The sequence below is a fragment of the Delphinus delphis genome, chromosome 1 (assembly GCF_949987515.2).
Source record: "Delphinus delphis chromosome 1, mDelDel1.2, whole genome shotgun sequence".
Lineage (NCBI taxonomy): Eukaryota > Metazoa > Chordata > Mammalia > Artiodactyla > Delphinidae > Delphinus > Delphinus delphis.
The window spans coordinates 15,573,753-15,644,845 of NC_082683.1; the positions used below are offsets into that span (position 1 = coordinate 15,573,753).

The window sequence follows — 71,093 nt, forward strand, 5'->3', positions numbered from 1 at the left end:
CGGAGAGGGAGAGCGGAGAAAGAGAAAGAGGGTCGGAGAGGGAAGGAGGAGAGTCAGAAGGAGGAGAAGGAGGCCGGGACCGAGAGCCAGCCAGCGGGCGAGCTGCGAGCGAGAAATGCCGGCCGCGGCGCGGAGGCGAGGCCGCGGGGGGCGGGGGGAGGCAGGAGGAGGGCGGGGCGGAGGGGACCCGGGCCGCGGGGACAGATCCCTGGAAGCCGAGCGACGTCACGGGGCAGCGCAGGCCGGCCCGGGCCGCGGCTAGCTTCCTGCCCCCGCCCCCAGCACCCGCGTCCCGCCCGCGCTGAGGGGCCCCCCGTGAGCCCCGCCCCGGCCCGGCGGCCTCCGGGCGCCGCCTCCTCCCGCGGGGTGTTTACCGGGTCCCGAGCCGGTGCGCGGCGGCTCCGCGCGGGACCTGCCACCGGCTCTGCCTCCCGCGGAGAGCTGGGGGGAGTGGGGATTCCGGGAGCGGGAAGGGGAACCTACGACGCACACGTGGGGAAGGACAGATGGATGCAGGTCTCCCCGGAGGCCAGATGCTGGGGTAGAGGTCGGAGGGCACTCGGCGATCCTCGGACACGGTCTCCCCCGCCGGCGCCAACCGGGGAACCCCTTGCCCCCATCACATTTGCGCCCCACTCTAGACTCTCAGGGCCCGGCCCCTTGGGCCTCACACCCTCCCTCTCCCACTCGGTTCGCCCTGGAAGGCCCTGCTCCCAGCCAGGTCTCTCGACTCGGGCTCCCGCGGGGCCTCGGGGTGGAGGCGGATGGGGGGTGGGGAGGGCAGCCCAGCCTCCCCGAGGAGCGGGGAGCGCCTTCTTACGCCGGCCTCACCAGGGATGCCCGGCTCTTGGCGTCCACTGCCTCTGCCGGGGACGTCCCGGGCCTGCAGCTCTCTGCCCCTGGGGACCTCCCTTCCAGCAACTGCCACGAGCCCTGGGGAGAGACTGAGGCTTCTGAGCCGAGGAGCGGGCTCTGGATCCCGGGAGGGAGACTGGGGCAACCCCAGGGTCCTGGGAGGCGCGTCTGCCGAGCAGATGGTAACTCCGAGGGGGCAAGGTGCGCGAGGAGGGCTCGTTATCCCCGCCCAGCGCCGATAGCACCTGCTCTCCCCCTGGAGACCGCCTTCACGCGGCAGGACCAGCCTGACCGCAGAAAGAGGCAGCCATCCCAAGGTCATGCAGTTTGCTGAAGGCAGGGCAAGGAAACACATCTTGGTCCCCTGGTGAGTCTCAACTGGCTCCACCAGCTGCCCTGCAAGGGGTCCCACCAATATCGAAAGAGCATCCTCAGGTTCACTCGCACCTTAAATCTAGGACTCTGGGTGAGTGGTGGGCTGGACGGAAGGGGGGAGGTGTTTTTTAGTGACAAAACATATGGTAGAGAGGCTGCCTGAGAGAAGCCAGCCCAGCCCCTCCCCCAAACTGTGTAAAGGGGATCCCAGGCCTCCAGAGGCCAGGCACCCTGGGGAGAGGCGAGGAAGGGGCTGAGAAACCGGGATGCAGATGGACTAGGCATGACCTTTGGATTCAGGCCTGGGTTTGAATCTCGGCCTTGTCATTTGCTAGCTGTGTGACTTTGGGCAAGTCACATCCCTTCTCTGAACTTCCATGATCTCAGCTGTAAAATGGGACATGGGGCTAGCTAGCATCAGGCTCTCGGGGCCTGGCTGAGCAAGGAGGTGCACTAAACATTTGCGAAATGACTTAATGAGGGAGAAAGAACAGTAGCACTTCATTCATTCCCATTTCAGAGCCGTCAGAATTGGGAGGATCCTTAAGGAGGACCCAGTCCAGCCTCCTTCATTTAGAAATGGGGAAACTGAAGCCCAGAGAGGGTCAGGGGCTTTCTCCAAATCCCACAGCTTGTCAGTGGCATAAGCAGCAGGTCTCTGGCCTCCTTTGCTCCACTCCACAAGCAACCTGTCTCCATTCATTAAGGCTTTTCCAAGTGTTTGCTTTGAGGTTAACACCAGGCCAAGTGCTGGAAGAGAAAACAAAAGCGTAACAAGCAGGATGATTGTTACAAGAAGCTCTTACATTTGTATCAGTCTTTCTATTCCTCCCCACCACACCCCAAAGCATCTTCACATCCATTATCGACCTTGCTTCTCAAAATAAACACCTTTTGAGGTAGAAAGAGGAGACAGTGCATGCCTGTTTAACCGTTAGCGGAAAGAGTATGTGACTTGCCGAGGTCACAGGCTACCGATGGAACCAGGAGAAGCCACTTTTCCCAGCTGTGATTCCGGGCCCCTATAGGGGACATCCCGCAGTGGTGACAGCTTGCAGGGCTGAGACCACTCCACTAATCTCACACTCCTCTGGCTCCTTCTTTACTGCCGAGTAACAAAGCAGTGTTCACGCTGAGTAGCTACCACAGTCCTCCTGTACTGAAGGTCCGCAGAAAGGCACAGAGAGGGCTGACGAATCCCTGCACACACAGCAACTGAGAGCAAAAAGAGAAGCTGGGTTTTACACCCCATCTGTTTGCATGTTTACCTTTCCTTGTTCCAAATAAGGTTAAAGGTGGCAGCACCACACCTTCCTAACTCAATACCCAGCCCCTTACCCACACATTCCTCTCAGGCACATGGCATTTTACTGTCAGAAAGGCATTACCATGACTGTTCCCTTCCTAGAGGCTCCCTTTAGCCTCCAGAAGTGGCAGGACTGGGACAGTCAGACCCATTTTACAGACAAGGTTCCTGAAGGCTAAGCGATGCCTCCAAGGGCACACAGAAGCTCTGCGAGGGAAAGTGTGAATCAGTATGGTATTCCTCCACCTCCACCCCTCCCAACTGTCTCCATTTCAAATGCCTCACTCGGTCCTCCATTTGTTCATCCTTCAGTGGGCCATGCTTTACTCTGGAGCCCTAGACCTGGATGCACTCACGTACCCTGGGGCTCCATCCCTGCCTTACCCCACAAAGCCAAGAGGCTGGCTGTGAGCCAGATGCCCAGGGCTGTGTTGAAGATGCCAGGTCCAGATGGAGGAACGGACCAAGTAAGGCAGGAGTGGAGACCACTTTCCCCACCACGCATCAAGGAAACCTGGTGGTACACAGTCTAGTGAAGTAGGCCAGGGTGACGGGGATGGCCTTCACTGGGCAGCCAAGATCAAATTCCTACTCTATCATTTCCTAACTCTGTGGTTGTTTCGCCTCATCGTGCCTCAGTTTCCTCATCTGTCAAATGGGGGTAATAATGATTTCTACTCGGTGGTTTGTTTTAGGGAAGATTATACATGTATCGTATGCCTGGCACACAGTAAGTCCTCAGTAAACATAGTTCTTATTATTACCTGTTGACTCTCTTTGTGACCTTGAATGAGCTGATTCTCGCCTCTAGGCCTCTGACTCTACATCACAAAATGGGAAACTTGGAGAAAAATCACATTTTTTTCAGCTGCAAAATCAACCAGATCTCTCAAATCTAAAGTAGATAAAACCTGTTTGAGGCAAAGGTGGGGGGGTTTCTCCTTCAAACCTCACCTGAAATCTCCTTTACCAAACCCTGGGACTCTGCAGAATTGAGAACCACAGAACAGGACCATCTCTGTGAGCCCTTTCAGCACAGATGTTCCAGGGTTAAAAATACATATTTGCAAGGCCCTGCTGTGCCCTGAACCCTGCACTAGTGTCGATGGGATGGAAAAAGGGAAAGTCTGCCCCAGATGGGCCTCCGCATAAAACAGATGCTCCGCGTGCATTTGCTCCCCTTATTCCCTTCCCCTCTCTCCTACCCAGATGGGGAAACTGAGTCACAGGCCATGGCATCAGAGGGTAATGGCGAGACTTAGAGAAGATGGTGGTGTCTCAGCCCTGGGTGCAGGGCATCTGCTGGCAGCTCAGGCCCAGTAACCCATGGGGCTTAGTGCTGGGAATGCTGAGCCTTGCCAGGACTGGCTCAGACCCTCGATGGCCCAGCAGGGGAGGCCAGGATGCGGTGTCATGGCAACGGCCAGCTGGTCACCTCCAGAGAGTCTAAGTGGCCTCCAGAAGGGTACTACCACTCTGAACCAGGCCAGATAAAAACCCACATCACCCCCACGCCTCTCACCTCGGGGACTGGAACCCGGGTGCAGCCCGTTCCCCACCCGCCTTGAAAGGCAAGGCTTCTGCAGCCCACCTCCGCACCACGCCTGTGTGCGTGCACACACACGTGCACAAACACACACAGTGAGAGAAAAGCATGTTAGCCGACTGGGGGTAGCTCAGACCTAGAAGCAAGAAACAACCCAAGAATAGTTCACTCACCTTCCCTACATTCAGCAAACAGTTGTGCAGGACTTTTGTGGCAGGCAGAGCCCTTCCCCCCAAAAGTTTGCTTTTTTTATTTAATTACCAAGACCCTTTCTTCAAATAAAATCTTACAAGGAACCTCCAGAGATAAAAAGTAGATAAAGGGCAAGCTGCTGGGGAGATAGGGGCTCAGGACGCCCCCCTTCGGGCCCCTCATACTCCCCAGAGGGTCTCCAAAGAATGCCCAGAGTTCTAGAAGCCTCCGCATGAAACCAGCCCTAGAGTTCATCTAGTCCCACCTCCTCCCGTCACAGGTGGGGAAAGGGGTGCCCATGGGGTGGGCTGGAGCCAGGTCTCCTGCTCAGGGTCTCACACCCCTGCTTCTCACTGTAGCTCAGGACTGTATCTGGAGGGAAGCTCCAGCCGCACACACAATCAATCAGTCACAAAATAAAAGGGCTTTTTTCAACGATGAAGTCTGCTGGGTTCCTTTAAACTAAAGAGGTCCGAGGGTAATTTTTTTAAAGATTTTATTATACCAATAACCCACAAAGTGAGAGTCCCATGAGCTCTTTAGGAAAACTTCAGAAATAGTGAGGACACCTGGGGGGAGCTGAGGAACTTAATCTCACCAGGACGTGAGAAGGGATCACCAGTGTCCCAACTGCACTGTCCTCCCCCCACCCCAGTCACTGCATGTCCTCACACAGAGGATGGCGGTGGGGTGTGGTCCTAGGACCTCTGAGAGACCAGCCCAGAACGAGCAGGTGGGAGGTGCTGGGGCTCCATGTCACCCTGGGAAGCAGTTGCCTCACTCAGGCCCAGGCCAGCAGGAGAGGAGAGTCGAGAGGCCGGGCACCATGGCCATGTCGGCATGACTCCGGCGGGGCAGGGGTGCAGACGAGGGCAGGTACAATGCTAGCCTCATGGACAAATGGTGGAGGCTCAGGAGGCTGGGGACCGTGGTCTGGCTCCAGAGCCTGGGCTCTGCATACCAGGTTTCTCCCACCCAGGCTCCCGAGAGGCCTGAAGTCCCCTGACTGAAGAGCCCCTGACCTCACCAGAAAATGAGCTAAGCAAATCGCGACCGCTAATGGGGACTAAGGAGGAACTGACTCCATCAGGCTCAGAAACGGTAGCCCTCTGACTGCCACTCTCCCACCCAGTCTCTATGAAGCGCTTCCCATGCCCCGGGAATACATATCCACGCTTGACAACCGCAGAAGGTGGCTGGGATTGTCATCTCTCTCTATATCCTCCTTAGGGGCTCTGAGGCCAGAGAAGTTGAGTGACAAGCCCAAAGCAGCACAGCCCAGGAGAGGCAGCAGGTCTGACTCCAGGCCGAGCTCTCAACTGTTGGGTGACACCACTTTCCTGAGGATACCTGGGAGTCGGGTGCGCAGAGACAAGCCTCTTCTAGTCTCTGCACCTCCACCTACCCACAGACTGAGGAGATGTAAATCACTGCCCAAGCCTCTTGCAGGCTGAGGACCTCTCTGGGAATCTAATGAAAGAGATGGATTCTCTTTCCCAGATACAGAAAATTGTGTGTGCAATTTCCAGAGGATCTCTGAACCCCAAAGGCCCTTCAGATAAAGAACGCAGGACTGGATCCCGTAAACGACACTCCCCACCAGTATCCTGTGACAACAGAAGAGATTTTTACACCTTAAACCCAGGCGCCCTCACCCTGACTCTCCCCCAAACCTGGGGTCAGACCTGTGTGGGCTCAACCCTGAACAGAACGACGTGGCCATTGACCTCTGAGCTCAGGTTCCCAGCGAGGGGACTGGACATGCTCTGGACCCTTGGGTTCCCACACGATGTTATTCAAGCACGTCCCCCACCACCACCACCACGGATGCAATATCATTTGATATCCGTGATAACCTGTAAGGTTGGCAGGGCAGAGAGGGGCAGTTTCCCACTGCAGGGTGGGGAGAAGTCAACCCCAAACGAGAAAGATGAGCTGCCCGATCGGAAACAGAGCCAGGACCGAGACCCCAGTTCTCCCAAGGACCAGCTCAGAGCTCTGTGCGCTGGACCTGGTGACAGCAAGTGAGATGAGGGTAAAGCAGAAGTTCAATCCCAGCTCCACCCCTTCTTACCTGTGTGACCTCCAGGCAGTCACTTCACTGTCTGAGCCAGAATTCCTCTCAGCTGTAAAGTGGGGGTAACCAGATCAGCCTCAAGGGGAGATTGGGAGGATCAGATGAGATGCTGATTGGGTCACTAGGATAAGAGGAAGGGACAGCTTCATGCAGTGAGTCCCACTGCCCAAAGCCCTCCAGGGCCTGCGGAGGCCGAGAGAAGGGCTTTCTCTTCCTAGAAGAGGAACTTCCTATGTAGTAGGAAGGGTAGAAGCTGGGGGAGCGGCCACCGCAGGGCACAGAGGCCCTCCGCGCCCTGCCCCGCCAGCAGCTGGGCTGAGCAGGGGATCCGGAAGGAGGAGAGAGCCGTCTGGGAGGGTAGGAGCCAGGTGCAGGGGAGACAGATGTGAGGAGAGACAGACTCACAGACAGCATCCAACAGAAGGAGAGAAGCTAAAACAGCCTCAGAGAGGAAGACAGATCCACACGCAGAGGAAGAAACTTTCGCACACTCAAAGGCAAGAGGCAAACAGCGGCAGATGAGAGGCAGAACTGCCAAGCAAAGCAGTTCCCGGTTCTCTTTCCTTGCCGAGAAGGGGACAGAGAAACTTGACACATAGGAGGGAGGGAGGAAGGCAAAACAGGGCAGAGGAGAGGACAGCAAGGGAAGCGGGCCGGGCTGGGAGAAGCAGGATTTCTCCACTAAGAGAAAGCTTCTGGGGAGAAAATCAAAATCTATGCCGTACAATTTTTTTAAGCCTCCTTTACCAGTGTGAAGTCATCTGGGTATTTTAAGAACATGCGATGCATTATGCATGTCTCATTTTTTGTTGAAAGAAATCATGGTTAGTATATTTAAAGATGTGAATGCCTGGAAAATTATAGGGAGAGAAATGCAGGATTCTTTTCCCCTGAGTTTTCTGGGTTTCTCAGAATTTTCACATCTGCACCTGGCTTCCTGGTGTGTTGGGCAGAGAAAGGAAGGAACCAGAGAGAACGTTCCTGCTTCTCCCCTTCCCAGCCTGTGCGCGGGACCTGGGATCAGCAGCCCAGGGTCCTTTTCAGGCTCTTCTCTCAGGCCTGTGCCCCACGCCTCAGGAGAGAGAAAATTGCACCCGCCCTTGGAAGCGCCACCTCAGTTTCTCCCGCAAGGCCTCCAGCGGCCTCAACCATAGGAGTACAGCGCCACCTGGAGGTCGTGGTAGAGATTGCAGCATGAGCGGGCTCCCATCACAAGCCCTGGGGTGGGGAAGGGCAGGAAGAAATGCAGACTGTGAGCCAACTTACTGCAAGCATGAATGAAGCCCCATCCTGTGAAGCACCTTAAACACCAGGGAAGACCATGGAAGGGGGAGGCTGAAGTTATGGCAATTTGGACGTTAATATTAGTATGACTTCATACGTACCCCGCTCTCCCCAGCCTAGAGACCATTCAGGTTTCAAGACCCAAGGTGCCTGGTGCACTAGGTGCTTAATAAGTGCTTGTTGAGTTCAGCTGTGGCCCTCCAGGGTCACAGCCCAATCCTAGAGGAATCTGGATTTGAGGCACCTAATGTGAGGCAGTGGCTCTGGCAGGGACACAGGGTAAAGGTCGAGAGCTGAGGGCCCTCCCCCAGGCCTGGGCAGCCCCTCTGACCAGTGCCAGTGTCCCTGGCTTGGCCTCACGTGCCCCATTCTCGGGGAAGGGAAATGCCAGGTCCCTCGGCTGGCATCTGAAGAACAATAAGGCAGCAGCTGCAAGAGAAATGACTAATGAGCACCCCGGGGAGCGATTCAGGACATCGTACATGGAAACTTAGCTCATTCAAAATTGATAAGTTAACACTATCTAATTAGAGAGAAAATGTGCTGATCTCCCGGGCTTTCCGGGAACGTGGCTCTGAGTCTGCGGCAGGCAGCTCGCCTGAAGAGGGTCTTCATCTCAGGGCTTCGAAACTGCTCTCCCTCCTTCCTCATCCACTCGCTGTGTCACAGACATGCAAAATGGCAGAGCTGAGTGGAGCCTTGGGGAGCGTCTAATCCAATCTGCTCCTTTCACAAACAGAAGTGAAGCCTAGAGTGGTTACATCACTCCATTAAGATCACACAGCAACAGAGCCAGGACCCGAGAGAAAGGCAGCCTCTGGGCTCCCAGTCCGGACCATTTACCACCACGCAGTGACGTTGTCCTGACTTTCCTGTGTAGAGCCCTCAAAGCTCTGGGCAGGTCATTGGACGTGATGTTTCTCTTACACAATCCATCTTGGATCTGGGCCCTCAGAGAGGCCCTTCCCTTGTTCCTTACAACCAAGCCATGTCCCTCATCTCCGGTCCAAAAACCAATTCCCACAGGCAGCCTCCCAGGATTGCTGGCCCCACATCCACTATCTCATTCGTTGGTTTTCTCATTCATCCCATGTACTTTCAGTGGTTAAGGGCTCGGGCTCCGGAGTCAGACTGCCTGGACTTAAATCCTGTCTTTCTTGGGTGCTCGAGCAACTTGACCTCTCTGGGCCTTGACTTCTTTTTCCTTAAAGTAAGAATAATACAAACACATAGCTCACAGTGAGGATTAAATGACATTGATCGCGTCCAGTCTTTCGCCGGTACCTAGCAAAGAGCAAGCCCTAATGTTAGCTCTAACGAGTATAGAGTGATGACCTAAAAAAATTGTGCTGGAGCAGAAATAAGATACAGTTCCTGCCCAAGACATGGGTTCAGAGCAGGAACAGGACTGAATTATGGAATCTCAGGGAAGGGGCACCTAACCCCGCCTGCGTGGGGAAAGTCAGGGAAGGGTTTTCTGAAGAGGACACCTAAAGCTGAGTTTTGAAGGGTGAGGAGATGTTAGCAAGGTCAAGAAAGGACCAGAATGCCAGGGGCAGGACTCGGCAATAGCAAAGGCTAGGAGGCAGGAACAGCAACGTGTTTAAGGAAGCTCATCGGCTCGGTGTGGCTTGAGCCACAAGTGTGAGAGAGACAGATGTGGAGAGGCTTGGAGAGGTGGCCAAGGGCTGGGTCACATGCCTTCATACGCCTTGCAGGAACCAGGGCTGGACCCTGGAGGTGACAGGGAGCCAGGGGAAGGACTTCAAGCAGAAGAGGGACGTGGTCACATTGGTGTTTTAAATAGATCATTCTAGGCTCTGTGGGGTAGGTGTTCTCTGTTTGGCTCCCCTTCGGCAAGGATATCCTGCCCTTGGTTGCTTTATTTTGAATGGTCAGGGAATCTGCTCTAACCAGGCTAATCTCAAAGGCCATCCCAGCTGCGACATTCTGTGAACCACAAACACTCCAACAGCCGAGAGGCACCCATCCGACCCGTGGGGCTTAGTCGTTTTCAAACAATAAGGACACAGTAAAAGACAATTCTCAGGGCTTCCCTGGTGGCCCAGTGGTTGAGAGTCCACCTGCCGATGCAGGGGACACGGGTTCGTGCCCCGGTCCGGGAAGATCCCACGTGCCGCGGAGCGGCTGGGCCCCTGAGCCATGGCCGCTGAGCCTGCGCTTCCGGAGCCTGTGCTCCGCAACGGGAGAGGCCGCAGCAGTGAGAGGCCCGCGTACCGCGAAAAAAAAAAAAAAAAATTCTGAGCGAGGGCAGGGACTGCATCATTTGTTTCTGCACCCCAGGCACGGAGCACACAGTTAGCCAATGGCTCTGAGGTGAACAAATGCCCGGCAAGGGTACCAACCTGACAGCCGCTGCCTCTGAGCGTTCGCGAGGCCCTGCGGGACCATCCCCAGCAGATCTGTCCACACCCAGCCTAGGACCAGGGCTGCAAAGGGTGTCAGAGATTGGCCTGGTTTGTCACGTTGTTTGCTGTTTGAATTTCCCATCACCGTTCTGAATGACTTAGGATTCCAGAGAGCTGCCTCCTGGCTTCTGCTCCACCAGGATAAGCCTCAGCCTGCGGTCTACAGAACCAGGGGATGTGACTCATGACTGTCAAGGTGCTGACTGGCTTCAGTTGTTGCTTGAACAATTTCCCCTCTTAGCCTCTCAGCTTCAATGTGACTAAAGGCAAAGGGCTTTATAGTCAGACCTTGATAGCCTTGAGCAAATCACATAAGCTGTAAAAAGGGGTGATATAGCCTCCCCTGCTGGTTCGCCCTAAATCTTAGAAACATACTTGATACCTGGAGAGTCTAACATTGCCAGGCTCATGACTATGCATGGCTGTAGGCAAAACGTAACCCTGCTGGACCTCGCCGTTCTCACTTGTAAAACAGGGGGAACAATACCCACTTTGCAGGACTGCAAGCATTCATGCTTATCAAGTGCCTCGCACAGAATTTCAAAACACCAGGAGCAATTACTCAAGAGATCCCTGCCTAATGCTGTCTGCCTACGATTAGAGGCTGAGCATAAGGGTTGAGTCAAAATTCACAACAACCCCACGGTCAGTTCCTTGTCTCCAAGTCACCTCCCACCCCCAGCCTCAGTCCCACGGATCGGTTTAAGCCGCTTCAACCCTGCTGGTGATGAGGTTCCTTAAATGGAAGGTGGGAACTGGCACGCGTGATGGAGAGCATGGGGCAGTCTCAGTCCAGCCAGGCTAGGACCGAGTGTGGACCTCAGATCCGGAATCCGGGTACGTGTGTGTTCGTGTTCCCAACCAGCTGCCACTTCCTGAGGCAGAGACAGTGTGCTGCTCCTGTCTCCCACGATGGGTAACTCAACTCCACTTGGAGGAACACTCCACACAGAATTGGTCTGCCCAGGATTTGAGTCACACCGGGGTAAGGGCAGGCTGCCTTTGCTGCTTTTCCATCACATGATCAGATCTACTCATGGAATCTAATGCCAAGGGCTGAACTCTGACAGATTAGTACACAAGCCCGCCACGTCCCCACACACAGGCAGCTCATTCATCCTCTAAAACCTGGACCCTTTTTCAAAGTGTCTGCTGAAAGGACACAGGAAAACGGCAGACACTTTGACATGCTCAGAGGTCAGCCCCATCAGTCCCCCCTCTCCCTGCCCGCTCCCTGCCACCTATGTGTAAAGCCAGGGTCTTACCGCCTCCCTGGACAGGACTCACTATGGGCAAGTGGGTTCGCACGTCCGCCTCCTCCTCCAGTGTGGCCTCGTCCACTGACGTGGGGCACCAGCACCTTGTGGGGCGTTCCCGTGAGCACTGAGGGACCCGTTAGCCCCACCGCCGTGAGGAGGGTCAGGGGTCTGAAGCAGCTGGGAGTTTAAATGTGGACCCCACCCCCACCCCCACCCTTACTTGCTGTGTGTCCTTGAGCCAGTGAACATCCCCCCTCGGACCTTGCTTCCTCATCTGTAGGATGAGATGCCATGAGAGACTGCAGGGTCTTATGAGCATCGACTTACAATGAAATTAAAGTCTGAAAGAGCATCCGGTACATATGGTAGTGTCCTCCCTGCTGTCCCCAACACCCGTCCCATTCTCCCAGCAGGTGAAATCCCACTGCCTGTGTTCAGGACGTCAGCACAGATGTCTTCAAAGACGACTCTCAGCGAGGCCAGGCGTGACCTGCGGGCACGTCTCCGGGGTGGCCCTCTCTCAGGCTGACCGGAGACCCCCCAGCATCCCCCACGCCTCAGCATCACCAAGCTGCACCACCTTGCAGCCAAGGAAGGACGCACAGAGGCCTCCAGGTCCCCAGCTCATTCCACCATAACAGGATTCAAGGCCACCCCGGGGCAGCTTCAGCCTAGCCGCTGAACTCTCGTTCCAAGCAAGAGGCTGACACGTGGCTATAACGTCTTTTATTTGTGCCGTCCATGCTGGACGCGCAGAGAACCGGCGTCAGCCCCCTGAGAGCACCCCCATCTCCCCCGCACAACGGAGGATCGGGCATGGATATTCAAAGCCACGGAAGGGAGAGAGGAAAGCGCCGTGCACGTGGCCTTGGACACTCAGAGGTGGTGAGAGAGGCTTCCCCACTTCTCCACACTCACAAACTCGAGCGGGACAGCTGAGGGGTGAGCAGGCCTGTGAGAAGGACGGTGTGATTACACCCACGGGATGTGAACTTTCCAGGGGTGGGCCGGGGGGGCCGGGAGAGGCTCTGCGCTCAGGATGCCGGCTGCTTCTCTTCCGTGGGGGCTGCCTTGGAGAGGAGCTGGGAAAGCCCGAGGCTGGGGCAGCAGTGCCCTTACTGCTTCCTCTGGGAAAACCAGAGCCCTCAGCCCGCTCAGGCCTCGGGAGTTCCAAGCCAGGGCGGACGCGTGCTCCGGTGGCCCTCTCATTAGGTCCGTAGTGGCCCCAGCAGGGCTGCAGCTAAGCGGCCCCATCCTCACTGCCACAGGGATCACTGAATGGGCACCGGTCCAAGTGCCCCCGCAAATGACCTCTCTCCATTCTCTGACCAGAGTCCCGCCCTGTCAGGCAGGGGGCAGATGCAGGATTTCACTTCCTTTTGTCCTGACACACGTGTGCGCACGTGTAGGAGGCCAGCACGTGAGGGAAAGGATCTCGAGTGACACGTCCAGCCTGACAACTTTTTTCCGGGCTGTAAGCAAGGGGGAAGGAGACTGCGCAGTCTCTTCAGAAGCGGCTCCGCAAGGCAACTTTGCCCCCCCTCTGGCCGAGTCATTCAAGGCTCAAGTCCACAGGGACCGACACCTCACCAGAAAGGACGAGAAGACACCAGAACAGAAAAGCTGGAGGCCACTGACTTTGGCACTTGAGCGGTGAGCTGTCCTCAGCCACGCACACTCAGGGCCTCCAGGGAAGGGACGCGGCGCCACGGCGCCTGCCCCAGGGTGCAGCTGTGACTCTGTGCTCAGTGCCGGAAAAGGTCCCCTGCACGTTGGAAAGGCCGCCCTCTGCTGCTGGGGCTGTGAGATGACAGCCGCCCACCACTGATCTTCTAAAGGCCTGGAGATAAACAGCCCTGAAGTGGGGCGGGGGGTCTCACTGTGGGGCCGCGAGACCATTAGCTGTTGTACAAGGGAATCACCCGGGTGATCGCCTGCCTGCAGATGGGGCACCTCTTGGGCTCCGGCAAGGCCTGGTAGCACTCGGCACAGGAACACACGTGCCCGCACTCCAGGAAGACGCAAGACCGGAAGTTGCTCAGGCACATGACGCAGGCGTTCTTCAGACTCTCCCGGTCCTCGGGGTTGGCTCGGCTCAGCAGCTGGGCCTCGTGCTCCCGGAACGCCTCCTCCATCTGCTGGAGGCGCAGTCGCTCTCGACGCTGCACATACTGCTTCCGGAGGATGAAGAAGAGAGTAGCGCACGTGGCAAAGCCGAACACCAGCGTCAGGACCTTCCAGAGCCTGACGCTGGACTCCTGCCTCTGCAGCAGGCTGTCGAAGTCCTGGCTGCTCAGGTAGTACTGCATGCCCTGCTTGGGGGGCTGCAGACGGATGGAGCTGCTGTCCAGGACCAGCTCGCCCACCCCTGTGAGGGCGGCCCCCACCTTCAGCATCTCCTCGGTCTCCTGGACGCCCTTGGGCTGCTCCCCACTGATGTAGTGGCCGATGACGTCCGTGAAGGACTGGACAGAGGGGTGGAACTTCTCGTACACCGTCTCCAGGCCCAGATCCAGCGAGTCCAGGGGCTTCAGCACCCGCACGGCCACATCCATGCCATCCTCATGGGGCACCAGGTCAAAGGGCACCACGTTGGTCCTCTGGTGAATGATCTTGGAACAGTCGTTCCTACAAGAGAACTCAAGATAAAACAAAGGATGGCAGATACCTCGCACCCGGGCAGGGGTGCAGAGCACCTCGATGCCAGGAGGACAGTTTGAAGTCTGAAGCGAGTGGAAGAGTACAACAGAAATCACAATTGTCCAGAGCCTCAGAAGAGGGAAGCTCGATTTTTAGGTTCTCAGGCGATCTCAGTGGGCAACAAATATTGTCACAGATCACCTCTAATCTTTATTTCCCTTTGCCCCTGTAAGACAGACTGATTTTTTTTAATCTTAAATAAATGCCTCAAAAAAGTTAAAAATAGAACTACCATACAACCCAGCAATCCCACTTCAGAGGACATATCTAAAAGAACTAAAATCAGGAGCTAGAAGAGGCATCTGTGCTCCCGTGTTCACTGCAAGGTTATTCACAACAGCCAAGAAACGGAAACAACCTAAATGTCAGTCGACAGATGAATAAAGAAAATGTGGTATATACATAACAAGGGAATACTATTCAGCCTTTATAAAAATAAAAATTAAAAAAAAAAAAGGAAATCCTGCCCCATGTGACAATATGCATGAACCTGGAGGACATCAAGCAAAGCAAACTGAGGCAGACGGAAGGAAGGACAGGTACTGCACGATTCCATTTACATGAGGTATCTGAAGTAGCCAAACTCATAGAAACAGTAAAACACTGGTTGCCAGGGGCTAAGGGAAAAAGAAAATGGGAGTTGCTGTTCACCGGGTGTAAAGTTTCACTTCTACAAGATGAGTAAGTTCAAAATTCCCTGTACAACCTTGTGCCTGGAGTTAACAGGACTGTACTGTTGTACTTAAAATTTGGTTAAAAGGGAAGATCTCAGGTTAAGTATTCTTACCACAATAAAAATTAAAATAAAATAGAAATCCAAAACAAAACCCTCCTACGATCAGCTGGAAAAATGGAACTCCATGTAATAGCATGAAATTATCTTAACAGGTACTGAAATCATTAACCCATGCCATAAATCAGTGTTTCTCAAACCTTAGTGTGCATATCCACAGACTCCAGGTCCCCTATCCTGGAAATTCTGGCTCAGTAGGTCTGGAACGGAGCCCAGGAATATGCATTTGGACAGGACACCTAGGTGACGGCAGTGGAAGAGGTGCTCAGACCACACACAAGAATATAAGCAGCACTGAGAGACCGGTCTCCGCCCTGTCTCGGGAGAAGCTTGAAGACATGGTAACAGGGCCAGGACACCGACACCTGAACCGACCAGCTGTGTGGTTTGGGCCCGTGGAGCAAGGCTACGCACCAGAGGCGAGTTGTCCGGTTCCACACCATCTTGTGCTCCTGAAGCGTCAGCCGCTGGATCACCCCCTTGCAATTTTCTACAAACTGGCTGTTAAGCGTTTCTTTAACAGACCGAACGGCTCCTGAATGGAAACAAATTATTTTATTTCTGAAGAACTGTTCCGCCCTTTCCTTTAAAGTAATTTAAATTTTGTCTTTCGTTTGAGTGAGTTTAATTAATCAACATGATGAAAACATCATCACCATAAGTTATGCTTTGGGGCACTCTGCTAAGCAGTTTACACGGATCACATCATTTCAGTTTTACAGCAACCCTGTAACGTTTATTTTAGAGATGGAGCGATGATGGTTTGAAAAGGTTGCATAATTTCGCCAAGATCACACAGCAGTAACACAGGTCTTTCTGACCCCAAAGTCCAAGTTCTGAACCACTGCCCCAAGGCTACAAAAGGCCCTCAATGTCAGCCAAGAAGATCTTTACCAAACTTTCAGAAGAGGGAGTTATTCTTCATTTTACCAATAAATAAACATACCTTCAATAACAGCGTAAGGCACACATTTTCCTGGAGCTTCTGAAAGAATACTCTTTAAGTCTTCACCCAAGTGGATTCTTTTAGCTCCCTAAATGGAAACAACACATTGAACTGACTGCTGAACACTGATATGCTCAAACAAGTGAAAAAAGAAAAAAAGACTATTTACGTTTTTCACGTTGAGAGACTAAGGACATCAGGCAGGAAGGAGACTACGGAGAATCTGATTCCGAAGCTGTGTCCCAGAACCATATAAACAGGCTTGGGGCAGCGCCTCATCTCTGCCATCTGCAGAATGGGGGTGCCACTTACACTCTTCCTCCAGTTAACCAAACATTCACTCCTTTTCATTTTAACTTTTTAAGACAAAAATATAAAAGATACTAATCAATTTGCATCCCATAGATCTGAATGTAATTTGATCTCTTCCTGACAACACAGAACCATGCAGCCAAAGGGCTTATGCGTAAAAGCACCTCAAGTAGTGACCAGTACATGGTCGGGGCTCGGGCCATGGTAGGTATAATTATCACCGGGCCCTTGTCAGTTCATGCTCTGCATGAGACATTATAATAAAGGGCTGCCTTTGCATTACAGCGCAAGGCTTCGAGAACTGGTGCCAAACACTATGCTTCTACTTTTCAGTTTGCCTCTCTTCCCTCATAATCAGGCAAGCACAGTTACCTCTGCTGCTACCCTCCTCTCACAATCCCCAGTTCTCCATCCCTTCCAATTCAGTTTCCAACCTGCCGTGCTTGGGAACCAACCAAGCCTGTTACTGCTGCGTCAAAAGTAAGATAAAATTAATAAAACCACTGAACATTTCCTGAGCCAGGCACTGTGCTGGGCGCTAGGGATTCAGGGATGAATGAAGGACAGTTCCTGCTTTCAGGTATTTCCATCAACAAATCTTACGGACGCCAGATGAGTAACCTCTAAAGAGGTGAGGAGGTACTGGATACATACTAAGGTCACTCTAAGTTTAAGCTGCTGCTACGCAGTAAAAAACAGGAGCAAGGTCAATAAAAGCTTATTAACCATGTACACTGGGAAGATAACAAAAACAATGGCAATAACAACAACTAACCCTCAGTTTATTTACTCCTTTATTATCTGTCTCTCCCTCCACTGGACTATTGAACTTAGGAGGGCTAGGACCTTGTTAGTCTTGTTCACTGCTGTCCCCCTAGTGCCGAGACAGTGCCTGACACATAGCAGGCACTAAATACATATTTGATGAATAAATTAGCAAATAAATAAGCACTTAGATATACTACATTCCAGGCACTCTAAGCACTTTAAATGCATAACCCCATTTAATGCTCATACCATCCCTATACGGCAGACATTTTTATCCCCAATTACAGATAAGGAAACTGAGGCTCAGAGAAGTGAAGTAATTTGCCCAAAGTCACACAGCTAGTAAAGTATCCACCATAGGATAGTTGGTTAAATTTTTTTAAAAAGGGAGGGGGAATTCAGTCAGAAAGACCTGGGCTTGAATCAAGCTTCAATGCTTCTACTGTGACTTTGGGCAACTTAATTTATCTGAGTCTCAGTTTCAAAATCTGTAAGAGGTGGGGGAAACAATCTCACAGGATTTTCATGTGGATTAAATGAAACTTAAGTGTGAAAGAATCCAGACCAGGGGCTGGCACATAGTAGGCATGTGATAAATATGCATTCCCATCACCATGAGAGATGCAAAAGGATAAGACAGAAGCCCTACTCTGTAAGTTTTATAATCTGATCAAGAAAATAGAACCTAAAATATGAGAAGTCCCAACTGTTTTTCCAAGAAGGGGCTATTTCTTTCATCCTCATTTAGGAACTAATCAGCAAAGCTTTTAAGGTCACCCAAAGGTGGGTCACTGCTTCGGAGGATCCCACCTCCCGCCAACTTGATACCAATGTGATTTCTGATTCGGAGTCAGAAAGTAAGGTATCAGTTACAATCACAGCCAATCACTTCAGGAGTGACTTATTTAATTAAGCAAACAAGAAGGCATCTCACCAGGATGTCATTCACACCACAAATTCAATTCCTTGGTAACTAGGTGCATTCCAGGCAGATTCCAAAACTCCCTTCATGGCAGGGAGTTCGCACATTTGTTTCTAAGCTCTTAATGTAAACAATCTGATGATAATGAAGTTAGGTCTAGGAATCCGTCTTTCAAATAAATGTCAAATTAAGCCCTAACTGTTGTATTACGAAATTGCAGCTCAAACAAATCCACAAATATTTACTGAGCACCTACTCTTTGTTAAGCACTGGATTAGAACCTAGAAGGAAAGAAGAGTAAATAAGATCCTGTCTCTGACCTAATGAGGTCCATCTCTCATGAGCTGCTCACACATTCACAACTGAGCAATGTGGTCAACAAGAAAAAATCCTATACTTGGAATCAAAAGACCTAAGTTTAAGTTCCAAGCTGACTAGCTGTATAGACCTTTCCTCGGAGTCTCGATTTCTTGATCTGCAATCCGGAGGTCATTTTAACTACCCCAAGAAATTACTGTGAAGAGAAACTAAAACCAAGATGGAAACGTGTTGTGTAAGTTGCAAAGTGCAGCTCAGGAAACGGAGTGGCATTTTCTAAAGGGCTATTAATATAAAAAGGAAGTCTTTTAGAAGCAAGGAGCTGAGTGGTTATGTAGTGGGTAAATCTAGGGCTTCTGTATTTGCAGTTCCCTCTGTCTGAATTACTCTTCCCCAGGCACCTGCACTGCCCCCCTCAAGTCTTCCTGGGCTCTGCTCAAATGTCACCCTATTTAAGTGTCACTTTATTTAAATGTCACCCTTTCTCCAGCACTCCATTTCCTCTCTTCCTTGCATTACTCTGTAGTATTTATCCCCATGTGTCACGCCATCTGATTGACTTGTTTATTGTCTGTCTGGTTGGACTAGAATGGAATCTCTATGAGGTCAGGGGCTTCTGTCTGTTCCACCCACGCGATACCCTCAGCGCCTGGCGCATAGCAGGTGTTCAATAAATATTTGTCGAATAAAATAATTAAGTCAAGATTCATTCTGAATGACAGGGACTTAGGAGAAAGGGGGCGGTAAAGCAGTTATCACAAGACCGGAGTTCTGATCCTAGTTCCTCCGTCTACCGGCCGGGCGACACCCTCTCAGAACCTGTTTCCTTCTCTTGGATCTTTTCCGAGGGTGGAACGGCCCACGGCGAATCGGGGGCTCACCATTACCCCGGGCAGGATGACCGGCTGAGGTCAGACGGGCGCCAGCACTGACCTTGAGCTCTTGGGCGACCTGGGCCTTCTGCCGGTACAAAGAGTACAGGACAGCGGTGACGACAGAGCTGGTGCCCAGGAGGATGAACTGGCCCAGCGAGGGCCGCCCTCCGCTCTCCATGGCTGCGCCGAGCCCTGGGCGCGGACTGGGACGCCGCCGAGGTCAGGCCCCACGACGCGCGACCCCCGCCCTCCGCCTCGCGCCACCTCCCTTCACCCGGAATCGCACCCCCAGCACTGTCTCTCCCGGAAACGCGCAACCAGTCGCCCAGCGATGACGCAAGACCTGGAACTGGAAGTGGGGCAGGGCAGAGCAGACCGGAAGGCGCTCCGTGACCCTTTCGACACTTGGTGCGTCGGCTACAACTGTATCGCCGGCGTCGCCACGGTCTCAGTCCTTCAGGTTTCCTGGGGTTATCGCGTTGTTTGATGGGTCGTTTGATGATCCGCCATTGGATTGGGAGGAAAGAAGAGAATTAATGTTTAGTAAGCACTTGTGAGTATTACACATTTAAGCTTCAGGGCAAACCTTGAGTCTTGGCTTTTATTCTTCCTTTTTACAGGTGACAAAACTGAGGCCAGAGAGGTTAGGGGGTGTGCTCCAAGTCACACTGCTAATGAGTGCTGGAGAGGAATTTACCAGACAACAGAGCTTATTACCTCCAAGAAGGCAGGTTATATCACCAAGGTATTGACAACTCCTTAATCTGCCGTCAAAACATATAACAACATATTTTATTAACTAATAATTACAGCTACAGGGACTTCCCTGGCGGTCCAGTTAAGACGCCTCGCTTCCATTGCAAGGGGCATGGGTTCAATCTCTGGTCCCGCATGCCGCGCCGCAGCGCAGCCAAAAAACAGGGAGGGAGGGAGGCAGCTCTTGAGTGCCTATTATGCGTCAGGCACTGTGACAAAAAGTTTTACGAACATCATACCACTTAATCCTCACAACACATCTATAGAGCAGATTTCAAACTGTTTTCTGATCTCCTTCATAAAATAATCAAGAGATACTTCAAAATTTTATCCAAAACATCAACCTGCAAAGCATGTGTTCATTCAGCTGTGTCCAGGTTCTGCTTTAAATTGAAAATACAGGAATGTACCCAATGGCCAAAATCAATGTATGTAAAATGCGTCTAGAAGCTGTAAATTGCTCTAAAAAAGTAAAATCTCTTTATTAAAGCAGCTGGCTATCCATGACGTTTTCCTACCCCATTCCTTAATTATGCTAGGAGTCAAAGAAGAATTACACTCTATGAACATAGGGTTAGAATCTCCAGATTGTCAACACCGCCACATGCCTTTGATGATTTTCAACCCAAGGGATGATCATGAATTTGTTACACACACACACACACACACACACACACACACACTTACAATAAGATCTAACTTTGTTTTTTTTTAATAAAATTTGTCAAAAGTTTGATAACACATTGTGTTGGCAAAGGTGTGGGGACAGAGACTCCTATTCTTTATGGAGAACCATTAGGCAATGCTGATCAAGATTAAAAGTGCCCACACCCACTGACTGAACATTTCCACTCTAGAAATTCTTCCTGTGTAAATACTCACACATGTGAACATAACAAATATACAGTATAAATTGCAGCATTGTTTTTTGTGGGGTTTTTTGGTTTTGTTTTTTTTGTGGTACGCGGGCCTCTCACTCTTGTGGCCTCTCCCTTGCGGAGCACAGGCTCTGGACGCGCAGGCTCAGCGGCCATGGCTCAGGGGCCTAGCCGCTCCGCTGCATGTGGGATATTCCCAGACCGGGGCACGAACCCGTGTCCCCTGCATCGGCAGGCGGACTCTCAACCACTGTGCCACCAGGGGAGCCCCTGCAGCATTGTTTTTAATAACAACAGAATGAAAACAAACTAAATGTTTTCAATAGTCAGTTGGTTAAACAAAATTTTAATACATGTGTATATGAGCATAGAAAAGTGAAATAGCAAACTGTAAACTGTTTGAGTGTGATCTCATTGATTCCAGAAAGGAAGGAGAATATAATATTGGTTGTTTCCATAAGAAGGAATTAGGTGGCTAGAGAACAGAGTGACTCTTCACTCTTTTGTACTTTTTTAATGTGAATGCATGGCATGTTTCAAATTAATAAAACTTGAATTTTAAAAAGAGGAAGATGAACACACCAGTCACTCCATAACCAACGACCTCCTGCATCCAAGGCTCTGGGCTGGACACTAGGAGACACAACCGTATACAGCCAGGCTCTGCCCCTTGGCTGTTTAGGGTCTGTAGAGAAACAGACCCAGGCAGAGTTATCTATTATCCCAGGTCCAATGGAATTAGGGCAACAAAGGCCTCCGGTAGAGGGATGCAGCTTACTCTCCTCATGAGGGAAGGAATTTGAGTTCTGTAAACAGAATGGTGGGTAGAGTGACAGGATGGGAGTGGGAAAGACTTCATGGAGAGGGAACAAGATGAGCAAAGTGCAAAGCTATCAAGAGTTGGCTGATACAGTCTGAGCCAAGGGCATATGACAGAGAGCATGGAGCAAGTAATTGAAAAGGAAGTTGGGACCACATCCTGTAGGTCGCTAATTGCCAAACCAAACATTTTAACTTCATCATTTTGAGGATAGGATCTAGTAAAGCTGTTTGAGAACCCGCAGGGCATGATCTAACCTGTTTGTTTGTTTTTTAATCATCGAAATTCTTTTTTTTATATACAGCAGGTTCTTATTAGTTATCCATTTTATACATATTAGTGTACATATGTCAATCCCAATCTTTGAAATTCTTGTATTCTTAGGTCACAGCAAAGAAAAGCGCACACACAAAAAAAGACTGTAAAATTGAAAACCAATGGAGAGTCTCCACTGCTAGGGGTCCTTGTTTCCAGGTTTCTGACTATTTGGGAACTTTTGTTATATTCTCCAGGGGGTTCCTTGGGAGCTCATTTTTAAAAAGTCATTCTTAAATGAAACATTGTTTCTTTTTTTTAATAATTGAAGTGTGGTTGATTTACAATATTATGTTAGTTTCAGGTGTACAGTATAGTGATTCAGTATTTTTGCAGATTTTACTCCATTATAGGTTATTGCAAGGGATTGCTAGGGATTAAGTGTATCCATTGCAAGATAATGGTTATAATTCCCTGTGCTTACAGTATATCCTTGTTGCTTTTCTATTTCATACATAGTGGTTTGTATCAGTTAATCACATACCCCTATTTTGTCCCTCCCGACTTCCCTCTCCCCTTTGGTAACCACAAGTTTATTTTGTACGTCTGTGAGTCTGTTTCTGTTTTGTATGTACATTAATTTGTATTATTTTTTAGATTCCACATACAAATGATATCATACAGTATTTTTCTTTCTCTGACTTATTTCACTAAGAGTAATATTCTCTAGGTCCATCCACCTTGCTGCAAATGGCAGTATTAATTCTTTTTTATGGCTGCATAATATTCATATATATATATCTCCCAGCTTCTTAATCCAATTGTCTGTTGATAGGCACTTGGGTTGCTTCCATGTCTTGGCCATTGTAAATAGTGCTGCTATGAACACTGAGGTGCATGTATCTTTTCAAATTAGTGTTTTTGTTTTTCTGGATATATACCCAGGAGTGGAATTGCTGGATCATATGGTAGGTTTATTTTTAGTTTTCTGAAGAATTTCCGTATTGTTTTCCACAGTGGCTGCACCAGTTTACATTCCCACCAACAGTGTACAAGAGTTCCCTTTTCTCCATACCCTCTCCAACATTTGTTATTTGTAGACTTTTTAATGATAGTCATTCTGACAGGTGTGAGGTGATATCTCATTGTTGTTTTGAGTTGCATTTCTCTAATAATTAGTGATGTTAAGCATCTTTTCCTGTGCCTGTTAGCCATCTGTATGTCTTCTTCAGAAAAATGCCTATGCAGGTCTTCTACTCATTTTTTTGATTGGGTTATTTGTTTTTTTGATATTGTTGTATGAGCTGTTTGTATATTTTGGGTATTAGCCCCTTGTCAGTCACATCATCTGAAAATATTTTTTCCTATTCCATAGTTTGTCTTTTCGTTTTGTCAGTGATTTTCTTTGTTGTGCAAAAGCTTTTAAGTTTAATTAGGTCCCATCTGTTAATTTTTGCTTTTATTTCTGTTGCCTTAGGAGACTGATCCAAGAAAATATTGCCACAATTTATGTCATAGAGTGTTCTGCCTTTGTTCTCTTCTAAGGGTTTTATGGTTCTTGTTCTTATTTAGGTCTTTAAACCATTTTGAGTTTATTTTTGTATATGGTATTGGGGAATGTTCTAATGTAATTGTTTTATATTTGGCTGTCCAGTTTTCCCATTTGTTAAAGAGACCATCTATTCTTCATTGTATATTCTTGCCTCCTTTGTTGTGGATTAATTGACCATAGGTGCATGGGTTTATTTCTGGGCTCTGTATTCTGTTCCAATGGTCTATGTGTCTGTTTTTGTGCCAGTGCCACACTGTTTTGATTACTGTAGCTTTGTAGTATAGTCTGAAGCCTGTAAGGGCTATAACTCCAACTTTGTTTTTTTTTTCTAAAGATTGCTTTGGCATTTGGGGTCTTTTGTGGTTCTATATGAATTTTAGGATTATGTGTTCTGTGAAAAATGTCATGGGTATTTTGATAGGGATTGCATTAAATCTATAGATTGTTTCGAGTAGTATGACCATTTTAACAATATTAATTCTTTCAATCCAAGAGCACAAATATCTTTCCATGTCTTTGTATCATCTTCAATTTCCTTCATCAGTGTTTCATAGTTTCCAGAGTGTAGGTCTTTCACCTCCTCTGTTAAGTTTATTCCTAGGTATTTTATTCTTTTCCATGTGATTTTAAACAGAATTTTTTTTTTACTTTCTCCTTCTGATTTTCATTATTTATTAGTGTGTAGAAATGAAACATATTTCTGTATGTTAATCTTGTATCCTGAACCTTGCTTCATTTATTAGTTCTAATAGCTTTTGGGTGAAGGCTTTAGACTTATCTATATAAAGTATCATGTCATCTGCAAATAGTGACAGTTTTACCTCTTCCCCTCCAGTTTGGATACCTTTAATTTCTTTTTCTTCTCTGATTGCTGTGGCTAGGACTTCCAATACTGTGTTAAATAGAAGTGGCAAGAGTAGGCATCCTTGTCTTGTTCCTGAATTTAGCAGGAAAGCTTTCAGCTTTTCCCCATTGAGTATTGCATTGCTGTGCATTTGTCATAAATGGCTTTTATTATGTTGAGATATGTTCCCTCTGTACCCACTTTGATGAGAGTTTTTATCATGAATGAACGTTGAATTTTGTCAGATGCTTTTTCTGCATCTATTGAGATGATCATGTGATTTTTATCCTTCCTTTTGTTAATGTGGTGTATCACATTGATTGATTTGCGAATGTTGAACCATCCTTGTGACCCTAGAATAAATCCAGCTTGATCATGGTGTATGACCCTTTTTAAGTATTGTGGGATTTGTTTTGCTAAGATTCTGTTGAGGATTTCTGCATCTATATTCATCAAAGTTATTGGCCTGTAATTTTCTTTTTTGGTGGTGTCTTTGTCTGGTTTTGGTATCAGGGTGATTGTGGCCTTGTAGAATGAATTTGAGAGTGTTCCCTTCTCTTCAGTTTTTTGGAATAGTTTAAAAAGGATAGATGTTAGTTCTTTATATGTTTGGTAGAATTCCCCTGTGAAGCCATCTGGTCCTGGACTTTTGTTTGCTGGGAGTTATTAAAATTACAAATTCAATTTCACTTCTAGTGATCAGTCTGTCCAGTTGTCTGTTTCTTCTTGACTCAGTCTTGGCAGGTTGTATGTTTCTAGAAATTTGTCCATTTCTTCTAGGTTGTCCAATTTGTTGGTATATAACTGTTCATAGTATTCTCTTATGATTTTTTGTATATCTGTGGTATCAGTGGTATTTCTTGTTTTATTCTTCAGACCCTTTTACAAGTTCCTTGGGAGCTCATTAAAAGACCATCATTCTGATATGGGGATATATATATATGTATAGCTGATTCACTTTGTTATACAGCAAAAACTAACACAACATTGTAAAGCAATTACACCCCAATAAAGATGTTTAAAAAAAAAAAGACCGGGCTTCCCTGGTGGCACAGTGGTTGAGAGTCCGCCTGCCGATGCAGGGGACACGGGTTCGTGCCCCGGTCCGGGAAGATCCCACATGCCACAGAGCGGCTGGGCCCGTGAGCCATGGCCGCTGAGCCTGCGCGTCCGGAGCCTGTGCTCCGCAGTGGGAGAGGCCACAGCAGTGAGAGGCCCGCGTACCGCAAAAAAAAAAGACCATCATTCTTTTTGGGGGGAGAGGTTTCCAACATCAGATTTTTTAAATTGAATTATAGTTGGTTTACAATGTTTCAGGTGTACAGCAAAGTGATTCAGTTATACATATATATCTATTCTTATATCTATTCAGTTACATATGTATCGATACTTTTTCAGATTCGTTGCCATTATAGGTTATTACAAGATATTGAATGTAGTTCCCTGGGCTATGCAGTAGGTCCTCGTTGTTTATCTATTTTATATATAGTAGTGTGTATCTGTTAATACTAAATTCCTAATTTATCCCTCCCCCTCCTTTCCCCTTTGCTAACCATAAGTTTGTTTTCCATAAAAGATTGTCATTCTTAAAGCAGTTTGGTTTTAAATAACCCTGCCTTTTTTTTTTTTTTTTTTCTGGCCAAAGGCTGAAATCCTTCATCAGCCAGGCTGAGCTTGATCCTATTGGGATATTTTGAAATTTACATCGTGTGGACCTTGGTAGGAGTGATGAAAGATGGGCAATTTCGGCCACAGCCAGATATCCCTATGGAACCATTCTCAGCTCAGAATGGCTCTCCTCACTTAATCACAAGTTAAGCCTCTGACTTAAAGAAAGTGAGGTAAGTTCCTAAGGTGCCAGGCAGAGAATCTAGGGGGAGCAATCCTGGGAGAGATGGGGTTACTAAGGACATCACCACTGGAAGCACTGAGTTCCAAACTTAGGCTGTTGGTTTCCCTATGAGTCACTGGGTAAATGCCCTCATAGGCTGTCCATTCCAGTGAGACACTTGGCAGGGTCCAGGCACCTGATAGATTTGAAAGCAGGCTGGGACTTCCCTGGTGGTCCAGTGGTAAAGAATCCGCCTTCAAATGCAGGGGATGCGGGTTCGACCCCTGGTCGCGGAACTAAGATCCCACATGCCGGGGGCAACTAAGCCCGTGCACTGCAACTACTGAGCTCGCGTGCCTCAATGAGAGAGCCCCCAAGCTGCAATGAAAGATCCCGCATGCCTCAACGAAGACCCCGCCTGCCGCAACTAAGACTCAACACAGCCAAAAATAAATAAATAAAATGAATAAATATGAAAGCAGGCATCCTGCGCTGATGTTGCCACACAGGTGTGCCAAAGAAAATAAAAAATAGAAAAAGTGTTGACAATCACATCAGGTTATCACTCACTTTCCTTACAGAGCTTTCCCTTGGGAGAGCCCCTAACATAATAATTATTAGGAATTATCGAATGTCAGCATATTTTTAATGAGCATTTAACCCATCCAATGTACTCTCCCAGATATGGTAGGACCCAGGGATACTATGCTGGACATGCCCCCTGACATCATGCAGGGTATCAGGGAGACCTTTTTCTTTTTATAATGATTTAAACTCCACCTCATCCCCAGGTGACCACAGATCTGCTTTCTATCACTGTAAGTTAGTTTTCATTTTCTAAAAGTTCATATAAATAGAATCACATGGTATGTACTCTCTCTTTTCTGGCTTCTTTCACTCAGAATAATTATTTTGACATTTATCCATATAGTTGTGTGTATCACTAATAGTTCATTCCTTTTTTATTGCTGAGTAATGTTCCATTATATGAATCCATCACAATTTGTTTATTCATTGACCTGTTAATGGACATTTGGGTTGTTTCCAGGTTTTAACTATTACAAATAAAGCTGCTTTGGACACGCATGTTTAAGTCTTTGTATGGACAAATGCTCTCACTTCTCCTGGGTAAGTTCCTGGGACAGGAATGGCTGGGCCATATGGCAGATGTGTAACTTCTTAAGAAACTGCCCAGAAGTTCCCCAAATGGTTGCACTGTTTTACGTTCCCACCAGTATATGAGAATCCCAAGCCCTTCACATCCTCAGCAACATTTGGTATAATCACTCTTTTGATTTTAAACATTTCTCTAATGACTAATGATGTCAAACATCTTTTATGTGCTTACTTGCCACCCACATATCTTTGTGAGTGAAGTATCTGCTCAAATCTTTTTCCCACTATTTTTTTTTTAAAGGTTAGACTTTATTTCATTGCTCAGATTCTATTTTTATCTCCCAGGAATTTTTTTTTTTTTTCTTTGCCGTACACGGGCCTCTCACTACTGTGGCCTCTCCCACCGCGGAGTACAGGCTCCGGACGCGCAGGCTTAGCGGCCATGGCTCACGGGCCCAGCCGCTCCGCGGCATGTGGGATCTTCCCGGACCGGGGCACGAACCCGTGTCTCCTGCATCGGCAGGCGGACTCTCAACCACTGCGCCACCAGGGAAGCCCTCCCCACTTTTTAATTGAGTTGTTTTCTAATTATTGAGGGTTCTTTGTATATTTTGGATACAAGTCCTTTACAAAATATGGGATTTGCAAATATTTTCTTCAATATCGTGGCTTGACTTCTCATTCTCTTTAATTGTCTTTTGAATAGCAGAAGTTATTGATTCTTATGAAGTCCAATTTAGTGGGGTTTTTCTTTTATGGATCATGCTTTTGGTGTTGCATTTAAGAAATCTTTGCTTAACCTAAAATCACAATGATTTTTCTCCTATGTTTTCTCCTAAAACTTTGATAGTTTTAGGTTTTATATTTAGGTCTGTGGTCCATTTTGAGTTAAGTTTTTTCAGTTTTATTGAGAAATAATTGACATCCATCAGTGTGTAAGTTTAAGATGTACAGCATGATGATTTTATTTACATATATTGTGAAATGATTACCACATATGTTTAGTTAACATCCATCATCTCATATAGATACTAAAAATAAAAGAAAAAAATTCTCCATGTGATGAGACCTCTTAGGATCTGGTATCTTAACCACTTTCCTATATATCACACAAGTTAATTTTTGTATATGGTGTTCCAGGCACTGTGCTTTCCATGCCATTCTCCCATCTCCCTACAAAGTAGTTAGGTATTATTTTTATCCCCATTTTACAGATGCGGAAACTGAGGTTCGGCAGAGTTTACCCAGCTTCATCTTTCTCCAGAGCTACATGCTTACGCACTAAAACTACCGCCTTTTATCTCGTTCAGGTTGTTTGGCGCTACAAACAACTTGGTGATTGATGGGAGTCATTTCCTACCCTGAACCACACACGTTATTCCTATTCAGAGAGTTAGTCAATAACAATACATTTGGGAAACTAGTCTGGAAGGCAGGATTCCACCAAGAAAAATGGAAACAATTTGTAAAATTATCTCTAAGGGTCCTTCATCTCCACATTCCATGATCTCTCGGATTTTCCCGGGAACAGGTGCAGTCAAGGCGGCAGTGGATACTTTTAGCCACAAGGGGGCGCCAAGAGCACAGGATGTAGAAGGCAAACAGCAAGGGAGAAGGGCCCAGGACCTAGGAAAGGGAGATGAAAGAACGGCGGGGGCTGGAGATGTAAGCGGAGCCCTGAGGCTGACTGTGGCTCCACACTGAGCTGTATCAGGGACCCAGGTAAGCCTCAAGCCCTGTGACTACCTTTACCTCCAGCCTCACCTGGGAAATGCGGGACCCCCTCCCTCCCCCTCCCCTCACTCCCACCCCTCTCCTCACCCCCATCCCCCCACCCACCCTTAATTATTATTTTTTTTAACATCTTTATTGGAGTATAATTGCTTTACAATGATGTGTTAGTTTCTGCTTTATAACAAAATGAATCAGTTATACATACACATATGTTCCCATATCTGTTCCCTCTTGCGTCTCTCTCCCTCCCACCCCACCCTTAATTATTAACAGCACCTGTTGGTCAGTGGGAAGGACCAGCACGCTGTGTATTAGGAAAGGGTGAATTAGGACGGGCTTGGCAGTCAGCTGTCCTGAGTCCTACATCAGCTCTGCCATTTACTAGCCACCTGATTACTGTCAAGTCCCAGCACCTTCCTGAGTCTCAGTTTCTCATCTGTAAAGTGGGAAGAGAGAAGTAGATGATTCCCAGGTGTCTTTTAGCAGGGATTCTATTCAAGCTGCTTGAGAACTGGAAGAAGCAGCACTCTCCTCCCCAGGTACCGGAAAACTGATATTCTAAGCCTTAGTTTTCTCAGCTGGAAAGGGGGGATAATATTCCTGCTCTCTGCACGGGACTGCTGTCGGCCCAGATAGGGAAAGTGCTGTAGATATATTAGGAATTCTTCTCCTTTTAATTATTATTTGTGTTCTTGGCTTGCAAAAGATAGGCAAGGAAGTGGATGAATGTGAACAATCCTTGTTTTTTAACCAGTTGAATCTGTTCAGCGTCATTTAGTAGGTTAATATTATAGTTTCTGGGGGAAAAAATGTTTACTGTAGTCACCAGATAAACAAATTCAAAGTTTAATAATAAAAGTATGTCTGAATGGCAAATGAGTACCACTCAGACATAAATAATACAGAGGTTCAGAGGAGGAAACATTGCCGTAGGCTCCAAGGTTAGGGAATACCTACAGTAGTTAACACTTACTGAACACCTACTAGGTGCCAGGCACTGAGCTAAGCATTATACGTAAAAATCATAAATCTTTGATTCGAAGGGACTTTGAGGGTCATCCTACAATACCTGTAGCTATATTTTTATGTGTATAATTATTCACTTAAGGTCCATCTCCCCTGCTAACCCCTAAGCTCAGTGACCCCAGGAGTGTTTCTGTCTTGTTAACTGCTGCATCCTCAGTATTTAGCCCAGTACCTGGCATACAGTAGGTGCTCAATAAATATTTGTTGAATAAATAAATAAATGAATGAATGAACAGACTCAATCCAAACTCACTCCCAATAGGAGAAGCTCTCTACATTGACCCAGAGAGGGTCATCCAGCCTTTGCTTGAATAGTTCCCCTGGTGGAGAAGTCATCACCTCACAGGGAGTCTACTGCCATCTTGTATCTCTGACACTTCACCTCCTCGGCCCTGGTTCTACCTTCTTGAGCCTCTGTCCATTTTGAGGCAGACGCTGAATATAAAGCCCTTCTGTACACCTCAGTAACTTCCTTTGAGTTCTGTCAACCATGAGCCCACCTAATTTTCATGGAAGTCAGGAGAGAAACATGGTGGCTAGAAAGGGTGCAAGGTCGAATGAAGAGCTTTTCCTTAAGATGGGAGGGAGTTGTCTCTGTGTGGACAGATAGGGTGGAACTCGAAAAGAAAACAGACTGTAGATGCTGGAGAGGAAGGGGTAAATGTAGGACCCGCTGTGGGACCCTGTGCTGCAGGGAGGCAAACCTTTGGCCTCAGCCCCAGCCAATCATGGTGGTCCCATTGCCCTTGCCAGGGATTGGCTTGGGAATGAGCATGTGATCCAGTTCTGACCAATGAGCTGGATGGAAGGTCTGCTGAGGGACTTCGGGGAAGTCCTCTCTTTTTTTTTTCTTTTTTTTTTGCGGTACGCGGACCTCTCACTGTTGTGGCCTCTCCCGTTGCGAAGCACAGGCTCCTGACGCGCAGGCTCAGCGGCCATGGCTCACGGGCCCAGCCGCTCCGCTGCATGTGGGATCTTCCCGGTCCGGGGCATGAACCCGTGTCCCCTGCATTGGCAGGCGGACTCTCAACCACTGCGCCACCAGGGAAGCCCCCGGGGAAATCCTCTCTTAAGAAGCAAAGACATGGTCCCTTTTCTTCCTCTGACAAATACATCTGGAGGTAATGCAACTGTCAAAGCCATCTTGCTGCCACCAAGACCAATACATGGAGAAGGGCAAGGCTAAGAGAATCATAGAGAAGTGGAGCCAGAGCTTTAATCAAACTGTGCCTGAAGGCACTCCATCCCTGAACTTCTTGTCACTGAGATAGTAAGCCTCCTTGTGTAATCCCAGTGAACTGGCATTGGTAAGTACCACCACCAAGAGCATCTTAAAAACGAACAGATTTTAAAAACTAACTGCATTAATGAGGGCTCTTTCAGAGACAAGGGCAAAAGCCCAAATCTAATACAGTTAAGAAGAAATAGAATATGTTTGTTCAAATGACTGAAAAGCTCAGGGTTGGCCAGATGCAGGGACTCAAATCACTTTAAAGATGTTGTCCCACTCCCTCTGGCCTGCAGAATTTCTGAAAGTCAGCTGATAGTCTTACGGGAATTCCCTTGTATGTTATTCGTTGCTTTTCCTTTGCTGCTTTTAATAGTCTCTCTTTATCTTTAACTTTTGTCATTTTCATTACAGTGTGTCTTGGTGTGTGCTCCTTTTGGGGTTAATCCTGTGTGGAACTCTCTGTGCTTCCTGGACTTGGGTGACTGTTTCCTTTCCCAGGTTAGGGAAGTTTTCCACTATTATATCTTCAAATATGTTCTCAGGCCCTTTCTCTCTCTCTTCTCCTTCTGGGATCCCTATAATGCAAATATTAGTGCATTTGATGTTGTCCCAGAGGTCTCTTAAACTGTCCTCATTTCATTCTTTTTTCTTTTTTCTGTTCAGTGACAGTGATTTCCCCAACTCTGTCTTCCAGCTCACTGACCTGTTCCTCTATATCATTTAGTCTGTCGATTCCTTCTAGTGTAATCTTCAGTTACTATATTCTTCATTTCTGGTTGTTCTGTATATTTTCTAACTCTTTGTTTAAAACTTCTAACTTCTCGCTTTGTGCATCCATTGTCCTCCCAAGTTCTTTGACCATCTTTATGATCATTACTCTGAACTCTTTCTCAGGTAGATTGCCTATCTCCACTTCACTTAGTCCTTCTTCTGGGGTTTTATCTTGTTCCTTTGTCTGGAACATATTCCTCTGTCACCTCATTTTGTCTAAGTTGCTATTTGTATTTTTACGTATGTGGTAGGTTAGTTATGTCTCTCGACTTTGGAGAAGTGGCCCTTTGTAGGAGATGTCCTATGTGTCCCTCTCATCACCCAAGCTACATGCTGTAGGGGTTCCCCCTGAGAGGGCTGCATGGGTCCTTCTTTTGTGGAGGGCTGACTGTGTGGACAGTCTGGTAGGCTTGGTTGGCCCGTAGCCCTGTTGGTTGCCAAGCCCTGCCTTGTACAGATGCTGCTGGCTGCCGGTTAGTGGGGCCTGGTCATGAGGAACCTGGCTGCAGGACCCTGGAAGACCCCAGGGCTAGTGCTGCCTCACTGGTGGGTGGAGTCAGGGTTCCAAAGATTCCGGGGCTGTTGCCCACACACTGGTGGGTGAAGCCAGGTCCCAGGGTTAGTGCTAAACTACTGGCAGGCAGAGCTGGGTCCTGGAGTCTGGCCGCAGGGCCCAGGGATCCCAGAGATTGTGTCAGATCACTGGCGGGAGGGGGACCAGTTCCTGACACAACTGAGTATGGGTTCCAGGGTGTTCCAAAGCTTGCGTTGGCTGCTAGTGGGCAGGGCTGGGGCCCAACTAGTCCCAGGGTGGGTATCACGGGCTGTGGGATCATGGTTTTCTACTGTCCAGTGTCTGCTCCCTGGTGGGTGAGGCTGGTCTAGAGGCTAGCAGGCTTCCTGGAGGGCAGGGCCTGTGCCTGCCCACTGGTGGGTGGAGCTGGGTCTTGGCCCTCTGGGGGGCAGAGTGTCTGGCGGGCAAACTGTCTAGGGGGCGGTGTCTAGAGGTGACTGTTGGCTCAGGAGGTCTTTAGGCAGCCTGTCTGCTGATGGGAGGGGCTGTGTCCCTGCCCAGTTAGTTGTTTGGCCTGAGGAGTCTCAGCATTGGTGCCCACAGGCTGTTGGGTGGGGTCAGGTCTTGGCACTAAAGAACTAGAGGGAGGATCCTAAGATGTGGGCAGCAGTGACCAAAGCTCTCAAATATGGCTGCTGCCAGTGTCTATGTCCCCAGAGTGAGCCACAGCTGCCCGCCCCCACCCCACAGGGACTCAAATCAATGTAATTAGTACTCACCTTTCTCTGTCTCATTCCTCTGTTAGTTCCATTCTTTGACAGTCATTCCCCAGGTCATAAAATGGCCACTGGGATCCCCAGAACCACATCCTCATAGCTTTGCAACCCCAGTGGAAGAGGACTTTTCGTTCCCACTAGTTTCAAGAAAAGTCCAGGAATCTGAGTCTCATGGACTGCCTTGGGTCATGTATCCATCCCTGAGCTAATCACTGAAGCCAGGGGAGGAAAAGCACTGACTAGCCTAGAAGTGACATACCCGCTATTAGACGTGTATGAGGAGAGAGGTGTCCAGAGATCAAGTGCTGTTCAGTTCAATCCAACAAATACCAACTGAGTGCCTTCCATGCAACAAGCACTGTTCTAGGCACTGTTACCCGAGGAATGAGGAATGAATTCTCAGCATCCATTCTACCAGCCATAAGACAAGTCAGAGTGACAGGAGCTCTGAGAAGGTTACAAATGATATATGACCGAGTTATAACCAATACAATCATGTTTTCTAATTCACAGCTTCTGTTATAACCAAGCCAGTGGTTAGCAGTTGTGAAATGGGCTACAGATTACTTTCTTAGCCTAGAAATCCACTGGCTTTGACCCAGTTGTCTGTGTTCTTCAGGATATTCTCATTAATATTCAAATGTATTTGGCTAATTTGATCAACTCATACGTTGATCAAATAGAAACTAATATGTTTCTAACTTGCAATTACAAAATATAAGCAGAGTTTTTATTAGCCAAGAATTCATTCAGTTACAAGTCATTGAAACTTAACTCAGGCCAAGACTAGGCAGTGAGGAGTCTAGGGTACAAATTTAAGGACACTCATTCTCTGGAGCATACAAGCAAGCTTGCCTTGCTGTAGTCCTAGCCAGACCCAACGCAAACTAGCTTAAGCCAAAACGGAAGAATTATAGACCCAATATTCTAAGTAGGAAAAGCATAGTGGTGAAGCTGGCCTCTAGGACACATGGATCCAGGGCTCAAATTCATCGGTATTTATTCATTCTCTTCTTTTCTCCCCTTCCCCTCTCCCTCCTCCCCTCCTTTGCTTTCCTCTGCCGGTTTGCTTCAGTCTCTCCTAGCACCATTAGTCTTTCTCCTTTCCATTAGATCATAGTTGCAAGAAGTATCAGGTTAAGCTCTTCATCGTGCAAAAAGAACTAGGGCAGGGTGGGGAGGCAGGTGGACGACAAGGGAAAAATCTCAGGGAAGACCTCACATTGGCTGTCTTGGGTCATATGTCTTTGCCTGGACCAATCACTGTGGCCAAGAGATAGGATAATATGGTTGCCCAATCTGGGACGTGTGCTCACCCTTGTGGTCTAGAGGCTGGAGATTGGGACTGGAAGAGAGGAGGGTCTGATGAGCAGCCAAAGACAACTCTCAGTGTTTAAAAACTGAAACATTCTTGGGACTTCCCTGGTGGCACAGTGGTTAAGAATCCACCTGCCAATGCAGGGGACACTGGTTCAAGCCCTGGTCCAGGAAGATCCCACATGCTGCGGAGCAACTAAGCCCGTGCGCCACAACTACTGAGCCTGCGCTCTACAGCCTGTGAGCCACAGCTACTGAGCCCGCGCACCACAACTACTGAAGCCCACGCGCCTAGAGCCCGTGATCCACCACAAGAGAAGCCACTGCAATGAGAAGCCCGCACACCGCAATGAAGAGTAGCCCTCACTCACTGCAACTAGAGAAGGCCCGCGCACAGCAACGAAGACCCAAAGCAGCCAATAAATTAATTAATTAACAAAAAAAAAACCCCAAACTGAAACACTCTAGCCTTTATTATTTTTCTATTGAAACAATTATTATTAAACAACACAGTTTGATAACGTGAGGGTCCTAAAAAATGCACCAGTTGAGTTACAGAAAAATAGATTCCACCAGGGTCAGGGAGAGGTAGTGGGGAAAAAGGCTGAAAAGACACATTAGAGCAAGATCATGGCGGTCCTTTCAATATTTCAATAAATTTGTATCAAAAAACTTAGGTTCCAGGAACTGTGGAGTCCGGACTCTCTTCTGTAAGCAGCACGGAGCTTTTGAGCAGAGGCATGTCAGAGTAAAAGAAACTGCTGAAAAGTCACCAAACCGTGTGACCATCACCTGTCAGGACTGGAAGAGAGATAACAAACCCATGTGCTAGAGAGGACTGCAGATGAAATTCAGGCTCAAATCTGAGAGAGACAAGGAAAAACAGACCTCTAAGGCAACCAGTCAGCTGAAAAAGCCAAGTATCTTCAGCATTTAACACCCCAGAAATCCCTTAATCTGTGAGCAACTTGGAACTCACTGCTCCTGTGGCCCTGAGTTTCCAACTCGCAGGTTGAAAGCCTCGCAGTAAACTGATCTTTCTGCTTTGTTGTATTCAGTGTACAGAGTTTGGTGTGTCCGGAACGGACAAACCGAAGGGTCACCAGCCCTAACAGTGTGTAGTAGGACAGCCTTGCTGATGAGGGAGCCGAGGCTCCGAGGGGGCCACACAGCTAGAAAGTGATGGAGCCTTGATGTGACGCGAACCCAGGTCGTGTGGCTCCAGAACCCACCCTCTTGAACACTAGCTAAGGTGCCGCCCGTGCAGAGACACCCCTCGAAATGCTCCTAACTTGAACCACACCCCGTGTCTAATGGGAAAGGCTGCACTTCTTCAGAGAAGAAACGTGAAGAGTCCAAGCCCAAGGAGATCCTCTGAGGTCTCAGGCTCAGTTACTAATGAATATTGGGAATGAAGAAAAGGGAAATCTCATGTTTCTTTGATTCTAAGGCACACCATCCATTTAATTGGGACGAGGGAAAGGAACATTTCATTGAATATATACTTGATCGTAAAACACATGCTGATTTCAGAAACATAATGGGGGAAAATGTGCGTCTTCAGTTGAGGCAATGGAGTATGTAGTGAAAAATGCCCTTGAGAAACCTGTTAGAGATCTTTTCTTACATCTTCCTCACATGTATATAGTTTGGCCAATCTTTTCTGTAAAAGAACTTAAAACAAGGCTGGGTTCTTTGTCTTCCACTCCCACCTACATCTCCGCCAGAGTTAATCGCTCCCTTCCTTTCTGTGCCTTATGTACGCCTTTTTCTTTCAAGCTTCAGAGTAATTTGTGTGTTTACTTACCTCCTCTGTAAGGTTCTGGATTGGAGAATGAGGATCACATCCTGAATCACGTCCTGTTTGCCTCAGAGGCCCCAGCACAGGGCCTGGCACGTAGTAGGCTCTTAGTGAATATTTACTGAGGGAACACATGAATGAATCAATGAGCAAATACATGCAAGAATGAGGGAAGAGTGATGCCTACACCTTTCAGATCCTCAGCCCACAGGGTTGTGCGTGTGTGTGTGTTACCGTGTATCTCCCTGGTAGAACCCAAGCAAGCCTCCAGAGGTTTGAACATCAAAGACAGGAGAGGCAGGAGACAGATCTCCTTTCGAGCATGGGGGGTGGGGTGGAAGGCACTGGTTATGCGACCTCGTAGAAAACAGCTGCTTTTACACGAGAGGAGGTGTCCAGCCTCTGACCCTGCTATTGCCCCAAACCTCAACGTCTCATCAATTCTGGAAGGAAACCTTGTGCTGCTAAGCTCACCTTCACCCTCCTCAACTCAGGCAGGAAGAAGGCAAGACACATTTGCTCCCCAAAATATGCAGAATGGTGGTTGCCATGAGCACTGGGATCCGCATGTTACTTGACATCGTTTTTTTAGAAGTCTGGTTGCCATGGTAACAAAATACCATTTGCGAGACTGAAGATGAATCTCTGGCTCAAATCTGAGAGAGACGAGGTTCTTTCTAGACATCTCCTGGAGTGGTGGGGCGGGACCAAGCCTTCCACATCGGGACTCTGATAAGCATCAAAGCATTCAATCAAATTGCACTGAAGCAGCCTGAAAAAAAATGGCTGAGGGAAGGAAAATGCAGCCTCCCATCAGGCTGCCTGGATTGGGGGGCTGCCCAACGCATTCCTCAAAGCTCCCCCAGGCACTGTTGACACCGCCTGGCACATAGGGGGTACGTGCTTTCAAACAGAGTCGCTGTTGCTGGTGGTACATATCTCAAGAACAGTCAAACACAGCCATGGCCAAAACAACAGATGTTCATTCAAAATATAGTTATTGAGCATTTACTACTAGCCATGGATAGTCCTAGGTACTGGGGATACAGACCAAAATCCTCCTTGAGGAGTCCAAACCCTCGAGGAGCTAGATGATAAACAAAGAAGTAACATATGGTTTATCAGAAGGTGGGGTAGGTGGAATAATACTGCCCTCCAAAGATGCCCACATCCTAATCTCTGTGAATTTGTGAATGTGTCACCTTACGTGGCAAAAGGGATTTTGCGCATGTGATCAAGCTAAGGATCCTGAGGTGAGGGTGTTATCCTGGAGTATCCAGGTGGGCCCAAGGTGATCACAAGGGTGTTTGTGGGAGGGAGGCAGGAGGTCAGAGCGAGAAGATTCTATGCTGCTGGCTTTAAAGGTGGAGGAGGGGGCCACGAGCCTAGGAATGTGGGCAGCTCTAGAAGGTAGAAAAGGCAAAGAAATAGATTCTGCCCTAGAGCTTCCAAGAGGAACACAGCTCTGTGGACCTGTCTTGGGCTTCTCACCTCCAGAAGTGTAAGAGGGTAAATTTGTGTTGTTTTAAGCTTGCAGTCATTTGTTACAGGGACAACAGGAAACGAACGCAGATGGTGACAAGGGTCAGTGGGGAAAAATACAGCAGAGGATGAGGGCAGAGAGTGCTGGCAAAGGGTCAGGGTCAGGGAGTCACAGTTTTAAATGGAATGGTCAGCACGCTGGTCTGAGAAGGTGGCATTTGAGCAAAGATGTGAAGGCAGAGATAAGGGGATCTGTGGGTGTCTGAAAACTCCCAGGTGGAGGTGTGCCTGGCCTGTTAGAGGACCAGCAAGGAGGCCAGTGGGGAGTGATCACATCAAGGAAAAGGAGAGCAGGGGACAAGTTCAGCTAGGCTGCTCATTTGAAGCCTGGTAGCCCATGGGGAGTGCTATAGACCAAATATTTGTCTCCCGCCAAAATTCATGCGTTCAAACGTATTCTTCAATGTGATGATATTAGGAGGTGGAGCCTTTGGAAAGTGGCTAGGTCATGAGAGTGGAGCCCTCATGGATGGGATCAGTGCCCCTGTGAAGGAGACCCCAGAGAGCTCCCTCACCCCTTCCACCACGTGAGGAAACAACGAGATGACGTCTATGAACCAGGAAGTGGGCCCTCACCAGGCGTCGAATCTACCCGTGCCTCGACCTTGGACCTCCCAGCCTCCAGAACTGTGAGAAAGGAATTTCTGTTATTCATAAGCCACCCAATCTATGGTATTTTGTTACAGCAGCCCAAACAGACTATGACAGGGAGCCACTGAAGGGTTTTGAGTAGGGGAGGGACCTCATTGGATTTACCTTCTAGAAGGGTCCCTGCGTTGAGCATAGACTGAATAGGGCCCAGGGCAGAGGCAGGACAGCCGTGACGAGGCTGCTGCATCTCTCTCCAGGCAGGAGGTGAAAGTGGGTGGACCCGGCTGGGAGGAGTGGAGGTGGCAGGAAGGGGTCACATCCTGGATGTACTCGGAGTGGACCTGACATGAACTGGTTCAGACTGGTTGAGGGTATGAGGGAAAGAAAAGAGTCAAGATCGATGCTAAAATTCTTGGCCTGAGTAACTAACTGAGAGGCTGGCATGGCCATCCCTGGTTTTGGTCATTTTAATTTTGAGAAGTTTATTTGACCTCCAAGTGGAGGGAAGGAAAGAGTCTGGATTCAGGAGTGGTCCAGGCTATAGATAGAATTTGGAGGTGGTTAGCTTGTAAGATGGTATTTCAAGCTAAGAGCCTGGATGAGATCACCAAGGGAGCATGGGGCACTCCAACATCTCAAGGTCAAGGAGATATGGAGAACTCAGCAGAGGAGGCTGAGACGAGTGGCCATGGAGAGCAGAGGACACCAAGTGAGGACACCAAGGCAGTATGTTCAGGAGGAAGGGGTGAGCTGTATCAAACGCTGTTGAGAGCCCAGGAAGGTCAGCACGGAGAATCCGCCACTGGATCCAGCAGCTCGGCAGTTGTTGGTGACCTTGAGAAGCTCAGTGGCAGCCAAGGCTGGATGTGAGCAGATCCAAGAAAGTGAGAGGCAAGAAAGTGGACCCAAGAAGCAAGAGAGCACTTTTTCTAGTTTTGCTGTAAAGAAAAGCAGAGAAATAGGCATTGGCTGGAGAGAGGATGTCAGATCGAGACAGGGTTTTATTTCGGTTTGGTTTTGTGTGATGGGAGAAATGATAGCATGCTTGTGTGCTGACGGGAAAATGATCCAAAAGAGTGGGGGTGGGTACTGATACCACAGAAGGAAGTGCAGGGGCTCTCTGGAGTGACGACCTTGAGGACATGAGCAGGGACAGCCTCCAAGCTCCAGTGGAGGGGCTGGCTTTGGGCTGTTGGTCTAAAGTGGTGAGAGGGAGGCAGGATATGAGTACAGGTGCAGGGGGGCGGGTGGATGCACTGCTGAGTCTATTTTCTTCTTATTGCCCCAATTTTCTCGGGGAAGCAAGAGCTTCAGCTGAGAGTAGGGACAAGGGAGGAAGTGTGGGGATTTGAAGAGTGAGGAGGAGGTATGAGATTATCATGCAGGAGAGGGAGAGTGAATGGACTAGGGAAATGTAGTAGAATTGCCTGGTGGTCTAAGAGTCTACCCAAGCCCAGTGGTCATGAATGTGGAGCAAGCTGTGGTTTCTGTCTTTCTCCAGCCAGGCTGAGCTGCATGGGTACAGACATGGAATAAGTAGACAGTTGGATGAAACGAGATTTGGGATTTTGCTCAGGTTAGTAAAATAACCCTGGGGAAGGGAAAAGCATTTGAGGGGTTTGTGGGAGGCAAATTAATGGTCCCCCCCCCCAAATGCCCACATCCTCATCCTTGGAATCTCGGAATATAGCAGACTACATGGCAGAAGGGAATTAGAAATAAGGCTGCAGATAGAACTAAGGTTGCCGATCAGTTGACCATGAAATGCAGAGGTTATCCTGTGTGGTCCAGATAGGCCCAAAGTAATCGCAGGGGTCCTTATAAGCAGAAGAGGAAGGAAGGAAAGAGAGAACCAGAGAAATGGCAGCATGAGAAAGACTCAGCCCAACGTTGCTGGCTTTGAAAATTGAGGCAAGGGCAGTGAACCAAAGGATACGCATGGCCTATAGGAGCTGGAAAAGGCAAGGAAGCAGATTCTTCCCTAGAGCCTCTAGAAGGAGCGTGGCCCTAGTGACACCCTGATGTTAGCCCAGTGAGACCTACTTCAGACTTCTAACCTCTAGAACTATAAGAGAATAAATTTCTGTTGTAAGCCATTAAGTTTGTGACAGCTTGTTACAGCAGCAACAGGAAACTAATACAGGGATAGGCAAGGAAGTTGTGGGATTTAAGCTGAGGGAGGAGGGAAATGAGCTATGAGAAGGATGGAAAGGTAGCAAGATTGGAGGCCCAGGTGGGGTCAAAGCAGTGCTGGAGATGAGACACTAGAAGGTAAGTTCTTACACTGTGGGATGCTTTAAACTGACATTATGTAGGGGTTGCAGTTTTTGATAATGGAAAGGTCAAGGGTATGACAGTGGGGATGAGTACTAAGATGGGAAGACAGGATCCTCAGAGGAGGGACCGGGAGGTGGGAATGTTAGAGGATCACTTTGTGGATATTGAAGTCACTAAGGATTAAACAGGAGCGGCAGAGCAGAGAACACTGAGCCAGGAGCTCAGACGTTAGGAAAGAAGGCCCCCCGGGCTGGTAGATAACTGTAGCAAAGAGGAGTACTGGAGGGCATGGTCTAGTGACCTGGGAGATTTTAGGGAGGAAAAGGGGATTTTGATTTGGGAGCAACAAGGACGTCTGTCCCACTGCTGGTCCAGTGGTTAGAGGTGTGGGACAGAAGCCACCCTTCCTGGAGGGGGCTGCAGGAAAGCATCGCATGGGAGCACCATCATTTAACCCCGACTGATGTGTCCTTCTTAACCCACCTCCAAAATGCCTCCCAGTGATCCAGTTTCCCAGCACTCACCCTGATGTAGTCCCCTCCCCCACTGGATCAGGGCTGGCCCTGTGTGACCAATAGACTATGGCAGAGAAACACTCTGCAGCTTCCATTTTGGCCTCCTGGCTCATTCACTCCGGGGAAAATCAGCCACCAGGCTTTGAGGGCACACAAGCAGAGCTATGAAGAGAAACTGAGGCCTCAACCAATGGCCAACAGCATCTCGCCAGGCACACGGGTGAGCCGTGTCTGAGAGGACCCTCCAGCCCCGGTCGACCCTTTGGATGACCACAGCCCCAGCCAACATCTGACTGAAACCTCATGAGAGACCTCAACAACTGCCCTGCTGAGCTGCTCCCAAATTCCTGAGCCACAGAAACCGGGAGAGGTAATGAAATGATTCTTACTGTTGTAAGCCACTATGTTTTTGGGGTGATTTATTACCCATAGATAATGAAGACACTAATTCTTTATTACTTAATAGTCCCTCCCCCAACAACTCCTCTGTTTCTGAAGAAATGACTTCCTCAGGTAAGTGGCCTCTGATCCCCTTGACTAAGTTAGGAGCCCCTTTCAGAGCGCTCCATCCTTCTCGCCACATAACTACATCATCATTTGCATAATAGTTCATACTGTATATTCCTGTGACACACAGCCCTCTCCCAAGCAGGACTGTAAGCTCCAGAGGAGAGGGCCCACGTATTCCTTGCTCTCCTCTGTACCCTGTGCCTACATACCAAGTGGTCAGAAATCGTTTGTTGAATGGCTGATTGAGTGAATGAAGATGTAACATAGATAAACAAGGACCTACTGTATAGCACAGGAAACTATATTCAGTATCTTGTAACAACCTCTAATGGAAAAGAATCTGAAATATATATATATATATATATATATATATATATATCTGAATCACCTGAAACTAACACAACATTGTAAATCAACTATACTTCAATTTTTAAAAATTTTAAAATTAAAAAAGCGTGACTATATGTGGTTAGAAGAGGGGGTCAAGTAGAGGGATTCACAGTGAGATCAGCATCAGTACAAAATGAAGCCGACCTCTGAATCCCCTCCTCTGACCCTGTCTTTGCTCCCATCTTGCTCAGGGCCTGTGGGGCTGCAGGAGTCTCCTCCTGCCTGCACTCCTGAGATCCAGCCGTATTCAAATACCAGCCTTTATTTAGGCTGTTCTGTTTGTTATGCAAACATGATTTTGCTTTGCACTGGACTCTAATTGGGTGGATGCACGAGCTTATCTCATGAATACAGGTGCGCTGAAGGTAACATTTTCATCCATCACTTTGCTCACCTCCTACATTCATACCACTCAGTACTGGGGCATCTGATTACAGACTAATGCTATTGTGAAGGCTCCTTTATGCTTAAAATCCTTCAGAACGAATAGTAATTTTGGTCACCTTCCTCTTTTTCTTTATTTCTTAGTAACAAATACACATGCATGATCCTTCCAAAGGATAAGAACACGCCAAACAGATTTTAGTTACTGCTCTGTCAGTTACTAGCTGTGTGGCCTTAGGGAAGTTATTTTACCTCTCTGAGCCTCTGTTCCCTCATCTGTAAAATGGGAATTATAATAGTTCCTATCTTGCAAAAGTAATCATGAGGATTGGCTCTGATAAAGGAAAAGGTTTTGCGTAATTCTGGACACATAAGTAAATATTGGTTTGTTACTGTTAGAAATGAATACAGCTTTGAGCAAAGTCAAACAGTGACAGCTTCCAATAAATCTGCAGCAGAAGTTGGATGTTCATGAGCATTCTAGAGCAAACGCTTCTTTAAAAAGAAATATGCACACACAGATGTTTACCAATTTAGCACCAAAAGGCATGCATACACACACATACACATACATCCTTATAACTGAACTATATCCACATGGTAAATCATAGTTCATTTATATTCATCACTTATATAATCATTTACAATCACCTGGATATTAAGATAATTGTACTTTAAGAGCATTGAAAACCTTGCCCAAATCTCTCTAAATGAAATAGTTCCTGGCCTCCAAGAGAAGCACTTTACCAATTGCTATCTACCTTTTTCAGGGAGGAAAGTTAAGCAGCGCAAGGTCACAAAATGAGTCATTTCCAGAAGTGAGACTTTTTTTTTTTTTTTAAATAAAAGTGTATGTGCTGTCCTTTAAGAATAATGTACTGGGCTTCCCTGGTGGCACAGTGGTTGAGAGTCTGCCTGCCGATGCAGGGGACACGGGTTCATGCCCTGGTCCGGGAGGATCCCACATGCCGCGGAACGGCTGGGCCCGTGAGCCATGGCTGCTGGGCCTGCGTGTACAGAGCCTGGGCTCTGCAGCGGGAGAGGCCACGGCAGTGAGAGGCCCGTGTACCGCAAAAAAAAAAAAAATAATGTACTGACCTGCCATCAACTAGGAATTTGCTCTAAGCTGTTTTTCTCATAGTGGAGAGAATGAAAACTGAGTCAAACTCACTCAGCTATTCAGCAACTATCTTTTGAGTACCTACTATGTTCCTGATGCCATCCAGGGCAGTGTGAAGTTAGCAGTGGGAAAGACAGATGCATTCCCTGCCCTCAGAGTACCTGCAGCCTTAGGAGTAAAGGAAGGCAGTCATTAAATAGATGATGACACAAATAATGAATTGAGGGACTTCTGGTGGCACAGTGGTTAAGAATCCTCCTGCCAATGCAGGGGACACGGGTTTGAGCCCTGGTCTGGGAAGATCCCACGTGCCGCGGAGCAACTAAGCCCGCGCGCCACAACTACTGAGCCTGCACTCTAGAGCCTGTGAGCCACAACGACTGAAGCCTGCGCGCCCCAGAGCCCACGCGCCACAACTACTGAAGCCCGTGCACTCTAGGGCCCACGTGCCACAACTACTGAGCCCGCGTGCTGCAGTCACTGAAGCCTGCACACCTAGAGCCCGTGCTCCACAACAAGAGAAGCCACCGCAATGAGAAGCCCACGCACCACGATGAAGAGTAGCCCCCGCTCGCCGCAACTAGAGAAAGCCCGTGTGCAGCAACAAAGACTCAACGCAGCCAAAAAAAAAAACAAATAATGAATTGATAACAATTCTGATAAATGCTTTGAAGGGTACTTTGAGGGACACAACCAAGGAAGTCAGGACAGTTCAGGGAACTACTTCCCTAAGAGCAGTGACTTTTAAGCAATGGCTTGAAAGATGGATAGGCTGGAAGAGGAGATGAGAAAGAAGGCTGAGGACCAGAGGGAACAGCATGTGTAAAGGACCTGGGGCAAGATGGTACTCAGAGGTTAGAGGCGCTGGGAGGAGGCTGGTAAAGCATGGCTGAGACACAGAGATGTAGGCAAGAGGGTCTTAGAGGGAAGCTGGGCAGCAGGGAGAGGGGGATGCGATCAGAGCTTTGGGGGCCTGTGTGACAGACTGGGGATTACGTTCGTTATCTTTTGCTAAAAAACAAATCCAAAGCTTAGTGATTTAAGACAAGAATAACTGTTTATTATCTCACAGTTTCTGTGGGTCAGGAATTTGGGAGCTGCATGGTTCTGGCTCAGGGTCTCTCATGAGGTCGCAGCCTAGATGTCAGCTGGGGCTACAGTCATCTGAAGGCTTGACTGGGGTGGAGGGTCCACTTCCAAGATGGCTTCCTCACATGGGTGGTGAACTGGCAGGAGGCCTTAGTTCCTTGCCATGAGGACTTCTCCGCAGGGCCGCTTGAGCGTCCTCATGACGTGGCAGCTGGTACCTTCCAGCAAGAGTGATCCAGGAGAGAACAAGGCAGTAGCCACAATGTCCTTCAAGTTCTAGCCTCAGAAATCACTGGGTGCTGGGGACTTCCCTGGTGGTCCAGTGGCTAAGACTCCACACTCCCAATACCGGGGTCCCACCGGGTTCCATCCCTGGTTGGGGAGCTAGAGCCTGCATGCTGCAGCTAAAAGATCCCGCACGCCACAACTAAGACCCGGCACAGCCAAATAAATAAATAAATCCTTTTTTTTTTTTTTTTTTTTTTTTTGTGGTACGCGGGCCTCTCACTGTTGTGGCCTCTCCCGCTGCAGAGCACAGGCTCCGGACACGCAGGCCCAGCAGCCATGGCTCACGGGCCCAGCTGCTCCGTGGCATGTGGGATCCTCCCAGACTGGGGCACGAACCTGCGTCCCCTGCATTGGCAGGCAGACTCTCAACCACTGCGCCACCAGGGAAGCCCAATAAATATTTTTTTAAAAAATAAAAAAGAAGAAAAAGAAATCACCCAATGTCATATCCACAATATCTTTTTCATTACTCAGGTCAGCCCTATTCAGGGTGGAGGGGGCCACACACAGGCACGAATACCAGGAGGTGAGCCTCACCGGGAGCCGTCGTGGAGGCTGGCTCCAACAGGAACGTCTTACACATCTCCACCTATCTCTAGGTGCCCCACGGTGTCCAGTTTTGAACTCAGCACCCACGTAGTACAATGACTCCTATGATGGCAGAATGTCCAAACCAGAAGGGACTGTGGCGATTAGTCCAACTTCCGCATTTGTCAGAACAAAGCTGCTGAATAAATGCATAAATAAATATGAATTAATTAATCGATTGGTATGCACTGAGGTGCGTTCACATTGCCAGGGACAAATGATAATGAGACCAAGGGAATGCGACACACGAATCTTGAGCACAGTAATGAACCATCAGAAAAGTACTGAGGAGAGATTTTCCTTAGACATGGAGCATTGAGATGAAGTCCCCATTCCTTCCCCAAGCCTCACTAAAATGACAATAAAGGAACAAAAGTGGCATAAACTGACAAAGAAAAAGGAGGCGATGACAGCCGCTGAGAGGCGTTAACAACATGTTGGAGGATGTTGACAAGGGATAGCAAGCTCAGTGGAGCGCAAAGGATGGAAACCCAGAAAGAATCAAGTCGTGTCATGCTGAGGAGCCCCAGAAACCCAGGAACCCCACGCACCAGACATCTCTGGTGACAGCAGGTCAGATGTAACAACCGAGGATCAGTGAGAGCCCTAGGTACCTTCCCCTCTCCGGAGCAGCATGGAGATCCCACCCCACCCCTGCACCAGAAGACTGGGGCTTTCCTCTCTGGGGAGACGGACCCAACACGCCTCCGGACTGAGGATCCCAGGCATGGCCGAGGGCAGGGAGGCACCATCCTGAACACGGATGAAGTGGCAGCCCGCCTACTGATCAGTGAGACCTCCAGGAGGCCCCGTCTCTACTCCACCCCCAGAATGCTGGCAGCTGGGTTTATACATCCCCTCCCCCATGGCCAGGAGGCTCTAGGAGTTCTCCCTGGGGACCCTGGCCAGCCCAAAAGAAAAGACCTACAGACCTCAACACTGGAGGGCTGTTAAAAAAAAAAAAAAAAACCAGAGCTGGATGGTGGTTAAAGTGGTAAAAACAGATTTCGGGGGGAGGGGTGAAGAAAAGTGGGTAAAAACAGATTTTATTCAGGAACGACTGCAATAGAGAAACCTCAGGATGGAACTGGGGTCAATTCCAAATACAACAAGAACAAGGCGGTATTTAGAGCCAAGAAGCAGGGAGGAGGGTCAGTGGAGGGCAAATTACTAAGAGGAAAAGTCAGAGCTAAGAAGGGATTCTGCCTAAACCCACTTGACAGGATCTTTGCTGAGGGCAGACCCAGGTGATCAGCTATCAACAGAGGGGATGATGGGAGGGTGAGGAATGTGATCAGATATCCAGGGTGGGGGATTCTGTCTAAACTGACTTAACAAGATTCTTGCTAAAACTGGGTGATGCCGGAGGGAGCCTAGCCGAGAAAAGGATTCAGAGGAGCCTGAGCCAAGTTTGGTCAAGGAGAGAGTCTTTGCCAGGGTTTCTTTGTAACCTGGCTGTGTGTGTCATCAGATAAGGAGGCCCATATATGACAAGTCCTGTTCATCCCCCTGCACCTCCAATACACAGAGTTTCCAATCAGTGTTTGTGCCTCTCAGATAGGGCTAGACGATAGTGATTACCAGACATTAGAGGAAAGCTGTAAGCATGACAGTCAGAGATGTACATCTTTTAATTTTTTTTTTTTTGTTTGTTTTTAAACAGGGAGAAAGAACTCAGGGAGAAGAGCAATGCATGAAACTGAAAAAAAAACTTTCAAAAACAACTGTCATGGACTTTTCTGGTGGCGCAGTGGTTGAGAGTCCGCCTGCCAATGCAGGGGACACGGGTTCAAGCCCTGGTCCTGGAAGATCCCACATGCCATGGAGCAAATGGGCCTGTGCGCCACAGCTGCTGAGCCTGCGCTCTGGAGCCTGTGAGCCACAACTACTGAGCTCGCATGCCAAGAGCCCGTGCTCTGCAACAAGAGAGGCCACCACAGTGAGAAGCCCACACACTGCAGCGAAGGGTAGCCCCCGCCCACCACAACTAAAGCCCACGCGCAGCAACAAGACCAAATGCAAAAAAAAAAAAAAACCACCAAAGAAATAAAAACAACAACAAAAAACAACTATCATTAGAAAACCCTAAAGATTCCACAAAAACCTTAGAATAAGTAAATTCAGCAAAATGACCAGATACAAAATCAACACACAAAACTACAAAACTCAGTTGCATTTTATTGACTAGGCATGAACAATTTCTGAAAAGGAAATTAAGAAAAAAATTCCATTTACAATAGCATCAAAAAGAATAAAATACTTAGGAATAAACTTCACCAAGGAGGGGAAAGACTTGAACACTGAAAACTACAAAATGTTCCTGACAAAAATTAAAGACAACACAAATAAGTGGCAAGACATTCGTGTTCATGGATTGGAAGACTTCATATTGTTAAGATGCCAATGCTACCCAAAGCAATTTACAGATTTAATGCAAACCCTACCAAAATCCCAATGGTATTTTTTTTTTCAGAAAAAGAAAACTCAATCCTAAAATTCATATGGAATCTCAGAGGACCCTGAAAAAGAATAAAGTTGGAGGTCTCACACTTCCTGATTTCAAAACTTATTACAAAGCTATAGTAATCAAAACAGTGTGGTACTGGCATAAAGACAGACATATAGACCAATGGACTAGAATAGAGATGGAAACAAATGCTTGCATATATGGTCAAATGATTTTCAACAAGGGTGCCAAAACCAATCAATGGGGAAAGAACAGTCGTTTCAACAAATGGTGTTAGGAAAACTAGATATCAACGTGCAAAAGAATGATGTTGGGCCCTTGCCTTACATCATATACCAAAACTAACTCAAAAATGGATCAAAGACTTAAAAATAAGACCTAAAACTATAAACTCTTAGAAGAAGACATGAGGGAAAGCTGCATGACATTGGATTTGGCAGTGATTTCTTGGATATGACACCAACATGGGCAACAAAAGTAAAAAGAGACAAAGTGGACTACATCAGAATTTAAAATTTCTGTGCATCAAAGAGCGTGATCAACAGAATTAAAAAGCAACCTAAGGAACAGGACAAAATATCTGCAAATCATATATCTGATAAGGGGTTAATATCCAGAATCTATAAAGACCTCCTACGATACAACAACAAAAAAATAAATTTGGATAGCCATCTCTCTAAAGAAAATATACAAATAGCCAACAAGCACATGAAGAAATACTCAACATCACTAATTAGGGAAATGCAAATCAAAACCACAATGAGAGGGACTTCCCTGGTGGCACAGTGGTTAAGAATCTGCCTGCCAATGCAGGGAACATGGGTTCGAGCCCTGGTCTGGGAAGATCCCACATGCTGCAGAGCAACTAAGCCCACGTGCCACAACTACTGAGCCTGTGCTCTAGAGCCTGCAAGCCACAACTACTGAGCCCACGTGCCACAACTACGGAAGCCCACATGCCTAGAGCCCATGCTCCGCAACATAAGAAGCCATTGCAATGAGAAGCCCCCCCACACACACCGCCACGAAGAGTAGCCCCCACTTGCCACAGCTGGAGAAAGCCCACGCACAGCAACGAAGACCCAACGCAGACCCACCCCAAAATAAATAAATAAATAAATTTATTTTTTAAAAAATAGAATTACCATATGATCCAGCAATTCCACTTCTGGTTATACACCCAAAAGATTGAAAGCAGGGTCTCCAAGAAATACTTATACACCCATGTCCATGGCAACATTATTCACAATAGCCAAAAGGTGGAAGCAACCCAAGTGTCCATCAGTGGCTGAATGGCTAACAAAATATGCTATATACATACAGTGGATTATTGTTCAGCCTTAAAAATGATGGAAATACTGACACATGCTACAACATGGACGAACACTGAAGACATTACGCTAACTGAAATAAACCAGTCACAAAAAGACAAATACTGTGAGATTCCACTTATATAATGTACCTAGAGTACTCAGATTCATAGAGACAGAGGGTTGAATGATGGTTGCCAGGGGCTGGGGGTGGGGGTGGTGGGGACCGGGGGAGAAATGGAGAGTTGTTTTGTTAGTACAAAGTTTTGATTTTGCAAGATGAAAAGTTCTAAAGATCGGTTGCCCAACAATGTGAATATACTTAACAATACTGAACTGTACGCTTAAGAATGGTTAAGATCGTTAAGTGTCATGTGTATTTCACCACAATTAAAATTTTAAAAAAATTTGAAGCAACTATAATTAATATTTTGAGAGGAACAGGAGATAATATGTCCATGAACAAGAATAGGATGCTATAAAAAAGAACAAGAAATTGCTCTTAGAAGTGAAAAATTATGAGAAGAGACATACCAAAAAAAATCCAAATAGAAAAGTTGGAAGATAAAGTTGAGGTAATGTCCCAGAAAAGAGAACAAACATTTTTTAAAATGGAAAATTGGAAAGAACATTTTGAAAAATTAGAGAATCAATCCAAGAGGCCCAACATCCAACTAAAATAGAAAAAAACAAAAACAGAAATGAAATGGAGGGAATCAGCAAAAAGAAGTGTCCCCAAAATTGATTTTCAGATTAGGAGACTGACTTCCAGATTGAAAGGTTCACCAAGAGGTGCCCGTAGTGAATGCACATCGTTTGGAACTTCAGACCTCCGAGAGATCCTAAAAACGTTCAGAGAAAACTCAAGTCACACACGCACAGGATCGGTATCAGAATGTCGCTTGACTTTTCAACAGCAACCATGGGTCAACTCCTCAAAATCCTGAGGGAAATTTATTTCCAATCTAGAACTCTACACCCAGGAGAACCAGCAATCAAAGCTACTGGAATACATGCTCTACCAAAGCAAGGAAATAAACCCTGTTTGGGAGCGGGGGTGGGGGGGAAGGCAGAAAGCAAGGGAACCAGAAAACAGGATCCAACACAGGAAAGAATCAAAGGAAATTTCCAGGGTGGTAGTAAAACAAGGTCCCAGGACAATGGCTCTACAGGTCTGTAGGGTAAGCAGTCCAGGTTGGAGCCCAGGGAGGACGCCTCAGGAGGGGTGTCTCTAAGGACCACCTGGTGTGTTCAACCAGGTAGAGGGACATTTTACAGTACCGCTGGACAGTTGGGGGATGAATTAGTGATGGGTACATAAGGAAGTTTTTTTTGTTTTGTTTTGTTTTTGTTTTTTAATAAGGTGATTAAATACCTCTAGAAAAGAAAAATGTTGTCCAGTAAGGAAAAATGAAATCATAACACACTTCAAGGCTCAGCTATGAACAATAGTTACATAGACATAATACTTGAACACTGAATACTGATGCCACAGTAACAAAATGATATAACTAAACTGAGAGGAAGGAAGAGAAAATAATGTGTGGGATGCGGGTAGATGAAAGGGCATTAAATCTTCACCTTGCATAGAAGAGAGGCAATAGATAAAGTTACAAAAAGTGGAAAATCTGAATTAGGTGTGTTATTTAAAAATAAGGAGGGGGTTTCCCTGGTGGCGCAGTGGTTGAGAGTCCGCCTGCCGATGCAGGGGACACGGGTTCGTGCCCCGGTCTGGAAAGATCCCACATGCCGCAGAGCAGCTGGGCCCGTGAGCCATGGCCACTGAGCCTGTGCGTCTGGAGCCTGTGCTCCGCAACGGGAGAGGCCACAACAGTGAGAGGCCCGCGTACAGAAAAAAAAATAAATAAATAAGGAGGCATATGACAGAAGTTCCATCTAAAATGCATGAAAGAGGGGTTGTCTTTGGAAGTGAGACTTGAGACTGGGGAAAGGATGGGGTAGGGGACTGATTTTTTAATTACACGTTTACTATAAGGCAGTTATATGACTTTTTCAACTAATACCAGTATAAATATGCTAGAGCTAAAAATTAAATTGAAAAAAGAAAAAAAAAGTCCAACTACATGCCAGTCTGTGAAGCAGTGATGATACTGCTCTGGTACAAAGCCGGGAGCTCCTACCATGGACGGGAGAGAAGGGAAGGAAGACTTAAGGGAGGGGACAGCCTTGAGCTCTGCCTGGATGAATGGGACCAGGCCGGCCTCTCCAGTCTTCTGAATAGAAAGGACAGTGGGAGCTCTAGGGCAGCTGAACCCTTCCAAGGAACAAGTTTAGAGGAAGAGGAGCCGAAGGCAGGACACCAGGCCCGAGGGTGTCAGGAGGAGCCCCTGAAGGGAGGAGTGGCCCAGAGCCAGTGCCAGAGGGAGGAAATCCCTGCAACGGAGGCCAAGGTGAGTTGTCCACAAGGTAACAAAATGGCTAACGATGTCAAATGCTGCTTTGTGGTCCAGAGGACTTAACATAAACACACCCTTGCAGGACTTCCCTGGTGGTCCGGTGGTTAAGACTCTGCACTTCCACTGCAGGGGCACAGATACCCCTTAGTCAGGGGACTAAGATCCCATATGCTGCATGGCCAAAAATAAAAATTAAAAACAAACAAACAAACAAAACATACCCTTGCACACTGTGATCTCAACGCAGTCCCGGGTAACCCTCCCCACACCCACCCCCCGCCAGGATATTCCAAAAGCAGTGGGAACAGAACAGAAGCAGGACTAGGTGAGCGAGCCTACACTAGGCTCCCAAGTGCAGCGCCCCACCCCTTCCTGTTCTCTGAGAGGCAGGAGGCTTAGTTACGGGGTCGAATGCAGGCAATGCTTGGGACACGCTTATACTAAAGAAATGGTCATTTAGCTGAAATTCAAACTTAACTGGGCTTCCCGTGTCATGATACATTAACTCTAGCAACCCCAGGAGGCTACGCCTTCCCAAAAGCTTGGAGATATCTCAGGCTTGCAAGCGGAAACTTTGCTACTGGCTGCTCCCACCGGCCTCCTGATGCTTGTGGGGAGGAGGACCCCGAGGCAGTGAGGTCCAGTGGGTGGATCCTTGTGCCTCTCAGAGCCTGTCCTCTTATGGAGAAATAAGGCCATGGCTATGGCGTGGGGACAGTAGGAGACCTCCATGTCCTTCTGGAGTGATTTTTTTTTACCACAAGCATGTATTACTTTTATAATCAGCAACAAGCCATAAAGACATTTCCACCTTAAAAATAAAATAAAATGAGGCTGCAGTGGACCAGGTCATCTCTGAGGCCCCCACTGAAGCTAAGATTCTGCAGTTCCAAGTCATTTCCTAGTCTTTATTTGCATGTCGTTTTAGGAGCGTTCAGTGAGGCAGCCTTGTGAGGGGGAGGGTTGCTTTTATCCCCCCGCCCCCCCACCAGGGATTCTGAGCCCAACCGGCTGGCCTGGGGCGAATGTGGCCAGGCTGTCCCCACTCTGGGAGGTCACCTGGCTTGGCCTGGCCTAGCCCAAGCCTCTGGGATCATTCCTGACCTGGAAGCCTCCCCGAATGACCTGTTCTGAAGCCACCGAAAGAGCTTGGGTGTCGGCTCTGTAGGAGACTCCTGGGCCCCAACCAGAGCCGTCCTGAGATTCTAGGGAGCTTGTGATTTAACAGATCCTGAAAGGGGCAGATGTGTCCCCATACCCAGGGACAAGTATCTCTTTGCCAGTACACTAGGACCCCTCCCTAGTAAGAGGCCCCACTGGAAGGTCTCAGGGGAGGGTGGAAAACGCCCCATCCATATGCAGCACACGGTGGACTCACAGAAGAGTGAGGGTCCTGTCATGGGTCACCCGAGCCTGAGTGGAGCCCCAGTTCCACCTCCTGTCAGCTTTGTGACCTTGGGCAAGTTGCTTAACTGAGAGCCTGGGTAGTCCTGCGATAATGACATAATGAATGCAAACCCCCGGAGGTGGCGGCCGGGAGGAGGAGAGGTGATCACAAACAGTAGTGGTATCTATTTAATCCCGGGAGAGTCAGAGGCTGCCGTTTGGCCAAAGGAGCTTTTGATCTGCAATTCCCACAGACCCAGGACCACTCTGGAAGGTTCCCCACCCTCCGAGAGTACCCTCCCGGCTTTAGTCCAGGCGAGAGCCACTACCGGCTGCTGGAGCTGTGACTGGTCTCCCAGCTCAGGCGCAGGAGCCTGGCCCACGACCTTGGAAGAACCTGGGAGAACGCTTCACCAAGCGACAGTACTTTTCCATTGCACTGCTCGGCCGCCTCATCTGGCTTTCTGCTGCGCAGACAAGAGGCCAAGTGAGCCAGGCCGGCCCATCAGGAACCCACCCGAACTCACCCTCAGAGATGCGGGTAGGGATGTGAGGGGCAATGGGAATCCTAGAAAGAGGAGGGGGATACCGAACGCTCCAGGAGGAGCTTAGAGACCACCAGTGAGACCTGAGAAACTTGCGTTGGCAAAGCCCTCCGGTGGATTTCAGGAGATTCCTACCTCCACCCCTTCCCCTCCGACGATAATGATTAAACCCGATCCACCGCGCCTGTGCTGGGTCTCGGGCGAAGAGCACTGCTAGCCTGCGCGGGGGAGGAGAGAGAGGAGGGCGAGAGGAGGGGACAAGAGAGCTAGCGGTCCCGCCCGGTGATGTAGGCAGCCCGGGGAGGTGGAGCCGCGACGCGTGAAGGAGTCCCCACCGCAGTCGCGCTCTCTCGGTCTACCCCTCCGAGCAGCCAGCCGCCAGCCCCGGCTCCGGCGACCTCCCTGCCGCCGCAATTTGGGCGGCGGGGGCCGTGGGATTCCCCCTATTCGTGCCTGAGGGGCGTCTCCTCCCCGCCCAGCCCCTGCCCCTCCTTGCTTCCCGGACGGCTGGAGCGACTCCCGGGGGACGCTGTTCCCGGACGCTCGGCCGCCGCCCGGGCATCTCGGCTGCCAGCCCGGCTGGGCACCGGGCATCTGCGAAGCTAGCTAGCCCTGCCTGGCACTGGGCATCTCTGGGCACCGACTGTCTCCGGCGCCGCCCAGCTTCTCGAAAGCCCGGGGCCGCGGGCTTCTGCGCGCCCTCCCTTCCCCCCGGCCGCCGGGCAGGACGCCCGTGAGCTCGCGGCGTCCCCAGCCCCTCTGGCCGCCGCCGCGATGCTGCCCTGGAGACGTAACAAATTCGTGCTAGTGGAGGACGAGGCCAAGTGCAAGGCGAAGAGCCTGAGCCCGGGGCTCGCCTACACGTCGCTGCTCTCCAGCTTCCTGCGCTCCTGCCCGGACCTGCTGCCCGACTGGCCGCTGGAGCGCCTGGGTCGCGTGTTCCGCAGCCGGCGCCAGAAAGTGGAGCTCAACAAGGAGGACCCGACCTACACCGTGTGGTACCTGGGCAACGCCGTCACCCTGCACGCCAAGGGCGACGGCTGCACCGACGACGCCGTGGGCAAGATCTGGGCGCGCTGCGGGCCGGGCGGGGGCACCAAGATGAAGCTGACGCTAGGGCCGCACGGCATCCGCATGCAGCCGTGCGAGCGCAGCGGCTCTGGGGGCTCGGGGGGCCGCAGACCGGCGCACGCCTACCTGCTGCCGCGCATCACCTACTGCACGGCGGACGGGCGCCACCCGCGCGTCTTCGCCTGGGTCTACCGCCACCAGGCGCGCCACAAGGCCGTGGTGCTGCGCTGCCACGCCGTGCTGCTGGCGCGGGCGCACAAGGCGCGCGCCCTGGCCCGCCTGCTCCGCCAGACCGCGCTGGCGGCTTTCAGCGACTTCAAGCGCCTGCAGCGCCAGAGCGACGCGCGCCACGTGCGCCAGCAGCACCTCCTCGCTGGGGGCGCCGCCGCCTCGGTGCCCCGCGCCCCGCTGCGCCGGCTGCTCAACGCCAAGTGCGCCTACCGGCCGCCGGCCGCCGAGCGCGGCCGCGGGGCGCCGCGCCTCAGCAGCATCCAGGAGGAGGACGAGGACCAGGACGAGGAGGCGGAGGAGCTCGAGGAAGGAGCCCCCCAGAGCGAGCGGCCGGAGGTGCTCAGCCTGGCCCGGGAGCTGAGGACGTGCAGCCTGCGGGGCGCCCCGGCGCCTCCGCCGCCCTCGCAGCCTCGCCGCTGGAAGGCCGGCCACCGGGAGCGGGCGGGCCAGGCGCGCTGAGAGCCGAAGGGACAGGACTTGCGGCCCCAGACCCGGCCGGCCTGATTTACAGCCTCTAACCCCGGCCCTGCCCGCTACGGCTCCCCCTGGCACCCCGGCCCTTGCCTCCCTCGTGGTCTCTGTTGTCGGCGCGAGCCTCATCCTGGCTCACGGTGACGCCTGACACGCCCTTGTATTGGGGAACCAGATGGGGGAGCAGCAGAATTCAGTGCTCACCTCTCTCCCCACCTGAGTCTCCCGGAGCCCTCCACTGTGGATTTGCCCCCTACGCTTCCCACCAAGTCTCTTTACCCATAGACCACGCCCTCCCTCCCCAAACATCCTCTCAAGAGAAGAGGGGGAGACGTTTCCAGAAATCCAGGAGGGTGGCCTTGGATCTTGGCCAGGTGGAGGCAGTGACCAAGCTAGCCTTCCTCCCTGGGATGAGACCAACCCTGGGGAGGCATTCTTGTAGGGGGAAGAGTAAGTAGCCCTGGAGAACTGAGGCCAGGCCCAAAGTGGCAACTGAGTCTGCTGCCATACACACAAGGAAGACTTCTCTATACCTGGCCTCTCTACCCCTTGGAGGACTTCTGGGACTTCACTGCTCTGGCTCTGGAGAAGACTGGGATGTTCCCACCAACCCCAACCACAGGCTAGGCCAGGTAACAGCTCTCTGCACCAGACGGCTGTCCAAGCCTGTGCCCTGGCACCTGCCACCCCCCACAGGACTCCTCACCCCCCATCTTTCTGCATACCGAAGTGTGTGGTTCCCCCCTAGGTGCCCCACAACCAGGACCAAGACGAGACCTCCAGAGGAGGGAAGGAGGACCTCTGGCAGTGCTTGAGCGCACTGACTACCCAGAAAATGGACACAGGAGGGATGCCCCCAAGTTGAGGCTTGTCAGAGCACGAGGGTCCTGACAGCAGCTGGATTCTCATAACAGGATGAGGCAGGAGGATGCGGTAACCCAACAGAGAGAGCGGGCCCCTGCCCACGTGTCTCTCAGCAAGGCCACTAAAAGCCCAAAGATCTATGTGTCACCAAATGATCACTGTAAATAAAGTGTTCCTGCTTTTTCAGCCTGTCACCACTCCTGTGTTGTGTTTGATGCCAGGCCTGCTAGGGGTGAAAAGATTATCATCAGAACCTTAAAGGGCAGGAGAAGACCCCAGGAAGTATCCCCTTTAGCAGCTGGAGCCAACTCTCAGGATAGGGGGGGACGAAGGGGCTGCTGCCAGGAAGCTGTTCCCTTCGTGTCGGGAAAGGAGACAGTAGCAGGTGCCTCGCCTGCACGGCACCTGTGCCAAGCCTGGAAGGGGTGTCAGCTGTCTTTCTCAGCATCCCGGAATGTCTCTCTGCCTGGGCACCAAACACAAGTGTCTCTGGGACATTTGGCAGGGAGGGGGCACTGGGCTGGGGCCTTCTCATCAGCCATGTATCTTTGAGAAGATTCATGTGTATGTATGTCAAAGCAGGTGGTATTTGCTGGGTCTCCTCAAGGATGTAAGGGAGAGGGGTGGGCAACCCAATTTGCTTTCAGAGGAGCTGGAGAGATCTGTCCAGACCATTATAACAGCAGGAGTCCTGAGCTTGGATATCTTCTTTATTTCTGTGCTGAGCTGGGCACTGATCCCAGAGTTGTCCAGAGCCCAGACGAGTGGCCTCTGCAATCGCCAGCAATCAGGATTGTTCTGTTTCCTGGAGCTGCTGGAACAGAGGGTACCACTGCCGCTTCGCCCTGGAGGAACCCAGGCAGGATCGGGGGGGGGGACCCTGAAGGGGAAATCTGGGCTTGACTTCACTAGTTTTGGGGGTGACAGGGATGCCCTGCATGTTCATTGCTTCCCTCTTATGCATTGCCAGGGGATTTGTTGGTGTTTCTCCCCATATACAGAAGGAGAGAAGGAAGTGGGAAGATGTCAGCCCCGGGAGAGGAGGATGGGCTGCAAGGCAGCCTCTGGGGTTAGAGACAACCTCACTCAGAAACAAGGTCACAAGCACACCCTCTTTAATCAGATGCTTGCAGCAGAAATTTACTAAATACCTGCCTTGGGACAGGCACTAAGCTAGGTCCTAGCGGTCCAGGAGTCCCTTCCCTGTGGCTCTTATATTCTCAAGTGAAATGCGTATAATTAAAGGAACACTTGCAATATAATAATTCACAAGCACGCTCCCAGCCTTAGCCTCTGCCCCTCCACTCTTCTCTGGCAGCCTCGCAAAGCATAGACACACACACACACACACACACACACACACACACAGAACTGCCTCCTTCCTTTCCTTGCTCACAGTATGCTCGCCAGACCTGGAGTTAGAAGACCAGAGCGAAGGGACTGTCCCTGCCTCCTTACCAGCTGTATGATGTTGGACAACTCGCTCAGCCTCTCTGAGCCTCACCTTTCTCACTGGTAAAATGGGAGGGGGCTAATATCTACCTGACAGGCTGATTATAAGAATTAAATAGAATCATGTCTGTGAAAAAGCTTTGGCAGATAATAAAATGCCCAGCACATGTGAAGAACAACCATTTTACCCATAGGATTCTTCTCTTTACATTAGGATTTTTAGTGTGCCTTCCCCCCACGTCCACTCCACTCTCCCTGGCAACGGTGATTATAAGTTGTTCTCTCTCTCTCTCTCTCTCTCTCTCTCTCTCTCTCTTTTGGCCATGCTGTGCAGCTTACGGGATCTCAGCTCCCTGACCAGGGCCATGGCAGTGAAAGCCCGGAATCCTAACCACTAATCCTAACTCCCACATCTCTATTCTCAGTGTGTGTGATGGAGGAAGGAGCTGGTCCCCCTTCCCTCCCACAGTGGGTTGAGGATGAGATAAACCACAGGGGAGCCAGCACAGTGCCAAGTGCCACCAGGCTACAGACTGGGTGTTGAGGGCAGCCCCAGCCAGCAGGCCCCAAGCATCGTTGCTACCAAAGGAGGAAGACGCATCCTGGAAAACCAGATCCGCTCCACCTATGCACTGACTGCCTTTCTCCCCCGATCTTCGACACAAGCTCAAGAAGATCCCTGAGGCATTGGGAAGCCATCTGGCGTCCCTGTGCCTCTTTTCCAGCACCAGATTCCCCACCTGTAAAATAAAAATGGGAGAGTTCTCCCAGTCCTAGGTTTCCCAGGGGTGCCCCAGGAGCTGCTGTGGGGAGTGATGGGGAGACAGAATGGGGAGGCCGCCCCCCACCTGCTTTAACTGGAGCATCTCCTCTGTTTTCCCTTCGGGGTTTATGGGATTCCAGTTGAATAATGGATTTTTCTTTTTCGAGTTTTAAACACTGGGTGAGATGCCCTTTAAACTTTCCTTCCATCCCCCATGCTGTGTGTGTCTTAGGTCCACTGGGTCAACTAGGCCTGAGAAGTAACGCTGGAGTGTGAATGTGTCAATGGAGGGCTTTCCGAGAGCAACAGACAGCCAGGGACAGCTCAGACAGTGTGTCTCAGCTGGGCCAGCCTCTTCCCGGGACCTCTGGGGCCTTATTTCCTGCTCTCCTGACCCCACTCCGGAGGCGCTGGCTTGTGACTGCAGTGACTGCGCCACGGCTCACAGCTTAGAGGATAAAGCTGGCCCGCCGATGCCGTCCTGATTCCTGGTGCACTTGTTCTGCACGTGGACATGCTCCCAGGCCCCAGGCATGGCCAGATGCTCCCACCTCCAGGCCGTGCCCCTGCTCTTCTCACTACCACAGATGTCCTTTCCTTCCGCTGCACGTGTCCAATCCTACTCTCTCTTCAAGGCCCAGCACAAATCCCACCTCCTCAGAGCTTTCCTTAATGCACACCCCTCCCCAACTCCTGCCAAACCTGGGGGTGATCTCTCCTCTCAAACACACAGGACGTGGCCTATCCTTTTCTCGTGGTCCTCCTCAGGTTACCCCCGGGATTCCTGTTTATATGGAAGTGTCTTGTCTCTCATACTGATCCTTCTTCGTTTCCCCACCCCCTTCGGTACCCTGACCATGGCAGGGCAGACCCTGAGGCTCAATATTAACTTGTTGAATGAACACATGAATGAACGAGCCAGATGGAAGAGCCATCATGGGATAGGAAACCAAGGGGGTGGAGAAGTGTTCCTTCTGCCAGGCTTCTGCCTGGAGATGCTGAAGGAGAGCTATCCTCAGACGCCCTGCTCAGATGGATGGCTATTCTCGGGGAGGAAAACAGCAGCTCAAGAGATAAGGCCAGTGGAAGAAACTGAAGCCTCCGTCCCCGGGGTCTGCTCTGAGCTCCAAATCCCCAGGACTGGGCCTTCTCACTCTCTGGTCTAGCCCAGCCCCAGAAAAGGGCTGCCGCTCACAGTACAGAGCAGCTCCTGGCGGAGACCAACCACCTCCAGGTGCGCTGTCTGGGCAGCGGGAGGACCATCCAGGCAGATGCCATCTCTAATTTAACACACAGGCGATCAGACCTGGGCTTGAGCATCAGATAGACCCGACTGCCCTTCCCAGAGCTGCCACCTGATGGCTTTATAACTTGGAGCAGGTTTCTGAAGGCTTTTAGAGCCTTGATTTTCCATCTGTGAAAACAGGGGTGGGTGAGCCTAGATTTTACATGGTTGTTGGGAGAAGGAAAGCTTTGCACTTGGATAATTTATTTAGCACAGCGCCCGACGCACATAATAGTTGTAGCTGCTGTTATTACGTTGATTATTATCATTTTACCTGGAGCTCCCCTTACTGACAGCTCTGGGATGAGGGGATCAGGTGCCTGGTCCCTGAGACACTAAACATGCTGCTTGTTCATGCCGTGGGGTGGCATCGTCTCTAAATCACGGTAGAAGATTCAGCTTCAGCTTGTCTTATTTTCATCTCCAGTTGTTCAACCGACATAAGCCTGATCGCCTTAACACTAGATTAGATCTAATATCTTAAGCTTTTGTGTCTCCTTTTCGCCTTAGCACCCAGCGCAATGCCAGGCAAACAGTAAGCACTTCAGAGGTAAATGAATGAATGAATGAATGAATGTTTAGCTGCTGCCGACAGCAATGTTGACACATAGTCTTCCCAGCTGAGATGCCAGTCCTTTGTGAGTGATGGGTCAGCCTCCCTCCAGTCCCTGTCTGCCCTTAGCTACAGGCTCTGGAGAAGAGGAAGGGGCTGCTGGCTTAAGGACCAGTAAAGGACAGCCGAAAAGGATCGCGGGGTTGACACGCAGATCTGTCGAGTCTCTGAGCCAAAGCTGTCCTCTCTCTCCCTTTGCTCGACTGCCTCCTGTCCATAAAGCACATATGGGTTTGTCAGCTGATCCAGAATAACTGAGCCTCCTCACCACTCAACCTGAGAGGGAAAGAGGATGGGCAGGTGAGGCATTAAGGGGGAAGGTGGAGTTCAAGCCATCATAAAGGAGACCTCATCCGGCAAGATTGGGCCAGTACTGTGACATGCTGGCAACCCTTGACAAAGGCTAAAGGACTTGGAAAGCTCAGGTGGATCTTGTTTTTGTCTGCCCAGCATTCATCCATCTCCCCTTTATGGTAGAGACTGCCTCCCCGTTCTCCCCTGCACTGAGACGTGGTCATGTGACTGAGTTCTGGTCAATACAATTGATGAGTGTCACTCCCAGGGCCTGGACCAAACAAAATGTAACCTTTGCTTTATTCTCCTGCTGGCCGGCTGGATGTCATCACCCAGGATGTCCTTGGAAGCTATATGATGAAGATGACAGAGCCTCCACCAGCCTGGGTCCCTGAATGGATATGGGAAGTAGAGCCCCAGCCCTGCTAACAATGGGAGCAAGAAATGAAATTGTACTGTGTTAGCCACTGACATGTTGGGGGGTTTTTTGCAGCACGTAGCTTACCTTGACTAACGCACTCTTCTTGAGACCCACTGCCCTGATGCTCCTGGTGAAACCACCATTCTCTGCTCTTGGTCCCTAGGCTTTGGGCAGAGCTGACTTCACACACGTGGGCTCCAGAGGAGAACGTGTGATCCAGGCCTGACCAATCAGAATATCCTGTATCCTTAGCCCCAGAGATTGGTTCTGGAATGGGCATGTGACATGGTCAGAGCCAGTGGAACTTAGTTCTGGGACTTTTGTTGAAACTCTTGGGGAGAGAGATGCTCACTTTCTGCTGGAGTTGCTGAGAGGTGGGGAGTATGTCGTGCTGGTGTTGCTGGCAGCTATCTTGCCACCATGAGGAGAGAGGCCAGCAGGGAAAAGCAGAGCAGGCCACAAGCCCCGAAGCATCACTTGAGCCCCTGGATCTCACTGGACCTGCCCAGGTCTGCCCCTGGAGTTTTCAGCGCCTTGAGCCAATAAGCTGTACTTTTTGCTTAAGCCAGTGTGAGTTGGGCCTTCTGTCGCTTACATCTAAGAGAGCCCTGGCCCTGCCGTCTCTGTTATCATCAGATCCCCACCTCTGGAAAAGGGGGATTGTTGAAAAGCTTCAGGGTCTGCCAGGGTTGCCTGATTTTGGGACATCCAGGCAGCTCATGGGATCCAAAAGCCCCCAGGTCCTGTCCCTCTCCGAGGTCACCCGGTCTTCCACCCGGGCTGCCCCTCACACACCTTCCCAGTTCTCCCTCTATGGATGGAGCTCACAGTGCCCATCCCTCCATGCCTTCCATCAGCACGTGGCTCTGACCCTGACTCCACGTGCCTCTTCACTCAGTTTCTGGCCTCCGTTCAAATGCTAGAGCACAAGGCTGATCAGTGCAGCCCAGGCTCTAGGTGATCACCCCAGATCACGAACGCACCCTGGTCCACTCCCCCGCAGCTGGGGAGTCGGCTCATCAGATGTAAATGTGGCCACTAAGCCAACCTCCCAGGACACCTTCCGTGTGGAGGGGGCACCTGTGATGAGGGATCGGGATCTGAGCAGGCTGCTCTCAAGAGTCAAAGACCCAGAACTGCCTGTTATTCATTCTGGGACATGGACAAGTCACCTAACCGCTCTGCATCCCCATTTCTTCTGTAGTATGGAGGCAATACTCCTAGGTATTTCTGCCTCAGAGGATTCTTGTAAAGGGCCATTCAAGTGGGATGCAACACGAGAGGTTTGAAAAGCATCAAGCACCGTATGCGGGGCAGGGTGCTTCCTTACCGACTTCCTTACGGACAAGAAAGCCGGAGCGAAGCCGCTCCACAACATCCAGGCTGAAGGGTTCCTATTTGGGGGGAGGAGCCCAGGCAAAGGAAATGAACAGGGACCGCCGCAAGGGAGGTTTAAAATAGACATCTGCAGGGATTCCCTGGAGGGGAGAGTTACATGACCAGGAAGCAGCTCAAACAATAAGCTCCCCACACACACCGCCTCCCAGGGTAGGCTGGAGGGATAGCTGGTTTCATCTGTCTGCAGTCAGAGGGATGGCCGGGGAGGGCCCGGAAGACCCTTGCAGCCCAAGCTGCCTCTGAAGTCCTAAAGCAGGAGCCGGAAACAGCAGGCTGGAGCGTGTGCCTCTCGTGTTGTAATCGTGCCTGTGATCTTGGATCCCACAGGCCCTGGACAGCTCTGGTGCATCTCCTGCCACCAAAACCAGCCTCAGATTGTGATCATTCAGCAGCCTTTGAAGTAGAGGCGCAGGTGCCAGGAGGTGAGAGGGACATTCCAAGATCCAAGTGGACACTGCCCACACCTATTCCTCTCTACCTCCCTCAGTCCCCAAAGGACACAAACTCGGAGGCCGGCATCACGTACCCTCTGCCAGAATCCCATTGATAAACAGGCCCAGAGGGTGGGATGGGTTCTGGGAAGCGTGCTGCTGTCTTTAGAGGAAGCGTGCATGTGTGTGCACACGCGCACGCGCACACACACACACACACACACACACACACACTCCTAGATAACTAATGTTGCAGACTGCCGCTTATTCTCTCCCACCTTTCTCCTGACTTGTGAGCATAAACAAACCCACGTACACACACACAGAGATTTTGTCGTTTGGTTTTCACAAAAACAGGAGTCTTTCTCTAACATCCCACAGCTAGTTTTATCACTTACATCATGCGCTTCCGTCCAGCTCAGGGGATTTCAGTGTAACTCATTCTTCTTTTAATAGCTGCATGATGTATTTGACCATCTCCTGCTAATGTCTGTACAGGTTGTCTCTTGTTTTTAAAAGCATCTAATAAATGTGTGCAGATCCTGGAAGAAGGAGCAGACGTATGCTGAGCAGATCCACATGTGGGCTGAAAATAAACAGGATCAAGAAGAGTTAACATGAATTCCCGGTGCTGGGGTGTCTCAGCCAGAAGGGCCTTTAGAGCTTGTGGTCCAATCTCCTGGTTAAGATGAGAAAAGGGATTTGTCCAAGGTCACACTTCTCACTACTGGAAACTCTGGGGCCATAATTTAGGTCTTCTGACTCTCAGACTAATAATATCCTGTCCTCTGTACAAAAGATGTTAAAATAAAATTTGGAAATAGGACCAAGAAAGGTTTGTTTAAACTTACAGATGCCCAAAATTTAGGGGTCAAATAAGGAGATAAGATGTACTCAAATCCCACAGAGATAATGACAAAGGGAAGGAGCCTCTTTTTATACTCTTCCTCTTGTCCCTCTCACCGGTCATATTTGCCCAAACACAAGCTCATTTCTGCCTCAGGACCTTTGCACTTGCCACTTCCCAGGGAGGGACCACACCTCTCTCAGATTTTTACATGGCTGCCACCTTCTCACATACAGATCACAGCTCCAATGTCACCTCCTCAGAGAGGCCCTCCTTGGTTCCACCCTCCCCACGACTCAAACTAACCTGTTCAGCCATCATCTGTCCCATTACCCTGCTTGCTGTCATCATCTGTAATGATCTCAGGCATGTGTTTGTCTGTTCATCAACAGTCTCCCCTATTAGAATAGAAGCCCCATGAGGCAGAGCCCTTGCCTGCTGAAGACAGCTCCTGGCAAGTCGTAGGTGCTTAGTAATGATTTGAATTGACAGAGCCCGAGTCTCCTGATTGCTTGTCCAGTGGTGCTTCCTCTGCACCAAGAGGTGTCTGTGCTACAACAGGGCTGTGAAGGCTGGTGGCCCTGGCTCCTGGAGAGAGTGCTGGCTGCCAGCTTCCGTAGAGGTTGGGAGGGGGTCGGGATCCTGCAAAGATTCAAAGGCAACAAGTCAGGATGACGTTCTTTCTTCACCTTCAAAGCCAGGACCAGAGCCTCTCTCGGAGCCCTCAGGCTACCACCCTTCTCTGCTGCCTCTACCCTCCTCTCTGCTTGGTCCCTGATCACACTGTGTGCTTCCAGGCGGAGCTCAGGGTGGTCTCTCCTCATCCCCCCCCACCACCGCCCCAAGCCATCTCTTCTTGTCTCCTTGTGCCCTTCCCATCACTGGTGACTTGCCCAGAGAAGGAAACCAGCCAAGAGGGGGACGCAGACACCTGTCCTCTGGGAGCATGCTGTGGGCACTGCCCGGGAGTTCTAGGTCACCGGAACCCTGGGTAACCTTGGTCAAGTCTCTTTACCTCTCTGGGCTTTGTCTCCTCCTCTCAAAAATGAGGCACAGGAAGGCTACGGAAGCTGGACGGCTCTATAGCTCAAATGCTCTGAAGTTGCCACCTGACCATTGTGTTTGTTCCCCAAAATTGGAAAAGAGGAACCAAGCTCCCTTCCGTGTTTTACATTTAAAAAACCAGGTTCCAGGGAATTCACAGGAACTACACACTTTCACTGCCGAGGGTGCAGGTTCAATCCCTGGTCAAGGAACTAAGATCCCACAAGCCTCCCAGTGTGGCCAAAACAATAAAAAATTTAAAATAAAATAATAAATATTTTTAATAACAAACATAAAAAATCAGGTTCTGTCTGGGAAAATGGACTGGTATAGGCTGCCCTGTGCATGAGGACAGCACGGAGTACAGGTGACTTGGCCGCAATGGCCGCTTTTCCAGAGAGGTAAGCCTCTTGGCCTGAATGGAGTCAGGGGTCCGGGCATCCTGGGTGTGGAGCTGTGCCCGAGAAGAGGGTGGCTGACCTGCACAGGGCGAGTCACCTGGGAAGGCTCAGGCACAGCGCCCTTTCTCAGCCAGGCCCGGACACTCTCCAGACCCCACTGTGGCTTTCCCAGCAGGCAGAGGAGAGACTTACCATCTCTCTAGGGCTTACTGTGCTCTCAGAACCAGGCTGCAGGCCAGAGGGCCACACTCGCATCCATTCAACTTTCTTTTGATAAATACTGAGTGCCTTCTGCACGCCAGGCCCTGTCCTGGGTCCTGAGGAGACGGTGATGAACAGAACACCAAAGACCTTTACCCTTGTGGAGCCCGCATTGAGGAGAGGCCAATGATAAATAAGAAACACAGTAAATGAATACATTCTGTTAGAAGGAGACACACGTATGGAAGAGAAAAAGTAGAGTGGTGTAAGGAAACCGGGTGCTACGAGATGGAAAACTCCAAGGTTACGAAATCTCTGGGCTAGAAATGGTCGTGGAAGAGACTGGCGAGATGATCCCCAAAGCCGTCACCTCTCCCTGCAGAGGCGTGACTACACATTTCCCAGCCTCCCTTGCTGTTGGGTGTGGCCATGTGACTACGTTCCAGCCAATGGCATGTGAGCCTCTTTCCCGTTCCTGCCCCGAGCAAGCCTTGTTTTTGCTTTCCTCATCTGCCAGTTGAATGGAGAGAACACTGAACACTAAGGAAGACAGAGCTGAAAACAGTGGGCGTCCTTGAAAAGAGGCGACCCCCTTGCCCCACGTGATTAGACTTTGCATGAGGGATGAGGGGCTTCACCACAGGCTTGAAGACCAAGCAGGTGGTTTGCAAACCATCCCAGGCAGAGAAGAGAAGCCAGCGGCTTTTCAATTTTTTTTTTTAAGCTTTCTCAAAGACATGGCTCTATCCTTTCCTCATCTTCTCCCACCTATCCTGCTACTAATCCCCCACTCATCCATCCATCCATTTATTCACTCAACAAAGATTTATTGAGAAGCTACGCTATTCCAGGCACTGTTCTAGGCACTGGGGTTAGAGCAGTGAACAGCACAGACAAAAATCCCAGCCCTCAAGGGGCTTCCATTCTAGCAGGGCGAGAACAGACAATAAACAAAATAGTGAAAAGAGAGCTCTGTTACTAGACCCATTTTACAGATGAGCAGCCTGAGAAGCAGAAGTTAAGTAACTTAAGCTGATGCGATTTCTGTTTTATAAATTTTTTTACATTTATTTTTATTTATTTATTTTTGGCTGTGTTGGGTCTTCATTGTTGTGCGCAGGCTTTCTCTAGTTGCAGCGAGCAGGGGCTACTCTTCATTACAGCGCACGGGCTTCTCATTGCTGTGGCTTCTCTTGTTGCGGAGCATGGGCTCTAGGCACACGGGCTTCTGTAGTTGTGGCACGCTGGCTCAGTAGTTATGGCTCGTGGGCTCTAGAGCACAGGCTCAGTAGTTGTGGCACACGGGCTTAGTTGCTCTGTTGCATGTGGGATCTTCCTGGGCCAGGGCTCGAACCTGGGTCCTCTGCATTGGCAGTCAGATTCTTAACCACTGCACAACCAGGGAAGTCCTTATAAATTTATCTTATTTATTTATTTTTATTTTTGTCCGCGTTGGGCCTTTGTTGCTGCTCGCGGGCTTTCTCTAGTTGCAGTGAGCCGGGGCTAATCTTTGTTGCAGTCCGCGGGCTTCTCATTGTGGTGGCTTCTCTTATTGTGGACAGAGCATGGGCCCTAGGCACGCCAGCTTCAGTAGTTGTGTCACGTGGGCTCAGTAGTTGTGGCTCGCAAGCTCTAGAGCACAGGTTAAGTAGTTGTGACGCACGGGCTTAGCTACTCCACGGCATGTGGGATCTTCCCGGACCAGGGCTCGAACACATGTCCCCTGAATTGGCAGGCGGATTCTTAACCACTGCGCCACCAGGAAAGTCCCAGCTGATGTGATTTTGACTGGATGTAATAAAAGGAGTGTACTTGAGAGCCTGGTGAAGATGAGCTTGATATCATTTCCCTTGGTGGCAATTTGGTTCCTCACAGTGGGGACTTAATTGCCTTTGCAAAGCAGTGGAGATCCTGAGGCTTGTGGGCCAAGGATTTCCGTTCCACTCTGCCTCTTCGTAGCCATGTGACCTGGAGCATGTTTCTTACCCTTTCTGATTCCCCGTTTCCTCACTTATAAAACATGGATAATAACATACTAACTTCCATGATAGATTGTTCAGTAATGGCCTCTGATGAATTATCTCTCCTTGTGTAAGTCCCCTCTCCCATTGACTCTGGGCTTGGCTGTGGGACTTCCTCTGGCAATGGGACATCAGCAAACGTGACTCAGGCAAAGGCTTGAAAAATGCCGCACACTGGGGCTTGCTGTCCTGGAACTCTGCCATCCGCTGGAAGAAGCCCAAGTTGGCCTGCTGGAGACACCTGACCCGGTCAACAGTCAGCACCAACCTCCAGACATATGAGCAAAGCCACGTTAAACCTCCTGAACCCATTTGTTCCCTTGGATGATTGCACGTGAGTGACCCCGGGCATGACCAGCAAAAGAACGGCCCAGCTGAGTCCAGTTCAAATTGCTGGCCTACCGAATTGTGAGCAAGTAAAATGGTCATTCCTTTAAACCACTCCACATTAAGGTGGTTTGTTACACAGCGGTAGATAATGAATACAACAGCCTCTAGGTGTGTCTCTGAGGATTAAATGAGAAAATGTATGGAAAGCATTATATCTTGTTTGGCAGGAAATAATAGCTCAGTCAAGTGTAGTCATTATTATTATCATATTATGAAGCCAAGTTTCTTTGCTTTGGGGACCCTCTCTGTTGGCCTTTCTAGTTACCCCAGTGTAAGGTGAATTGATATTGAAGAATTCTGTGAGGTCACCTTAAATCTGCCTGTGGTGGCTGCAGATTAGGAGGTTAAGGGCTGCCTTGGGTGGACTTTAACCTGACTACTCTTTTTTTTTTTAACCTGACTACTCTTTTTTTTTTTTTTTTAACCTGACTACTCTTGAATGCAGGGAGAAAGGAATTTCAGACAGAGACCAGGTGGCCCCAATGGGCAGTTATATAAGGTTAAGTAACCAAGGTGGACAAATCTACTGTGGACTCTTGGGTCTCTTCTGGGGCCCCAGAGTTTGCCCTGAACTGTACTTTGGGAGGCTTCTTCCCTCCCTTTCACATGGTTTTTGAACCTCTACAGTGTGCCAGGCCATAGGTGCCCAGGAGATAAGATAGACATCCATCTGCCATTCTAGACAGACAGTCAGCCCATAGCTAATGTTACCAGATAGTGAGGCACCCTCTGAAGGAAAGTGAGTGGGGTAACAGGAGAGAGTGGTGGGGAGATGCAGTCAGGAAAGGCTCTCAAAGCAGATGCCATTTGAAGGCCCCTCGGGAAGAGACATCCGGGAGAGAGAACAACCTGCGCAAAGATCCTATGAAGAGAACGTCCTTGGTGTGCTGAATGTGGCTAGCGGGTGACGGAGACTCACGGGACGTGAGGCCAGAGAGGTGGGCAGGGCTGCATTAGCCACGCTGAAGGCTTTGGGTTCCATTCCAATTAGTGGAAACTTCGGGGTTGTTTGTGTTTTCAAAAGCTCACGCAGACCCCTTTTTAAAGAATGGAATCGGGAGAGGGAGTAAGAGAGGAAGCAGGAAGACCAATCATAGGTGTAGCTGTGAACCGGTGGTGCCGTAGACCAGGGCTGCAGCAGTGAAGATGGGGAGGAGTGGCTGAATTCAAAACGTATTTTGAAGGTAGAGCCAGAGCCTGGTGGTGGAGCGAATGGGGGATGAAGGAAAGCAAGGCATAGAGGGTCACTTCTAGGTTTGCGGCCTGAGTAACGGATCATCCCTTTAACTGAGGCACAGACCAGGGCAGGGGCAGAGACAGGTTGGGGATCGGGTGAGGACAGAAGTTTTGTTTCAGATCTCCTCGAGTTACGATGCTAATAAACATCCAAACGGAGAAGCCACGTGGGCAGCTGGATAAGCAAGACTATTTCCAAGAACAAGGCACGTAAGTTTGGAAGTGATGATCCTCGATGGCATTTCAAGCCATAATTCTGGATGACATTACCTGGGAGAGGAGAGGAGTGAACGTAGACAGAGGCAGAGACCCCTCCGTGCTTGGCGGCTGAGCAGAGAAGCCAAGGATGGAGACGGCAGAGAAGTAGGAGCAAAGCCAGGAGAACGTGGTCTCCCTGTGTAGCAAAGGGGCCCTCTGCACCCCCAGAGCCCCACCCCAGGGAGAGCAGAAGGCCCCTCTCTTTGAAGAACCAGGTTTGCTACGGGAACGCCCCAAGCTCCACTGAGCCGCCCAGGGGCAGGAGGAAAACGCAGCTGCGTTTTTGCCACGTGTCTTACTGAACCTTTTGTCCTCTCCCTGGATGGCATTTAGGGTCATAAAAATCTTGGGTCAGATCTTGGTTCTGCCACTCTCTTGCTTCTTGAAGGACCCTGTGCCACAGGTTTCATCTCTCAGAGCCTCAGCATCCTCATCTGTACAATGGGCAGCCCTCCTCCCCTACAGGGTGGCCGTGAGGATGGCAGGTGGGTCACAGCGCCCAGCGCAAGACCGCACACTTGACAGGAACTCGTCAAACTCTGATGTCCCCCATTTCACGGCTGCCCGATCTAGTCAATCACTTGGGATGCGTTTTATCTGAGACTGGCAGGGCCTAGAATACCCTCCCCTGCATCTTCCTCTGCAGGCCCCAGAACAAGCCCCCATACATGTGACACTTTAAAGATTTTACCTTTAATCACTATAGGGAAACAGAAGTGGACAGCATCTCTGAGCCATTGTTCCAGCTGTTCCCTCTTCTTGGAATGCCCTTCCCTACTCAACTCACTGGTGAACTACTTGTCCTTCAAGATCCAGCTGCAGTATCACCTCCTCTCTGGGGCTTTTCCTGCTGCCCCCACCCCCAGGCAGACAGACTCCTCCCCCTCCTCCCCTGTGTCCTTGCAGCCATGACCTGTGAGGGGAGGGAGACACCGCAGACATATCCTTGCTCACCTTGGTCAGAGATGCACAGAGGGTTGCCACAGAGGGTGCACCTTTGGGTCCAGCTCTCCTGCTGCCTCCCCCACGGGCCAGAGACCCCTGGAAGGGAATAGGATCTCATGATCTCAGAGGTGGGAACTCAGCCCTTTGGACTCCCCTGGATCATGTTAAAAATTAATCTGCAAGAAAGGATTTTCCCCTACAGGTTGCATAGGGAGCGTGGTCCTGCCGACGCCTTGACTGCAGACTTCCAGGTTCCAGAACTATGAGATAATAAATTCTTGTTGTATTAAGCCACCACGTTTGTGGTAATTTGTTACAGCAGCCCTAGGAAATGAACACACTGCCTAAGAGTCTAAATAAAATGCAAAAGAGAGGCTCTCATTAGAATCAAATACCCATCTTCCCCTGAAAGGCCTTGGTACTAATCCATCATGCCTCCCCTTGTCATTATTTCAATGCAAGACTCCTGGGTCCCCTTTCCCACACAGCTTCGTACATCTCCTTATTTGATGTTATCTCCCACCCTCCTGACTCCCAAAAAAAAGAAAAAAAAAATCAATCTGCAAGTGCCTGGTGCTACCCAGAGTAGGCCACTGTGCAGAGAGTTCCAGAAGAAGTTGTTTCTCCCCCACCAGCTCTGCCCTCACTCCTCTGTCCCTCGGCTCTGAGTAGGGAAAGGACTGGCCTGGGAGCTCCCCTGGGATGTTTGGAGCATGGGGACTATTTTTAGGTTAACTAAGGTGATTAGGCTGGTTTCAAACGCGTTAGAAGGGCTGAGAAGCAGACTCTATTCCAGGAATAATCCCCAAACCTCATTGCAAAACTAGCCCCTCAGGGGAGCTTCTGCCACCACTGCTG

The 71,093-nt window shown here is 49.5% G+C and overlaps 2 protein-coding genes across 2 annotated transcripts; one reads left to right on the top strand and one right to left on the bottom strand.

Moving 5' to 3' along the window:
• Window positions 1–12,040: 12,040 nt before the first annotated feature.
• MUL1 (mitochondrial E3 ubiquitin protein ligase 1) lies at window positions 12,041–45,532 on the bottom strand. Its single transcript, XM_060015489.1, has 5 exons — window positions 45,423–45,532; window positions 19,016–19,422; window positions 15,763–15,850; window positions 15,231–15,351; window positions 12,041–13,951 (listed from the first exon to the last, which is right to left on the bottom strand). The coding sequence occupies exons 2-5, from the start codon at window positions 19,133–19,135 to the stop codon at window positions 13,222–13,224; spliced, it is 1,059 nt and encodes a 352-aa protein (XP_059871472.1). The 5' UTR covers window positions 19,136–19,422; window positions 45,423–45,532; the 3' UTR covers window positions 12,041–13,221.
• Window positions 45,533–53,917: 8,385 nt separating this feature from the next.
• Window positions 53,918–56,509, top strand: FAM43B (family with sequence similarity 43 member B). Its single transcript, XM_060015498.1, has one exon. It carries the CDS (start codon window positions 54,373–54,375, stop codon window positions 55,357–55,359), a length of 987 nt encoding a protein of 328 aa, XP_059871481.1. The 5' UTR covers window positions 53,918–54,372; the 3' UTR covers window positions 55,360–56,509.
• Window positions 56,510–71,093: the final 14,584 nt, after the last annotated feature.

Bases quoted from the DNA above. Each gene is read 5' to 3' on its own strand.
- MUL1 (XM_060015489.1), bottom strand. From the start codon at position 19,135: ATGGAGAGCGGAGGGCGGCCCTCGCTGGGCCAGTTCATCCTCCTGGGC. The intron at 15,352-15,762 runs GTATGTTTATTT...GTTTCCATTCAG, and splicing joins GCCTTACGCTGTTATTGAAG to GAGCCGTTCGGTCTGTTAAA. The intron at 13,952-15,230 runs GTGCGTAGCCTT...GTTCTCTTGTAG, and splicing joins AACCGGACAACTCGCCTCTG to GAACGACTGTTCCAAGATCA.
- FAM43B (XM_060015498.1), top strand. From the start codon at position 54,373: ATGCTGCCCTGGAGACGTAACAAATTCGTGCTAGTGGAGGACGAGGCC.